Source organism: Chlorocebus sabaeus, chromosome 13, assembly GCF_047675955.1.
Source record: "Chlorocebus sabaeus isolate Y175 chromosome 13, mChlSab1.0.hap1, whole genome shotgun sequence".
Classification (NCBI taxonomy): domain Eukaryota; kingdom Metazoa; phylum Chordata; class Mammalia; order Primates; family Cercopithecidae; genus Chlorocebus; species Chlorocebus sabaeus.
In genome coordinates, this window is record NC_132916.1 from 39,077,486 (window position 1) to 39,149,574 (window position 72,089).

The window sequence follows — 72,089 nt, forward strand, 5'->3', positions numbered from 1 at the left end:
ACTGAGAGGTTCAACGAACATATTTTTCTTTAAATTTATATTTCTCCATTGTATGAGTATGTGAGACCCTGCTTATGCTCATTTTTTTTCATCTCCTTCTCTGTCTTAATTTATGCACTTCCTTCACATGATTGTCTTTTTTCTCCATATCTCCTTTTCAGTAATTAAATCACTCCACTGTTAGTCCTTGTGTGATCCATAGGTTCCTGTTCCTATTGTTTCTGAGTTCTTGTCCCCTTCATCTGTTTTCGAATAGGCATGTCCTGTTCTACTGAAAAGCCCCAGCATGCAGTTCTAAAGCAGCTCTGCTGGACTCATGAACTCCTGCAGTGAGCAAAATCAGTGCATCTGGACACTACTTGGTTCTTCTAGAGACCACAGACTTTAATACAGTTAGAACACAGCTTGCTGCCCAAAGAATCAGTTTACATTGCTGTTTGTTCCTACTGAATAAATGTCAGAAAAAGAAAAGTGTGTTAACACACAGATATACTCCATTTGAAATGTCCTACTTTTCTCTCTTCTACATCCCATTGTAGAACAAGTGAGTTATGGTCCTCAGCTTAGGATGTTTCTGTGAAATTTAGATTTCCTCATGAAGACCTGTGGGCCTTTTGATTTTTCCTCTAGCATAGGGGAGAGTGAAGTTCACAAAGAAGATGTAGCACTTAACATAAATCCATTACTTATGGTATCAACAAGGTACAAATAATTAATTAGGCAAATTTTCTGTGTAGAAAAATAAGTGACCAATGGCAATTAGTCATTTTACATCCACCAGAATGGGAAAATTAAGATGCCTAGTGAAAATGTGTGGTTTAGAGGGTGGGAAAGTATAAAACATCATTTAATTATAGTTGTAATTTGCATTTATATATATTTATGTTTATTAAATTTGTATTCAATACCCTATGAAGTGACTTTTAAGCTCTTTTGCTCTCATTTTACTTTTTTTTTTTTTGATAGGGAGTTATTCTTCTCACAAGTTGAATATTCATAGTAATACAATTTCTTCCTGATTATGATTTACCATGTTTATTCTTTATGAGATATATTTTGGTTCTTTAAAATACATACTTTAAATGTTTTTATATTAATTTTAGTGGGTATATAGTATGTGTATATATTTATGGGGTACATGAAATGTTTGGATACAGGAATGCAAAGCATAATAATCCATCATGTAAAATGGGGCATCCACCCCTCAAGCATTTATCCTTGGTGTTGCAAACAATCCAAAGATGCTCTTGTCCCTTATGTTTTATAAATTTTGTTCTTTGCTTAAGATGTCTTTCCATATCCTAAGATATTTCTGTGTATTCTCTTCTAAATGTTTTATAACTTAAAAAATTTGTGACCTCAATAAATATGTAATGAATTTCTGAATCTAGTATCAGGTAGGTTTCTATATTCATTTTTCCATGTAAAAATTATCTCAGCACCATTAAAAAGCCTATTGTTTTTCTACTAATCTTCAATACTAAAGAAATAATGAAAAATTTGTCTTAAAAGTAGTCTATTTCTAGGTTCCAATATCTTTACACTGATAATACCTTATATTATTCAATAGAATGTTATTTTTTATGTCTAGTAAAGCAAATCACAGTACTTTGTTCTTTTTCTAGATAGGGCTGACTATTGTTGGGCCATACTCTTTTATAAACCTGAGATTTGCATGTCTCACATTAATGTACGTAGCCGTAGTCCATTCATTTTCTTTGGTATGTAATGTTTTATTTAAACACTGTTATATTTTTCTAATTGGTGAGTATCACATTATTTGTGTGAATTGTCCTAATATTAACTATTAAGTAATTTTTCCTTCCCATTTCTATCTACCCAATTGGTTTTCAAAATGCTAAGAGTTGAGTCAAATGATGCCCATAACCAAACTTCAAAAGGCATGAAATGTTGTCTCAAATGATTATTTTCTAGCACAATAAAATACTTCTCTGATGTGACAAAGATGCTAAGGTGTTTAGCGAGTTTCGAGGTGAAGGTAAAGATCAGATTATTTGATTTTAGTTCTCATTTTATTAAGTAAAAAATGGAGAAATCTTTCTGGGTAACCCTAGAATTTCTTCTACTCTTGGAAGTATTTGGGGATTATATTCTCCTGACTATGTTTAAACAGGACATAAAATGTATTTTCTTAAGTATTGCCTTGACTCAGAGGTTTTAGAGGACTCTGGTATGTTGACTGTGATTTCTTTGAATAAAGCAGAAACATATGGTTGGAATTTCAACAATCAGATGCTCTATGTAGAGAAGTATTTGGGAGGAATCATATACTGGAAATCTAGGGAACAGAAGGTGGCCTTTTAATCCTGAATGCATAGTGCTGCTTTGAAACACACACAAGAGTAAAGAATGTGCACCCTTTGCCTCAGTGTAAAGAAGCCACAAAATCCTTATTATTCACTTGTCTCAGACAATACAGAAGGGGGACCTGGAGAGACTGCTAAATGAAAGACTGTTACCAGTGTAAAAAAGAATCATTCACCCCAAGTCTTATCCTGCCCCTTGAAACATGACTCAGAGAGTTGCTTACCACCTCCTCTTACCCGCGGTTAAGATCTTAGTACTACTCTCTCATCCATTCTATTTTCTGTACTTGCCCAGCCTCTGTATTAGAGTTTTCTCTCTGTCAGTGTAATCCACTTTCAGTCTAATCTTGGTATAGCTTTGTCAAAATGACTTATATTCTCTTTCCCATCTGTTTAGGATCCCAGTGTGAAGTTATCCTATTTTTTTTTCAGGCTGAATATGTATCACAGTCAGCAAAAGTAACAGTTAAAAGAGAAAGAGCTATAAAAGTTATATTTGTAACCATACAGTTAGTTTCATGTGTTGACAGCATTCCATTTATCTCCATGTCTATGTGAGGTTCAAAGTGACCTTCCAACTTCAGCTAATTTCATTTCTTCTCCATTCAACTTTATGATGGGACTTGAGTACTAATGTTTTTCTAGTTAGCAATTTTTCTTTCTTCTTCTTCCTCTTCTTCTTCTTCTTCTTCTTCTTCTTCTTCTTCTTCTTCTTCTTCTTCTTCTTCTTCCTATTATTATTATTATTATTATTATTATTATTTTTATTATTAGAGATAAGGTGTCACTGTGTCACCCAGGCTGGAGTTCAGTGGCACATCCATAGTTTGTTGCAGCTTCAACCTCCTGGACTTAAGTCGTCTCCCACCTCAGCCTCCGGAGTAGCTGGTACTACAGGGGTGAACCACCATACCTGCCTAATTTTTGTCTTTTTTAGTAGAGATGGGTTTTTTTCCATGTTACCTGGGCTGGTGTCAAACTCCTGGACTCAAGCCATCCACCCACCTTGCTTTCCTAAAGTGCTAGGATTATAGGTATTCACCACCATTCCTGTCCAACAATTTTTCTTTATACAAAAATGACATATGCATCACATAAAAATGACATATGCATCACATAATTGGGTCATTGATCTACCTTAAGTTTCACTGAATATATCATTTTGATTGTCACAGGGCATTTTCTTGTAACAGGAGGATCTAAATTCAAAACAAATTAAAGGACACCCTTTTTGAAGTTTCTTTCTCAGAATTTTGTTTATCTTTTTAAAATACACTTTTTTGAACCTTGTTTTCGGAACATCACTCTACTTCCTGCCTTGTTTATTACTGTAACATGTTCTGGTAACTTCTTATATTGAATTTTGATTGAGAATTGCTTATTACTAACTCTTCCACTGTATGTCTTCACTTTTTTTTAAATTTTTTAAATAATACTTTAAGTTCTAGGGTACATGTGCACAACGTGCAAGTTTGCTCGTCATTTACATTAGGTATATCTCCTATTGCTATCCCTCCCTGCTCACCCCACCCGACGACAGGCCCCAGTGTGTGATGTTCCCCACCCTGTGTCCAAATGTTCTCACTGTTCAATTCCCACCTATGGGTGAGAACATGCAGTGTTTGGTTTTCTGTCCTTGCAATAGTTTGCTGAGAATGATAGTTTCCAGCTTCATCCATGTCCCTACAAAGGACATGAACTCATCCTTTTTTATGGCTGCATAGTATTCCATGGTGTATATGTGCCACGTTTTCTTAATCCAGTCTGTCATTGATGGACATTTAAGTTGGTTCCAAGTCTTTGTTATTGTGAATAGTGCCACAATAAGCATATGTGTGCCTGTGTCTTTATAGCAGCATGATTTATAATCCTTTGGGTATATACCCAGTAATGGGATGGCTGGGTCAAATGGTATTTCTAGTTCTAGATCGCTGAGGAATCGCCACACTGTCTTCCACAATGGTTGAACTAGTTTACAGTCCCACCAACAGTGTAAAAGTGTTCTGATTTCTCCACATCCACTCCACCACCTGTTGTTTCCTGACATTTTAATGATTGCCATTCTAACTGGTGTGAAATGGTATCTCACCACTCCTATTCAACATAGTGCTGGAAGTTCTGGCCAGGGCAATCAGGCAGGAGAAAGAAATAAATAGTATTCAATTAGGAAAAGAGGAAGTCAAATTGTCCCTGTTTGCAGATGACATGATTGTACATTTAGAAAATGCCATTGTCTCAGCCCAAAATCTCCTTGAGCTGATAAGCAACTTCAGCAAAGTCTCAGGATACAAAATCAATGTGCAAAAATCACAAGCATCCCTATACACAATAACAGACAGAAAGCCAAATCATGAGTGAACTCTCATTCACAATTGCTTCAAAGAGAATAAACTACCTAGGAATCCAACTTACAAGGGATGTGAAGGACCTCTTCAAGGAGAACTGCAAACCACTGGCTCAATGAAATAAAAGAGGACACAAACACACAAAATAATATACCATGCTCATTGATAGGAAGAATCAATATCATGAAAATGGCCATACTGCCCAAGGTAATTTATAGATTCAATATCATCCCCATAAAGCTACCAATGACTTTCTCCACTGGAAGTCATATAGAACCAAAAAAGAGCCCACATTGGCAAGACAATCCTCAGCAAAAAGAACAAAGCTGGAGGCATCATGCTACCTGACTTCAAACTATTCTACAAAGCTACATTAACCAAAACAGCATGGTACTGGTACCAAAACTGAGATATAGACCAATGGAACAGAATAGAGACCTCAGAAATAATACCACACATCTACAACCATCTGATCTTTGACAAACTTGACAAAAATAAGCAATGGGGAAATAATTCCCTATTTAATACATGTTGCTGGGAAAATTGGCTAACCATATGTAGAAAGCTGGAACTGGATCCCTTCCTTATGCCTTGTACAAAAATTAATTCAGGATGGATTAGAGACTTAAATATTAGACTTAAAACCATAAAACTCCTAGAAGAAAACCTAGGCAATACCATTCAGGACATAGACATGGGCAAGAACTCCATGTGTAAAACACCAAAAGCAATGGCAACAAAAGCCAAAATTGACAAATGGGATCTAATTAAATTAAAGAACTTCTGCGCAGCTAAAGAAACTACCATCAGAGTGAACAGGCAACCTAGAGAATGGGAGAAAATTTTGGCACTCTGCCCATGTGACAAAGGGCTAATATCCAGAATCTACAAAGAACTCAAACAAATTTATAAGAAAAAAGCAAACAACCCCATCAAAAAGTGGGCAAAGGATATGAACAGACACTTCTCAAAAGAATACATTTCTGCAGCCAACAGACACATGAAAAAATGCTCATCACTGGCCATCAGAGAAATGCAAATGTCTTCACTTTAAAATAAACTCTACTTTTCCCCTTTTCTGACAATTCATTTCCTGTTTAAGAATGACAACAGAGAAAGTACTCAAATTCCCATCTGGTGAAGTCGAAAAGCATTTTCAATTGACCAGTAAAAGCAGAACTCTTATCTGCCCGAAATTGGATCTTGAAGCTTTTTCACAATCACTCTATCATTTGTCTTTGCATGTGAGATCAAGTCTTTTCAACTTACTCAAAATGACTGACTAGGCTAAACACAGTGAGTAGCCTCAGGTATCCCCAGGGAATTTGTCCCATCTAATGTATGATTCTTCTTCCAAAAGCAAGTAACCAAATTGAATCTAGAAATGATCTGCTGTCACATTTGACACACTTCTCTTTTAGATAACAACAAAATATACTTTGGGGGATCCCGTAGGATGTTATGTTAATAAAACAAGAATGCTTATAGAAAAAAAGGGCTTTATAGACATTGAGAAGTATTTCAAGTATAAAGTTTACTTCTCTAGTTTCTTAAATCAAATATAGTATATATCTTTGAATTTTCAAACTCAAAGATTTTGGAATCAATGTTTTCTGTTGTTAAATAAAATTGTAAGAGGCCACTGATTTGTGCCCAGTTCCTGCCATAGGCTCAGTGAGCCAAACCAATACAGTATAGAGTTTGATCACAGTAGCCAAGGATGGGTTAACAGCAGGAGGTTCTGTAACCAATTAACCAATTACATTGTAACCAAGTAAGTTATCTCTATACTTCACTTTCCTTTTATGTTGTTGGCTAGAGTCCTGTGAATTTGTTTTGGTTCTGGGGACTGCTGGATTCATTAATTGTTTTATGTGTTTTACTCAAATACACTCTGCTAAATTTAAAAGTTTTTTTCCTTTTAACACATGATTTAAAACTGATATTTACAGAAATGTGGAAAAGATGAACAGACAAGTCGAGCATGTGCTTCAAATTAATATTTTTGAAATTCAGAGTTACAGAAAAAAAAATGTATGAAAGCCAGTATTTTGCACCTGAAAATGACAAGGAGATTGGTAATGTATTCAGACTGCAGAGACTGGAATGAAAATGATTTTGCTGCTCTGTCCACTCCAATCAATTCTCTACCCTCCTTTACCTTTCTGTATCAAGCAGAAGGCTGATATCTATGAGTTGCTTCACCAAGGTTACCTTGCTTTCTGGTTTCTTTCTGGTGATAGTTGAGACTAAGCACTGGCAGGAGATCCCAGGGTAGAGAAGCTTATTGTTTCTCCTGCTCTTTTCCTACTTTTGGCTGCGTTTTCTGGTGATGGCTAGATCCCTCTACAATTGCTGGTGCTGAAAGAGCAATGGAACAAGATTAAATGCTGAATACAGAAAGGATGTGGTAGGACAGAGATGGAGGGAGGAAACGGACCTCTAAATGGTGGTATAGCCAAAGATGGACTTTGAGCTAAACTGTAATATCTAAATAAGTGTGCCTCTTAGCATATATGACACTCTTCCATGAATTACATAAAGTCACCCATTCAAGAGGATGATTTTCAGGAAGGCAGCTCTCCCAGAGAGTAGGGTACAAAGAAGCTCTTTTCCTTGTCTAGACTGATGTAGTCTCTTGCCAGGGCTCACGATTTGGTGAGTGGAACATGGTTTTTGTCTCATTTACCACCTCAGTAGGGAGCTTTTGTGCACTGCACTTCTGCCCAATTATACCCTGCTGCTCTGTGTTTAGTGAAGATTTTACTAAACTGACTGCTGTATGGCATGAAATCTGTACCCTCTCTTCCATTTCCTCTATGAAATATTTAATAAATACAATGCTGCTCAAAAACATAAATATATAAGTAACATTTTTTCTTTAGAAGGAGCTTGAAGAGGAGAATGAGATGACAGCTGACATCTGAATTTAATGATTAGGTAGTTATTTAAGAAATTACAGGAGTAGCTAGATAACCAGAATATGGAAAAATCTCCTATTAATCTAAATTGAAGCCTCAAAGCTGATGCTAACCCCTAACATTGTAACAGAGGAGCTAGATGCACTTCTGCAAGACTCTAGGGTAGTTTGAATCTGATGCCATCCCTGATATTAAAAACTGTGACCAAGGATATGGTGTAATCTGGAATAAACAAGGCTACCTAGACCCACCTTTCAACTAGGAGTTAAAGGTGAGGTTTGACTCTGGTTTTACAAGAGACTACAAGCAGTGAAACAATCACAATCATCTCTATTCCATGTTCAAAGTAAATTCCCTAATGATCTTAAAATTCTTCTCTTTCTTGCCTCCTTCCTGTCTTGATTCATGCTCTTATTTATTCTTTAAATTATGGTCTCAAAGCCTCACAATCTTAATACCTTAGAAATACCTCAGATCTCTTCTTCATCCAAATTTTGTTACTTGCAAATATATATGGAATCTTCTGTAGGGCACATTTGCCTTCTCTCTCCATTTCTTTCTGAAAATAGTCAAGTTCAAGTTTTGCTTTTTTTCTTATATTCAATACTGCAATATCCTTACTGGGCCCATTTTTCCTATATATTTATCCTCCAATCTAAGCCCAGACATCACTTTTCATATAAATACTGCAGGTCCTAAGGACTTTGCCAGATCTACCTAGACCTACCTACACTCAAGAGCAAGTGGGTTTCAAACAAGGTCTCTAGGTAACTCAGGTGTAACAGCACACATACCGGTGATTATACAATGTTAGTGAACTGTACTTCACATATCATTGTAAGATAAGTCATCCTAAATCTCTCACTCTATTCTAAACAGGATTTTAGTGCCTTTCTCCCTGTGAGCTAATGAAGTCCTCATTTTAAGATACTCCATAATCTGATTTCAGCTCATAGATAAGGAATAGCTCTGTGCTTCTCTCAAACAGAAAGACTTGCTGTCACCTAAATAATCTCCAGGAAGTTTCCACATATTTCCTTTTGTCCTTTATTTCTCATCAAATAAAAAATACTGTCTATTCAAAACATACTGTTAAGTGATACATTCTGCACAAGCTCTATCCAGCAAGCCTCAACCAAAAGTAAAGTACTTCTCTGAAATAGTTTAACACTAAATTTTTGAATGTGGCATAGGTGAAAAAAAAAAATAATATGGGACTAAAAAGTGGAAGATCTGAATTTAAATTCTGGCTTGTCATCCAATGCTGAACAAGTCATTTTATTTCTCACCATTTTTTCCCATGGTCCATGAAATGAATAAATATCATGTACTTGGTCTACTTCATGGAACAATTGGGAAAATCAGATTAGATCTCTTTTGTGCAAAGAATTCATCTGCCCAGTTGCTGATTTCATCTCTACCACCTCCAAGTTCTGACTTGGAGAAGCTACTTAATATTTCCAGGCCTCAGTTTCTTTATTAGTACCATGAGGATTATAATAAGTGCTATGTTATAGGATGATGTTGAAAATTAGAAGAGATAATACATAGAAATCATCTAGAATAGTGTCTGCCACATAGCTTGTGCTCAATAAATGGTACTATTTTAATGGAGATAGTGAGTAGGATAATACCTTTTATTTAAATATGTGAATGAATATGATCTTCCTTTGCATATTTTAACCTCCTTGAAGTTAATTTTTTTTATTTTTTTGGTATGTGGCATAGTAATGCTGACTGAATAAATATTTTGTTAAGAAAAAAATGTTGAACATGTAAATGAATGATTGGATAATTCATTCAATCATGATGTGTGGCTGGATAAGTAATGGACTTGGCCTGAACTGAAGGCAAAGGTGATTACTGAATGCAGTTGATAACTGGGATTGAGTAGAAGGATCAGATATGAAGACGTATGAAAGCAAAATAAACGGTTTGAATCTGTTGCAGTAGACAATTGCAAGTCACCATGACTAGTTGAAAGAGAAGTAAGACAAATTAAAAATGATTCAAAAAATATTTCTATGGTAAGAAATTGGAGGAATTGGAAACAGGAAGACATGCATGTAGGCTATAAGCTTTCTTAGTTAATATTCCCTCTTTGTATATATATCTCACAAAATGTCATGGATTTTACTACTAGAAAGACTATATATAATTACAATTAAGCTAATTCATTTCAATCTAATGCTGTCTTAAGTTGTATATAAAAATATTTTACTACAATGATATATAGCTTTATGAAAGAAACGGATTCTATGTTGAGAATTTATATATTGCATATGCATTGATACAGTCTTGTCATGGGGGAGTTCTCAGAAATTGTAGTGTAATACATGAAAAATCCCTTTTAGTACATCTCAATTATTTAAAAATATTTATCAGTAGATCATTACTTCAAGAACAATGAAATAACTTGCCTTATAACAGAATGATCAGAATATTATTAGGTGCTTCCATAAAAAATGTGAGGAACAAAAAGTATATAATTTAAATGCTTAAAAAACTGATAACTATAAATATTTCAGGATTAACTAACCTATAGTGAAATATACTTAACCAAAATTATTTATACTAAAACAATCTATAATTTTTTAAAAAATTATATGTTTTTGATTGAGTTATTTGAGCTCATTAATCATCCTTTATCCTAATAATACATATGTAATGAACTGAGTGGTACTATTATTTTCAGAAAAGTTAATGAACTTTACAACTTAGGAATCATATATTTACAAGAGAATTGTGTGCCTTCAACCTGAACAAACTGGTAAGCTGTTTTCCACAAATTAGTTCTATAGATTCTGACATAAAGAAAAAGAGGTCATTTTTCAGGCATTGGATATTGATAATGGTGAAACAGTTTAACCTGCAAATAATTATTTCATTGACATGTTTAAATCAAAATTATGTATCCAAAAAAAATTGATAATTTTGTCAAAAGCCATCATTAATTTTTCTAAATTTTAACGTTTGTAGAAAAAATTCTTAATGCCTAAGATTCTAAGTCTTTTCAATAAATGTATTTTATGTATATATTTAATGAGAATTATTATAATATGATATCACATGAATATTTAGATCTATATTTAGACTTTTATCTACTGGTTTGTCTTTTGTGTCTCCTCATGTCTGTCTTTCACTCACCCTCTGTATTAGTCTGTTTTCACACTGCTGATAAAGACACACCTGAGACTAGGCAATTTACAAAAGAAAGAGGTTTGTTGCACTTACACCTCCACATAGCTGGGGAGGCCACAATTACGGCAGAAGATGAGGAGGAGCAAGTTACATATTACATAGATGGTGACAGGCAAAGAGAGAGAGCTTGTTCAAGAAAATTCCCATTTTTAAAACTATCAGATTTCATGAGACTTATTCACTATCATGAGAACAGCACAGGAAAGACCCACCCCCATGATTCAATTACCTTCCCCCAGGTCTTTCCCACATGTAGGAATTCAAGATGAGATTTGGGTGGGGACACAGCCAAAGCATATCATTCCATGCCTGGTCTTTCTAAAATCTCATGTCCTCACATTTCAGAACCAATCATGCCCTCCCAACAGTCTCCCAAAGTCTTAACTCATTTCAGCCTTAACTCAAAAGTCCACAGTCCAAATTTTCATCTGAAACAAGGCAGTCCCTCATGCCTATGCACCTGTAAAATAAAATGCAAGTTAGTTACTTCCTAGCTACAATGTGGTTACAGGCATTGGGTAAATACAGCCATTCCAAATGGGATAAATTGGCTAAAACAAAGGCCCCATGAAAGTCCAAAATCCAGTGGGGCAATCAAATCTTAAAGCTACAAAATGATCTCATTTGACTCCATGTCTCACGTCTCGGTCATACTGATGGGTGGGTTCCCATGGCCTTGGGAAGCTCTGATGCTGTGGTTTTACAGGATATAGACTCCCTTCCAGCTACTTTCATAGGCCAACATTGAGTGTCTGCAGCTTTTCCAGGCACAAATTGCAAGCTGTCAGTGGATCTACCATTCTGGGATCTGGAGGACAGTGGCCCTCTCCTCACAGCTCCACTAGGTGGTGCCCCAGTGGGGACTTCTTGTGGGGGTTCCAACCCTACATTTTCCTTGCACACAGCCCTAGCAGAGGTTCTCCATGAGGGCCCCGCCCCTACAGCAAATTTATGCCTGGGCATCCAGGGGTTTCCATTACATCTTCTGAAATCTAGGTGGAGCTTCCCATACCTAAATTCTTGACTTCTGTGCACTCACAGGCTCACCATCACATGGTCGCTGCCAAGACTTGGGAATTGGAACCTCTGAAGCCATGGCCTGAGCTCTACGTTGGCCCCTTTCAGCCGTGGCTGAAGCAACTGGGATACAGGGCACTAAGACCCTAAGCTGCACACAGCATGAGGAATCTGGGCCTGGCCCACAAAACCATATTTTCCTCCTAGGCCTCTGAGCCTATGATGGAAGGGGCTGCCATGAACACCTCTGACATGCCGTGGAGACATTTTTCCCAATTGTCTTGGGGATTAGCATTTGGCTACTCATTACTTATGGAAATGTCTGCAGCTGGCTTGAATTTATCCTCAGAAAATGGAATCCTCTTTTCCATTGCATTGTCAGGCTGAAAATTTTCCAAACTTCTATGTTCTGCTTCTCTTGTAAAACTGAATGCCTTAAATGGCACCCAAGTCATCCCTTGAATGTTTTGCTGCTTAGAAATTCCTTACTCCAGATACCCTAAATCATCTCTCTCAAGTTCAAATTTCCATAATTCTCTAGGGCAGGGGCAAAATGCCACCAGTCTCTTTGCTAAAACATTACAAGAGTCACATTTTCTCCCAGTTCCAAACAAATTCCTCATCTTGGTCTGAGACCACCTCAGCCTGGATTTCACTGTCAATATCATTATAAGCATTTTGGTCAAAGCCATTCAACAAGCCTCTAGGGAGTTCCAAACTTTCTCACATTTTTCTGTCTTCTTCTGAAGCTCTCCAAACTGTTCAAAACTCTGCCTATTATCCATTTTCAAAGTTGCTTCCACATTTTCAGGTATCTTTTCAGCAGTGCCCCACTCCCAGTACCAATTTACTGTGTTAGTCTGTTTTCACAATGCTGATAAAGACACACCTGAGACTGGACAATTTACAAAAGAAAGAGATTTATTGGACTTACAGTTCCATGTGGCTGGGCAGACTTTGCAAGCATGGCAGAAGGTGACGAGGAGGAAATCACATCTTACATTGATAGCAGCAGGCAAAGAGAGAGAGCTTGTTCAGGGAAATTCCCATTTTTAAACTCATCAGATCTTATGAGACTCATTTACTATCACGAGAACAGCATGGGAAAGACCCACCCCCATGATTCAATTACCTCCCACTGGGTCCTACTCACATGTGGGAATTCAAGATGAGTTTTCAGTGGTGACACAACCAAACCATACCATCCTCTCTCTCCCGTGCACACAAACACACACATGCTACACAAACACAAATATAATACTTAGTTTAAATGGTCACACAGAAGCTTTTAAATATTATTTTTAATCACTTTTAAAATTATTTCAGTGGAATTTTCTTTATTGTTTAGAGAATGCACTACGGCTATACATCTAAAATAATGCTATTCAGAATGAAAATGAACAAAAATTAGTAAAAATTGCTAACCATGGCAAAGGGTTTGTCCTTGACTATATACTTAAATTCCCTCTGATTTCTCTAGTATTTTGCCAATCTCAGGTAATTCTAAGATCTGTGTATCCAGTCAAACTTCCCGCTCTGTGTATATGACTTATCCAGCTATCAAATAGAAAAGAGTTGGGATAACTGCAACAAAATGCTACTTATTAATAATGGCTTAACCACATTTTCCTTCTTACCCTTGGCCAATACCTTTGAACAGTACTTCTCAGAGTTTTCTAGAAATTGATATACTCTAATCCAGCAAGCCTTCTTATTTTGGAGCACCATGACCTCTGGAAAATATATGGATGAGGTTGAACCCTCTGAAATTGAATATAAAAATGTGATTTTGTTCTTATATTAATGTGTTATATAATAATTTATAATTTAGGAACAGTCTTTATTAATTCCAAGAAACTACATATGATACAAAATAAGGTGAGGAACCACATTTTGGCAGGAAGAAGTGAACTAACACACCTGGAAAAAATGAAGGATGCAGTCCTCTCTAGACACAATTTCCTAAAAAATTCCTGTTTTCTTTCCTCAGAATTATGTATGTTTTGCTTCTATTCCATAATGTTTCTGTGTTTAGCTTAACGTAATAAATGCTTTTAATTACAACATGAAAGTTCTTGGGTGAACCTCTGCTATTTATCTAAATTAAGCCAAACAATTTCTGTTTCCTTCTGAGTCCTATTAAAAATTGGCTTGCTATTGGTCCCTTTCTAGCCCTCTGGTCTCCTGCTGACCCAAGGGAGATTATCAAATTCTTCATTATGCTCCAAGGGTCATGGGTGCATAAGATGAGGTTTGCACCGTATCAATTCAGAGTTTCTGGCTCCGTTAATGCTTACTTTTTTGTGAATATATTACTTCCTATTATTTCTTTATTCTCACCTCTTATTGATGTGATTAAGATAATATACAGCTAATTCATTTATAGAAATGCATTTTTAAAACTTATGTAGAATCTGCAGTACTTTTTTTCTAATAAATACACCTCCTTGGGAGAATATTTAATGAATTGTATGCATCTTGGGGAAAATGTAAATTAGTATGTCATTCAGTTCACTTCTAAAACATTCGAAGTCAGCCTCTTACATCAGACAATGCCCACAACATGGAAACACAAAGTTAAATAAGACACAGTTCATAATTTGAAGGAATAGGCTGTTTCGAAAGAGAAACTTGTATCAGATTAAGTAATGATCATACTGTGTCACGGCTAATGGTACTTTTTTGTTTACCTTGATTCTTACTTTTGCCTCAGTGGTAGTTTTTATTTTGTCTATTCAGAGTGACTTTCTTTGGGAGGAATTTTTCTCTTCCCTTTATCTATAGTGGAAAGATCCCAGCAACCAAATTTGTAATATGGGATCTCATTTCTCTTGGACCAAGTTTGGACAACTGACTCAAATAGATCGTCAATTGAAAATCATTAGACCTGCAAGATTTAGAAACGGTTGCGAGGGGCTGCTTACAATAGGCCTATATGACCTAAACTTAGAAGCTTTCAGTAATACTCAAAAGAGAAGAGCTGAGAAAGAACATTCTGGTGGATTTTTCAGTTCCACAGTTTAATTACACTCTTCAAAACACAGTAAGTTTCTGGTACCAGACTGTAGGCCTTCTCATCCCGCCCTGTGAACATAGGCGAAAAAAACGTAGCTTTTTGTACCTCGAATTCCTCCTCTATAAAAAGGAGATAATAATAGTATATAATGCCATAATAATGGTATATATTATTATAAGAGTTATAGTACTTTAAACCTTCATAATAATACTGTAAGGTTGGTAAGAAGATTAAACAAGCTAATGTATTTATAGCAGACCCTGGCACATAATAAATACTTGATAAATGTTAGCTGATATTATTACTTTTGCCATTGGGTTTCATGAAATAACTTGCAATCATTAAAATAAACCTCTTTTACTTCCTTGAGTTATCATCAATTACAAAAGTTATAAATTGTCCTCTCTGTGGAGTTTTATCTTGGCATTGCTGTTTTTATTTTAAGAGATATCACTGGGAACAGCCTGGCTTGGTGGAAAAAAAATTAACCTTGGCAAAATATTTCTCTGCACTTTATTTTTCTCCTTGCTAAATATAAGTATTTATCATTACCATGCAAGGTTACTTTAGAATTAAATGATTTAATGTGTCTATCATCTGGCATATGTGAATAAGCATTTTTTATCTATACTGATAATATTATATTTATTATTTCTGCAGATTTATTCTCCTTATTTATATATTAATTATCTGGCCAGCTCACTTTATTATTGCTTGATTTTCCTAAAATTTGTGTTACTATTTAGCAACTGAGGCAAGGTTTTATGTTTGGGGTTCTTAGGTAATAATTTTAGATCTCCTAACTAAGAATTGCAATAAAAGAATTAAGTAATTTTATTCATTATGGATGTTAAACGTCTGATATTTTGGCCAATTTTCCAAAAATGACATTTAAAGTAGAACTTAATATTGATAACTATTTAATCATTTCCTTGCAGTTCCTACTTTTAATACATTTCTACTTCAATAGACATTAGACATTAGCTATTGTTCTTAAAAACCTAAAATTTTAAACTTCTAGAAGAAAATTAAGACATTATGGTAATCAGATTGACATTTAAGAAATAGTTTCCATTTGTCTACATTTATTAGATTATTTATTCCATTCCTAATTGTCATACTAGTTTCATCCTTCTGTTTGCATATTTACATTGAGGAGCACATTGTTTTATTAGATACTAAATTCTTACCTGAACTAACATATACTAAACTATAAATTTATTATTTATTTAAAAAATGATCATAGGGTTTTTATTAAATGCATCACAAATATTAAAAGTCCAATTTAGTAGAGGCCCTAGCACCCACAAGCAGAAATAAGCACAGGCAGGAACTCCTTTATAAAATTCAAAAATTAAATAATATTTACAAGTATGAAATGCTTTAAGCGTAAAATGACATCAAATAAAAGCTCTTTTGACATTAAGAAAGGTACTGGCAAAATACCCTGTATAACTGAGGCTTTTAAAAACAAAATGACAGATCATCATGAATGTAGTAAAATAAAGAATACTCCATAGAAAAATTGGGGGATGCAATTAAAACTGTACTCAAAGCAAATTATATAATTTAAATGTGTTTATATTTAAAAAGAAAGAAAAAGTAACTTCTCATACTAATAAGTTAGAAAATTAATTTAGAGTCACATTTATTATGAATAAATTAAATCCAAACCTAAAATGAATTAATTAAAAACAAAATACAGTAAAAAGTATTTAAAATGCAATACCCGTACTTTCAAAGGACTACTCTGTCTTCCTGTAATTTATTCCTAGAATTACTTCTTTCAGTCTTTCTATAATTTTTTAATCTAAAAAATAAAAGAGAGAGACAGTTTATTAAGAATTAACAAGTAAATGTATTCATTGTCATAGGAGAGATTAAAACTGATACAAAAGATTATCAGGTACAATGCTACATTGTTTTCAAAAAAATTAAGTCTATACTTATTGAATCGTTTCCAAAACAAAATTAATCATGCTAGAAAAAAATATAAAATAACTAAGCAGGCAAATTAAGAAGAACAAGATTATAAAAGTAAATATTGTTCTACATATTTAAAAAGGCACAGGTCTATTGGCAAATCCTAATAGATTTTTAGTTGAAGACTATATTTTGTACAAACATTGTTAACTTGTGCAACCACAAAAACAATAAAGTTATCACTAATTCATTTTAAGAAGCTGAATACTTTAACGTCCATAACTGATAAAGAAAGCAGAAAAAGAGATTCTTTTGTCCTATAGCCCAATATCACATTAATGTGGACCAAAATATATAAATAAACATTAGTAAATGGAATCCAGGAGAGCACTAACTGAATAATTCACCATAGCAAAGAAAGGTTTATGTCAAGAATTAAGACTGATTCACTAGTGCTCAATATATTAACACAATTTATTATGCTTAATTTTAACCTAGAAAGCATTGTGTGATGTGGTCTTTATCATCTTGCACACATCTCTAACCATGACTTCCTCATCCACTATAATCCAATCATATTGACTATTTTTAAGTTAATTAATGATGTATATAACTCTCTTTATTTTATGGCTGAATTGTACTATATATATTGTGCATATAACACATTTTCTTTATTTATTCATCAGTTTATGGACATTTAGGTTGATTCTATATCTCAGCTCTTATAGATAGAGTTGCAGTAAACATGAGGGCACAGTTATGTCTTTGATATACTGATTTCCTTTCCTTTGGATAAATACCCAGTAGCAGGATTACTGGATGATATGATAGTTGTATATTTACTTTTTCAAGAAACCTTAATACCGTTTTTCCTACTGGCTGTACTAAATTACATTCCCACTAATAGTGAATAAGAGTTTTCTTTTCTCTACGTCTTTGCCAGCATTTGTTGTTGTTGTTGTTTTTGTCTTTTTGACAATGGCCACTCTAATTGATGAGGTGATATCTCATTGTCATTTTGGTTTTTATTTCTCTGATTAGTGATATTGACATTTTTTTCATATGTTTTTTGGCCATGTGTATGTTTTCTTTTCGAGAAATGTCTATTTAGTTCCTTTATCCACTTTTTAATTATATTATTTGTTTTTTATGCTGTTGAATTCTTTGCATATTCTGGATATTGGTCCTTTGTCAGATAAATAGATTGCAAATATTTTCTCTTCCTACTTTCTTCTCTTAACTCTGTTGATCATTTCTTCCAAGATCAGTTGAGATCAGGCAGGTTCAAGGTGGTGGTATGGCTATAGACTGCTGGTTATTTCTTATGCTGTGCAGAAGCTTTTCAGTTTAATATACCCTCATTGTCTGTTTATGGTTTTTTTTTTTTTTTTTTTTTTTTGCCTGTGTTTTTAAAGTCTTAGCCATAAAATCTTTTCCTAAACCAATGTCTTGAACATTACTTCTATGTTTTCTTCTAGTAGTTTTAACGTTTCAAGAAGAAAATGTGGCACATATACACCATGGAATACTATGCAGCCATAAAAAAGGATGAGTTTGTGTCCTTTGTAGGGACATGGATGCAGCTGGAAACCATCATTCTCAGCAAACTATCACAAGAACAGAAAACCAAACACCGCATGTTCTCACTCATAGGCGGGAACTGAACAATGAGAACACTTGGACTCGGGAAGGGGAACATCACACACCGGGGCCTATCATGGGGAGGGGGGGAGGGGGAGGGATTGCATTGGGAGTTATACCTGATGTAAATGACGAGTTGATGGGTGCAGCACACCAACATGGCACAAGTATACATATGTAGCAAACCTGCACGTTGTGCACATGTACCCTACAACTTGAAGTCTAATAATAATAAATAAAAAAAAAAAAAAAAAAAAAAGAAAGCAAAAACTGAAGTGGAAAGTTATCAATAAAAAAAAAAAAATAAAAAAAAAAATAAAAATACTCCCTCACCCCATGACATGCAAAAAAAAAAAAAAAAAAAAAAAAGACTTATGTTTAAGTCCTTAATCTATTTTGAATTTATTTTTGTATATGGTGAGAGACAGGAGTTACATTTTATTTTTCTGCATATGAATATACAGTTTTCCTAGGTGACAGAGCAAGCGCACCATCATCTCGGACAAACACCACCACTTGAAGTTCCAATTCCCTTTCTAACCTCATGTATTTCAAGGAAATCACTTCTAACTACAAGCAGTCAGAAGGCACACACAGTAAAACACAGATAAGACAGCTCGGGCATAGAGGGAGGTGGGGGAAAAGTCTCTTGGGTAACTGCCAAATTTCACCCTCATACAATGGGCCCCAGTAATACAGTTGGCCTTAATAAGCACATTCCTTTCCCTTCAGGTGCACTAAGATAGGCAGGCTAAATGCAGACTTGGGGGGTATGCCTGCAGCTGCAGAAAGATGTATGAAAATAGACACACAACTGTCTCTCCCTGTTAAGCACAACAAAGAGGCACAGAAGCAGTCCAAGCCTCTGATAAACTCTCCCACCCTGAATCCTTAATATCTCTTATTCTGTATGAGAGTGTGCCTCTGACCTATCTCAGCCAGAAGCCCCTCTTAGGTTTGTTTTCTCTAAAATAAACCTGTCCTTGACTGCTAAGCCATTTTTCATGTTTCTTTCTTCTTTCTTTCACTCTTACACTAGCCTCATGTATTGAAGAGCATGCTCTCCATAGCTTTATCAAAAATAAGTTGGTTGTAATACATGAATTTGTTTCTGTTTTCTATTCTGTTCCATTGCTCTATGTGCCTGTTTTTATACCACTGCCATTCTGTTTGGGTTACCGTAGATTTTTGTATATCTGAAGTTAGATAGTGTGATTTGTCTAGCTTCATTCGTTTTGTTCAGTATTGCTTTAGCTATTCAAATTATTCTGTGGTTCCATACAAATTTTAGGATTTATTTTCTATTCATGTGAAGAATGTCATTGGTATTTTGATGGGAATTACCTTGAATCTGTAGATTCCTGTAGATTACTTAAATCTGTAGATCCGTAGGTAGTATGATCATTTTTACTATTTTAATTCTTCCAGGAGTCTATGAAAATGTGTCTGTGTTCTCTTTAATTTATTTCATTAGTGTTTGTAGTTTTTCTTATAGATTTCTTTCATTCTGGTTAAAATTATTCCTTGGTATTTTTCATAGCTATTGTAAAAGGTATTGCTTTTCTTTTATTCTTTTTTCTTCTGATTTCATTTTCAACTGGTTTATCATTGGTACATAAAAATGCTACTGATTTTTGTGAATTGATATTGCACCCTGCAATTTTACTGAATTTGTTTAGCAGTTCTAAGGGGTTTTTTTGGGTGGAGTTTGTAGGCTTATCTTTGTTTAAGTTCATGCTGTCTGCAAACAAGGACAATTTTACTTCCTCTTTTCCAAATTGGATGCCTTTTATTTCTTTCTCTTTCAAAATTTCTCTGGCTAGGATGTTCAATACTGTGCTGAAAATGAATGGTGGTATTGGGCATTCTTGTCTTACTCCAATTCTTAGATGAAAAGATTTTCTCCCATTCATTACAATGTTAGCTGTGAGTCTGCAATATGTAGCTTTTGCTATGTTGAGATATGTTCCTTCTATGCCTAATTTGTTGAATTTTCTTTAGAAAGGGCTATTTAACTTTATCAAATATTTTTCTGCATCTATTGAGATGATTATAAACTCTTTGTTCTTTATTCTGTTCATGTAATGTATAACACTTATTTATTTCTATATGCTGAATAATCGTTGCATCCCTGAGATAAATCCTACCGGTTCATGGTGTGTTGTCTTTTTGATTTGTTGTTGGATTTTGTTTGCTTATTGAGGATTTTTGCATTTATATTCTTCAGGGATATTGAACTGTAAGGGTTTTTTTTTTTTTTTCTTTGTGGTTATTGTTCTTGTGTCCTTGTCTGGTTCTAATATCAGGGTAGTATTGGCCTCTTAGAATGAGTTGAAAAAAAATTCCCTCCTCTTTAATTTTTTGGGAATAGTTTAAGAAGAATTGGTGTTTGTTTTTCTTTAAAAGGTTGGTAGAATTCAGCAGTGGAACCAATCCTGGACCATTCTTTGTTGGGAGACATTTTATTATTGATTCAATTGTTTTACTCATTTTCAGTCTTTTCAGGTTTTCTATTTCTTCATGACTCAATCTTAATGAATAATGTGTATCTAGAAATTTATTTATGTCTTCTAGGTTTCCCAATTTGTTAGAGTATAGTTGTTCATAACAATCTCTAATGAGCGTTTGTATTTCTGTGTTTTCACCAAATGTAAAACATATTTGTAATGTCTTCTTTTTCATTTCTAATTTTATTTATTTGAGTCTTCTCTTTTTTTTTTATTCTTGGTTAATTTAACTGGAATTTTATCAATATTCGTTATCTTTTCAAAAAACAAACTTTTCATTTCACTGATACTTTGTGGGTTTTTTTTTTTTTTTTTTTTTTTTTTGGTCTCTATTTTCATTAGTTCTGGTTTCATTTTTATTATTTCTTTTCTTCTACTTGTTTGGGTTTTGGTTTGTTCCTACTTTTCTAGTTTCTTAAGGTGCATGATGGGATTGTTTATTTGAGTCTCTCTCTCTCTCTCTCTCTCTCTCTTTTTTTTTAATGAAGTCGTGTATTGCTGTAACCTGACCTCTTAGAACTACTTTTGCTATATCTCATATGTTTTGGTATGTTGTGTTTTCATTTTCATTTGTTTCAAGAAATGTTTTTATTTCCTTCTTAATTTCTTTATTGAAACAAAACATGTTGTTTGATTTCCACATATTTATAAAGTTTTCAAAGTTCCTCTTGTGATTGACTTTCTTCCATTGTCATTTCTTCCACTGCCATTTTAGAAAATACTTGAAGTAATTTCAATTATTTTGAGTTTTCTGAGCATTGTTTTGTGTTCTGATATCTGGTCTATGCTACAGAATGTGTGCCAATGAGAAAGATGTGTATTGGCAGCTGTGGTATGAAATGTTCTGTAAATGTCTAAGTCCATTCAGCCTATAGTGCAGATAAAGTGTGATGTTCCTTTGTAGATTTTTTCCATCTAGATGGCATGTCTAATCCTGAAAGTGTGGCTCTCAAGTCCCCAGATATCATTGTATTGGAGTTTAATGTGATCTTTAACTCTAATAATGTTTGCTTTATATATCTGGATGTTCCCATGTTGGGTACATATATATTTACAATTATATTCTCTTGATTAATTTATCCTTTTATCATTATATAAGGACATTCTTTGTCTATTTTTATGATTTTTGCCATAAAATCCTTTTTGCTTAATATAAGCGCAGCCCTGCTGCATGTTTTTGGTTTCTACTTGTGTGGAATGTTTTTGTTCATCCTTTCACTTTCATTCTATGCATGTCTTTATAGGTGAAGTCAGGCTTTTATAGGTAACTTATATTTGGGTCTTGTGTTATTGTGTTATAGCTTTTTCTATGACCATCATTTTCTTTTTAATTTATCTGTGTCTTTATATTTAAAATAGGTTTTCGGAGGTACCATAATTTGGTCTTAAAATTTTTTAAATATTTTTGACAATCTCTGTATTTTAGTTATTTTATTTTTTTCCATTTACATTAAAAGTGGTTATTGATAGAGTTTGATTAATACCTACCATGCATGTAACAGTTTTTAATTTAATGCATTTTTTGTCTTTTTCTGCCTTTTCTGGTTTTAATTTAGAATTTTATATAATTTCATTTTATCTCCTCCATTAGCATATCAATTATGCTTTCTTAAAAAATGTATCCTAGAGTTTACAATATGTATCTACAATTAATCTAATTACACTTACAGAAAACATTATACTGCTTTCCAAATACTACAATATCTTATGATACAGTATTCCCATTTCTTCCACCTCATCCATTATAACGTTGATATCATGTATTTTAGTTATCCATATGTTATAATTACACAACATGTTGTTACTATTATGATTTTGAAGAGTTTTCTATTAAAAATAAAAAATAAAATATTTTAGTTTATTTTCATTTATTCCTTCTCAAACCCTCTTTCTTTTTTTATATAGTTCCAAGTTTCTGACATATATTGTTTCTCTCTAGAGATTCATTTTTTGGCATATCTCAAAGGAAAGATTTTCTGATGATGAATTTCCCCAGCTTTTGTCTAAAAATATTTTAATTTCTTTCTTCACTTTTGAGGGATAATTTTACTCGACATAGAATTCTACACTAGTGGGTGTTTTATTTTAATATTTAAATACTTTTATTACATTTTGGTTTCTGAAATTTGTTATAGTTTTTATCCTTGCTTCTCCCTCCACTCCTAACTTTTTCTTTTGGTTCAAGATTTTCTCTTTTCGGCCGGACGTGGTGGCTCACGCCTGTAATCCCAGCACTTTAGGAGGCCGAGGCGAGCAGATTACGAAGTCAGGAGATCGAGACCATCCTGGCTAACACAGTGAAACCCCGTCTCTACTAAAGAATACAAAAAATTAGCCGAGTGTAGTGGCGAGCGCCTATACTCCCAGGAGGCGGAGGTTGCAGTGAGCCGAGATTGTGCCACTGTAGTCCAGCCTGGGAGACAGAGCAAGACTCTGTCTCAAAAAAAAAAAAAAAAAAAAAAAAAAGATTTTCTCTTTCTTTTGGTTTTTGACAGTTTTAAATTAATTTTTCTAGGTATAGATTTTTATCATATATATCCTGGTTGGTGTTCTCAGAAATTCTTAAATCTGTGGTTTAATATCTTTCATCAATATTGGAATATTCTCAGCCATTATTTTTTTAAATACATCTACTACCCTCCCTTCCTTCCTTCCTTCCTTCCTTCCTTCCTTCCTTCCTTCCTTCCTTCCTTCCTTCCTTCCTTCCTTCCTTCCTTCTTCCTTCCTTTTCTTTCTTCCTTTATTGTTTATTTATTTATTTATTTTTGACAGGGTCTCACTCTGTCACTCAGGCTAGAATGCAGTGATGCATTCACTGCTCACTGCAACCTCTGCCTCCTGGGTTCAAGCAATTCTCTTGCCTCAGCCTCCTTAGTAGCTAGGACTACAGGTGCATGCCACTACACCCAGCTAATTTTTTTTTTTGTATTATTAGTAGAGATGGGATTTATCATGTTGGTCAGGCTGATAAATGAATGCATTTGATCTTTTATGTATTAAAATTAGCAAGAAATATGATATAAGTTTTAAAAAGTACACTATATGAAAGCCAAGTATAATGTTGTTAGAATAAAATCTCTCTCTCTCTCTCTCTCTCTCTCTCGCTCTCACTCATGTGTATTAACTATGACCTCATAGGACAATATTTTTAATGAACTAAAGAGCCCTTTGTTTTGGTAATGCAAACAAAGAATCTAACTCAAATTGATACCATTTTAACAGTTGAAATGAGTTCTACGTATTAGTAATTGAGCTGAAGAAATAAACAAGAACTATTTTGGGGAAGTCAAGCTGTATAACCACCATACATTAGGCCATGGGGATACAAGCATTTTTCTGTACTCAACTCTTTCTACTGTTGGTGCTACAGTTAGCCTCCCATTCAATTTCCAAAAAGAAAATATTATTTCTATTAAAATAAGCTTGTCACTTTTTATAATTTTCATATTAGCACAAGATATAATCCTTTAGTCATTTATTTGCCTTGGTGACTTTTACCATTAATTTCTTTGCTTTTTTAAGTTTGGTTTCATGCTTATTGATACTGTCACTATTTTAATCATAGATTGCAATAAAAATGTTCAGATCAATAAGCTCATGGGCAAAAATAAGGAAAAAAGGCTGCAGTATCAAGGCATACTTGTACACAATAGGTAACTTTCCAACTGTAATTCTCTTTGCATGGAAGAAATCAAGCATGCCTTCACCGATGCAGAAAAATGCTAATGATTCCACAAGCTACTTCACAAGTGAAATCACCACGCCTCCACCATTTGGAAAAAATATTCCAAATATTAGACCTTTAAAAACTTGTCCAATTTAGGCCAGGCACAGGGGCTCATGCCTGTAATCTCAGCACTTTGGGAGGCTGAGGAGGGCAGATTGCATGAGGTCAGGAGTTTGAGACTAGCCTGGCTCACATGATGAAACCTCATCTCTACTAAAAATACAAAAATTAGCCAGGCATGGTGGCGCATGTCTGTAGTCTCAGCTACTATTCAGGAGGTTGAGGCAGGAAAATAGTTTGAACCCAGAAGGCGGAGGTTGCAGTGAGCCAAGATTGCGCTTCAGCCTGGGTGGACAGAGCAAGACTCTGTCTCAAAACAAAACAAAGCAAACAAACAAACAAACAAACACATTTTTCAATTTAATCTATGGTCACATTATAGCTGGTGAGTAATTATCAGGTAAATGGTACTTTTTGAATAAACTATTATTTATACATATAATTTAAAGGAATACATTAGATTTATGTAGATGTATGTGTGTGTTTGATGTGATTAATTACTGTGAGAGACTCAATATAGGTGATATAGGTCAGTATTAAGGTAGATAGGTGATATTGTTTGGCTCTGTGTTCCCAACCAAATCTCATCTCAAATTTTATTTTATTTTATTTTTTATATTTTTGAGACAGAGTTCTGCTCTGTCTCCCAGGCTGGAGTGCAGTGGCACGATCTTGGCTTGCTGCAACCTCTGCCTCTGGATTCAAGCGATTATCCTCTCTCGGCCTCCTAAGTAGCTGGGATTACAGGCTCATGCCACCATGCCTGGCTAATTTTTGTACTTTTAATGGAGATGGGGTTTTGCCACGTTGGCCAGGCTGGTTTTGAATTCTTGACCTCAGGTAGTCCACTTGCCTCAGCCTCCCAAAGTGCTGGGATTACAGGCATGAGCTGCCACGCCTGGCCTTCATTTCAAATTTTAATCCCTGCATGCCAAGGAAGGGACTCGGTGGGAGGTGATTGCATTATGGGGGTGGCTTCCCCCATGCTGTTCTCATGATAGGAAGTGAGTTAGCATGAGATCTGGTTGTTTAATAAGTGTTTGGCACTTTTCCCTTCTCTCTCTCTCTTTGTCTCTCTCTCTCTCTCTCTCTCTGCCATGTAAAACGTGTCTTGCTTCCTCTTCACTTTCTGCCATTATTGTAAGTTTCTTGAGGCCTCTCTAGTCATGCAGAACTGTGAGTCAAATAAACCTCTCTTATTTGTAAATTATCCAGTCTCAGGTAGTATCTTTATAGGAATGTGAAAGCAGACTAATACAGTACATCTCAAACAGGATAATTTTCACTGGGTTGAATATGGATTTTTACGAATTGGTAAGAGTAAACTATTGGAGAGGAGCTAGGTACGGCATTAGCAGATGTTTTTATGTGAGGAAGAAAAAGTTAGTTAAAGATGATAGCTATTAATTATTGTTTTCTTTATATGGCTCTGGGAACTTGCTAAGCAGTTCAGAAACACGATCTGATTTCATTCCCACAACAATCCTGCAAGTTAAAAATTATCCCAATTTTATATAAAAATTAAATGATTAATTTGAGCTCATATACTTAGTATTCTGGTAGCAGCATCAAGATTAAAATTCAGGATGATGGAATTCAGAACTCAGTGTGTCTGATAGTGCATGAGCAAATGAGACTGTGCAGTAGAGCAATGTAATTACAGAATTTACCCATTTTGTTTTCTTTACTGATTACCAGGTGATTTCTCCTCTATTTCATTTATATTAAAAAAATTCAATTGTCTAGCAAAGACATGGAATCATTGTAAATGCCCATCAGTGATAGCCTGATTAAAGAAAATGTGGTACATGTACACCATGGAATACTTTGCAGCCATAGGAAAGAACGACATCATGTCCTTTGCAGAGACATCAATGGAGCTGTAGACCATTATCCTTAGCAAACTAACACAGAAACAGAAAACCAATTCCATATGTCTTCATTTATAAATGGGAGCTAAATGATGAGAACACATGGACATATAGAGGGGAACAACACACACTGGGGCCTTTCAAAGAATGTAGAGTAGGAGAAGGGAAAGAATTAGGAAAAATACTAATGGGTACTAGGCTTAATACCTGGATGATGAAATAATCTGTACAACAAAGCCCTATGACACAAGTTTACCTGTGTAACAAACCTGCACATGTACCCCTGAACTTAAAAGTTTAAAAAAAAAGAAAACAAATTATGGCCAGATATAATTACCAAGTAATGTACGGTATCTGAATAATAGCTTTTTTATTGAAATTTCTTTGACATTAAAATCATACACATATGATTACAAAATTTTCAACACAAATACATGAGCTTTTTTGATAAATTACTTTCTAATAGGATCTATTACTTGAATTGATAATGTTATCAATTACTACTATATCATATACTACTATCATATACTACAATCATATACTACTACATCAAATCTCTCGAAGTGCTTGCAAAGTAAGTCATTCAATGCCCTGGGTTTAAAGTAAAAAAGAAACAGAGTGTAAAGGTCTTTTTTGTGATAAGTTTTTATGTAAACCAAATAAAGCAGTAAAAATCAAATTTAAAACACTCTAAAGAAAATAAGTAAGTTTCTGTTTGAAAAGTTTAAAAGAAATGTTATGACTTTTTCCTAAAACATTTTTCCTGTTTTCAAAATTTTTCTTCAAGTATACTTTTCAAAACTTCACTTTCAAATATAATGCCAGGCATACTTTTGGAGTCAGGGTAGCATATAATTTTTCTAATATTTTCTAATACTTACTATGTCAAGTCACATAAATGGGTCTGCATTAAGTTTATTCTGCATGTTTATGGGGTAGTAGATCAATTAACTTGAGAGAAATATAATCACACTCCACTTTAAAAGTAATTTCTAACCATAACACAATGTTTGGAGGTACTTTAAAACTTCGAAGGGAATGTTCAGGGAAATCAATAAACCAAGTTATACACTGAAGAATGCCTGAATAACATGGGTGTTAATCAGCAGTACAATGGTTTCTCCACGGGATGTGGGGAGAGAATAGAGCTAAATGACAAGAAGTAAGAACATAATTTAAAACACCTAGTAACACATTCTGAGAAAAAATTAGAACAACCCAAAATGAAGCTCCATGATATTAAATATCTTCATTATCAGCACTCTCCCTTTATCTCTTTCATGTGAGAAACTACCAACTGATAAAATGACATCAGAAAAAAGTGTGAAATGTTTTTAGAACATATTCAGGATCCGTGGTAAGCTCATCACTGGCTGAAGCCTTGAGCCTGTGAAAGCAAAATAAACATGCTGAGCAAGATTAAATCTCAGCACAGATTAAATGCTTTGGTCTTATCATGTAGACATACACAGAAAACTGAAAAAATAAGGAATTAGAATATTCAAACGAGGTATATGTTGTCATTTTGCAAATCCAGAATCTTTTTTTTTCTGAACCATTTTCTGATCTTACTCTTTCTATTTGAAGATGACACAATGAGAGAAATTCAATTATCCGAGAAGTGGTATAGAAAATATCTCAAAAATTTTAAACTTTATGTGCATGTAAATGCAATAATGTAATAGAAACAAAGACAGTCATAATGATTGATAGAAAGTCATATGGCAGGAGACACAAACTATAATAATACAGAGTTATAAAATGCTAGAAATATTTTTTTCTGAGCTCCATGGCTTATTCAAAAGCATTGGGCAAACATATAGGTGGTTAGAAATAAAAAGAAATACAGCAACAGTATCAATATAGTAAGGCGGAAGTGTAACTATTGAAAAGATAAGGTAAAAATGAGTTCCTTTGTTTTATTTTAGAATTTTGGTGCTGTTTTCATAAATCTTTAGAATATACATTTTTGTCTTAGTTATTAAATAGATGAATTTGAAAGCAACGAGGGTTAATTGGTTCTTATACTTTTCTCTTAGAAAATTATGATAAATGTTACCAAAAATAATGGGAGAAGGGAAAAGTATGAATGAGCAGATTACATTAGTCCAGGGTTTCATACACACACGCATGCCTACACGTGGGCATATAAATGTGTGTGTGTGTGTGTGTATGTATGAATGTTTGAGAAAGATAAAAAAGAGAGATGTATTAATAATTTCACTATTGCTAATTTTTTGCCCTTATGTCCTTCATCAATTATAGTTCTGGAAAGGCATTGTAATTAGATTTCTGCCTTATCATATTTTACAGCTACTGAACAAAAGGGTATTCCACCATATTCCCTTTATATATTTTTATGTGCCCACCTTGCATCTTTGTTCTCAGGGTCTCCTTCCTATACCAACTAATCCCTCACCTTGAGGGTGAAACACTAATACCTATGTTTATGACTTCATGTCTATGATTTGTGAGGAAAATTAATTGCTTAATTGTTTCCATGTGATTATCCTATTAGCTACTTTCTCAGTTTGTTATTTTATTTTATTATTTTATTTTTTATCATTATTTATTATTATTATTATTATACTTTAAGTTCTAGGGTACATGTGCATAACGTGCAGGTTTGTTACATATGTATACTTGTGCCATGTTGGTGTGCTGCACCCATCAACTCGTCAGCACCCATCAACTCGTCATTTACATCACGTATAACTCCCAATGCAATCCCTCCCCCCTCCCCCCTCCCCAGAATAGGCCCCGGTGTGTGATGTTCCCCTTCCCGAGTCCAAGTGATCTCATTGTTCAATTCCCACCTATGAGTGAGAACATGTGGTGTTTGGTTTTCTGTTCTTGCGAGAGTTTGCTGAGAATGATGGTTTCTAGCTGCATCCATGTCCCTACAAAGGACATAAATTCATCCATTTTTATGGCTGCATAGTATTCCATGGTGTATATGTGCCACATTTTCTTAATCCAGTCTGTCACTGATGGACATTTGGGTTGATTCCAAGTCTTTGCTATTTTAAATAATAAATTGCTTCATTGCTTTTAGCCTTTCACACATTTCCAATGTTTACATATTCAAGTTTGGAATAAAAATATTCATTCTAGATACATTTGTTTTTATTTCCTTCTTGTCTTCTCATCTGTCTCCAAATACATTTCCCTGACTTCTCTATTTACAATGTTTCTTTTAATGGAGGTAAAGACCCTGTAGTTCACATCTTTGGCTGTGATATAGTAGAGTTCAATTTAAAAGGTATGTACTTGAGAATTCAAGCATGCACAATAAAGGGTAGAGAAGGAATTCACTTTTTAAATTTACATTTTAATTTTAGATCCAGGGGTTACATGTGCAGAATTTTTACAAGGATTTATTGCTTAATGCTAAGGTCTGGGCTTTGTTGGCCCAGTCATTAAGATAATGAACATAGTATTCAATAGGAAGTTTCTCAGCTCTTGTGCCCCTCCCTCCCTTCCTCCTTTTGGAGTTCTCAGTGCCCACTCTTCCCTTCTTTATGTCCATATGTAGCAAAAGTTTAGCTCCCACTTATAAGTGAGAACATGCAATATTTGTTTTTTTTTTTTCTTTCTGCATTAATTTGCTTAGGATAATGGCCTGTAGTTGCATCCATGTTGCTGCAAAGGACATGATTTTGTTCTTTTTAACGAATGTACGTTCCATGGTATATCTGTAGCACATTTCTTTATCCAATCCATTTTCGATGGGCACCTAGGTGACTTTCATGTCTTTGCTTATCTAAGTAGTGCTATGACCATGTGGGTGCATTTGTCTTTTGGTTAGAACAATTTTTTTTGTTTGTTTTGTTTTGTTTTGTTTTGTTTTGTTTTGGTAAATACTCAGAAATGGGATTGCTGGGTCAATGGTAGTTTTATCTTTCAGAATATAGGTTTTAAAGTCAGAAAAGTAAAGCTCAGAAAACATTATTGATCACAAGCTACATTATTTTGAGCAAGTAACTCAAACTTGGTATATTTTGGTTTCTCAATATGAGATATAGCATATACCTCACAGGATTGTAGGGAGAATTAAATGAAGTAACAGATAATAAATGGGAGCTAGTATTATTATGTAATAAATATTAACTTCAGTTTCTACCAGTACTTATTAAATTTCGTAGCATTTTCATTTGTAATATGGTTAAATTTTTTAAAATAATGCATTGAGGTGAAATTCACGTACTATAAAATGAACTATTTTAAAATGAACTCAGTGGCACTTACTAATCACAATATGTAGTTGTGCAACCACCAGCACTATCTAGTTCCAAAATATTTCTGTCACTTTAAAGTAAAACTGCTTATCCATTAAGGATTTTCTCCCATGCACTCCTTCCCTACCCCCGGAAGCCCCAATCTGTGTTCTATCTGTATGGATTTATCTATTCCGCATATCTCATATAAATGTAATCATGCAATATGTGAACTTTGTGTCTGGCTTCTTTTACTTAGAATAATCTTTTGAAGGTTTATACACATTGTAGCATGTATTAGTCAACCTTCATTATGAATAAAAAATATTCCATTGTGTGTATACAGTACACTTCGTTTACCCATTCATCCACTGATGAATATTTGTGCTGTTAGTACATTTTAAAAACATAGATTTACAATGTTGATCCACAAACAACTAGAATCAAACTGGAGAGAACAAGATCTGTGTCTGTTTCTTTATCTTTCTCTCCTGTGTCCACTGATGGAAAAACGTGTCAGTAAATGGGCCAGATTTCTACCTTAGAGCCAAATATAGAAAACTAGTGATTTTTCAGTGGTGGGAGAAGGGTTATGCCATCTTGATAATTTATTTTTTCTTTTATTTATTTATTTATTTTTGATATAGATTTTCCCTCTGTCGCCCAGGCTAGAGTGCAGTGGCGCAGTCTCGGCTCACTGCAACCTCCACCTCCCAGGTTCACACGATTCTCCTGCCTCAGCTTCCTGAGCTGAGATTAGAGGTGCCAACCACTATGCCCAGTTAATTTTTGTATTTTTAGTAGAGATGGGTTTCACCATGTTGGCCAGGCAGGTCTGAAACTCCTCACCTCAGGTGAGCCACCCGCCTTGGCCTCCCAAAGTGCTGGGATTACAGGAATAAGCCACCACACCCAGCCAGTTTATTCTTATGTGGAGTATTTTTTTTAACTTGCTTATTTTGTTTCTGATGATTATATATTCCCTTTCCATTCTTGTTCATCAACAGACTACCTTCTTCTTTCAGTTCATCTTCCCCACTTCAAGAAATACGGCTATAGATAGAAAACATTATTGATCAGACTGAGTCCCCCAATTGTGTCAGGCTTAGAAAGAAGTTTAAGAATCACCATGAAACCTGTAATTTTACAATTTATCATTGAAAATATGAAAATCTTTTACTTTTGCAGAAACGTTTGTATTTATTTATCTACTCCAAATTTTGTCGGGTTTTGTAAAGCATTTCACTTTGAATGGGATTGGGACATAGTTTTAATGCTTTGTGGTCAGTATGTAATCTGAAAACTGTTATGAAAACTGATGTTATCAATCTTTGATAATTAATTGCTTCATGGGAAGTTGAATGGCAACAAAATGAAACAGAGTGAAATAAATGTTGTGAAAGTGCTAACCCATATTTTGGGGAAAGAGTGGGAGTTTTTATTAAAATATGAGTATAACAGAGAAGCTGTCTAATCTACTTATTTATTGTTTGTCATATTTTTAGCTTATGCTGATAACACCAACATGAACAATGTTCAATAAAATTCAACCAATTTTGAATTTTATTCTAACTTGAAATTTTTCAATGATTTGAATTATTTGTAATAGAAAAAGTGTAATTTTCTTTAAAATTGTTTATGTCAAAGATTTTAAAACCATTTTCCTTTCAAATATGAAAATTTCTTCAAAATATTTTGAAGAAATAGCATCCAAGTAAATGATCTAGAAACATTCTGATGCAATATATGGTCCCTACAATTTACAAACTACAGTATCTTTCTAAAAGCCAAATTTTAGCAATTAAGTTAAAGCATTTTTAAAGAAGAATTCTATTGTACCAAACACATTTGAAGGTAGCTGAAATAGTATGCTAGTCAAATGAAAGGAAAACATTTACCAAAAGGCAAAGTTTTTTATTCTAAATGTCAAATTGTTTTCAATCTCAGATTTTATAAGAAACTTAAAGTCCTTAGTCTTTTTCTATTTTTTTCTGTAACCCTTAGTAACAGTCATATACAAGTGAATGAATTTAGTATAAATGATACTGAAAAGAGACATTTTTTTCTATTGATTTTCTATTAAATTAGGATTTATCAAGGGATATATCCTTAGCAAGAAATGTTATTAACAATCACTTCAATTTATTCTGTAACATGCACTAGATTCTGTATTGCTTTTTGCAATGATTTTGTAAAAAATGTTCCACTCCCTCAAACTTCTGACAAAGCAGCCTCTGTTTCACAGAGAATTCAGAAGCCATCAGAAGGCCAGATACCTCTACTGAAAAAGGAAACCCATTCTATTAATCTTACCACCATCTTTTCCTTCCCTGATAATAACATAAGGGTGCCTCTTTCCCACATGTGTTTGGCAACCTAATCCCTCATATCTTCTCTCTCCACTATTGATTATCCCTTATCTCATCGTATTGAAGCCACTTTTTCTTTCCGATAATCCTTAAACATAATGAAATATTTCTCATTCAAGAATTTTTAAAGATATAAACAAAAACATTAATAAAAACAGTGAATACAATAGGCCTTATAAACAAAAACATTAATAAAAACAGTGAATACAATAGTCCTTCCAACTGCTTCTTGATCTCATTTTTATTCATAGTCAAATTTTTATAAGAGAGACTTTGTCACCTATCACTGAGTCAGCAACCCTTCCAGTTTGATTACATCTCTCACTCTATTATAATCTGACCTGTGAATACAATGTCACTAAGTCTAGTGGAAATCTTTTACTATTTATCTTAAATGAACTTTTGGAAGCATTTGACATTGTTGCCCATTGCCTCCATCTCTAAATAGTTTATTACCTTTGCTGATTTGATGGAACATAACATTTATTGTATATTTCTTTCTATGCATTTTCTCTCTCTCTTCTGCAGGCTCATTTTCCTCTACCAAGCCATTAAATATTAAAGTTCTTTAATATTTTTCTTTTATCTTCTCACTTTTTATTTTATCTGTTATACCTAGATAAGTGTACTTCTGTGTATGGCTGAAATTTTCACCTTTATTCAGGGGTTTCACAACTTTTTATCTTCAGCCTATACTTCTCTGAGCATCAGACCTATTTATCCAACTACCTACTTTGGAGTTCTACTGTATATCTTAAGAGAAATGCAAATCAAACTTTTCAAAACTGGATCTTATGTTTCTCCTACATCTTGGTTCTGAGTACCATTCTATTGCAGACAATAGTAGCAACATCTATTTTGTTATACAAACCAGAAATCATAGGGCTATCTTAAATACCGCTCTCTTTCTACCTTTCTACCCATATACATTATGTAAAGTCTCACTGATTTTACCTCGTAAGAAGCTCTAGAGTGAACCTGCTCCTCTATCTCTCCACTAGCATAACTATAGCCTAAATTATAAAAATTTATTGTATAAAGCACAGAAATAGTCTCCTGATTTAACTTTCTAGATCATCTCAGGCCACCCTTGAATCTCCCGGTGCTGATCAGAATCTAGAATGTCAAAATCCCAAAGGAGCACTAATGTTTAAAATTCCTAATGTAAAATATTCCAAAAATCACAATCCCAAAAGGTTAAAATCCTATATGTTGAAATTCTGGAAGTTGAATTCTGAGAAAGAGATTAGTATGTTTTTGGTTGTAAGCAGGATGGTTACATCATGTTTGTTGTGACATGATCGCTGAGACTATTACCTTGTTATTGCCTTTATTTGCATTTGGCAAAAAATCTAGATGCCTGGATTTGCCACACAATACAGCAATGACAAAAACTTCCGTTTAAAAATATAGCATTTGTCTGATTTAGCGTTCTTCCCATTTGGTGAAATTCCAATAGCTTTTAATGAATTAAAGTCACACTTGCCTTTAAAAAGTCAGCAAATTACTGACCAACTTGCAAATAATTATGTGCACAATAGGATAAGAAGACACCCATGCACCAGTGTTACTACTTGATCACCAGTATTGTTTACACCAAATATGTGCTTGGTGTTTGAGTGCATGAAGAACAGATTTCCCAAAACAACATACAAGCATGGCACAGAAGATGGGAAAGTTTATTAGGAAATGTTCATGTCAATGTATATAGAAATACAGAATAATTTTTAAAAGAGCAACACTGCACAGAAAATGTATGTGAATGTATTCTCCAAGAAAAGCCCTGGCCTAAAAGAAAAAAAAAAAAAAGCAGATATCATTGCTATGAAAGACTTCAAAATACAGTTACTGATTGTGAAAATTGGCCAGCCCATATGGACTAATTCTGGTGATTCCCTTCTATACACTGTTTTTGTGTGTATCAAATTTTCTTTTCTGCTTTTGGGGAATTTTTTTTCTTGTTTCTTTTTTATCGTTTCCACCCACTATTTTAATCTGTCAGCATTATTTTATACAATTCACTTGCTACATATTTTATCTTTCCATCACTTCCAGTACTTTTAGAGTTGTAATTATTTTCATGTGTTTTTTGTGACTCTATGAAAATGGATTATCCCAACTTGACTTTGTGTGTAAGCATTGTGCATGTTGTAAAACTGTTGACACTGCCTTAGGAAATGGAAAGATGCCATTTTTGTACAATTGCATTTGTGAAAGACAAAATTTCTTAGAGTTTTGTCTCTTTGGGTAACTGCATATGTGATGGTGAGCTGTTGTGGTTTTTGATCAATTTTGTCAAAAGGCTTAAGTTGTGTATCCCAGTATTTCAGATGACCATAGTTATAAAGCTGTGCACACAATGATCAACCATAGCAATGTGTGTTATATACTTTTCTTTTGGATGTATTTCTTTTTGAATAGAATTTGTCTGCTCATAACTGTTATATTGATGCGGTTTTTGTTAGATAACTAGGTGTTTATCCTTGCAAACACATGTCTGCTATTCTTACCTATTCTATGGTGTAAAGTGGACTATGAAGTGTTCTGGTATGTATTTTATGTTTCTCGAATAAGTCTTCTTTTAAAAATATAAATGTGTCTTTTACATAAATTTTAAATTATTATTTTTGTAATTATATTTTCAGGATTTTGATCTTTTAGAATTATGATTTTTGGGATTTTAGACTTCAGAAATTTTGTTCTTTTGGGATTTCCACGTTTAGGATTGTGGATCTCCACAGGGTTGACAGTGTTTTTTCAAAAAGTAAAGCAAGGCATATTATCCACATGCCTAAAAGATCTCTAAAAACATAATATAAAAAGCCACATTTCTGATATGACTTTTTGTAAGTATTTTCCTACCACTCTAATTTTAATTCACAGCTTGTTTCTCTCCTCTGCGTATTTTGGTAAATCTGACTGATGTCTAGTTTCCAGAATGAGCCATGCTCCTTTCTGACACGGACTGTTACCTCTTACAGCTTTCCCAACCTCTGCTTTTATGTTGCTTCCATCAGTTCCTCGGGTCATAGCTTAGCTAATCATCTTCGGAGAGGGCCTTCCTTTTCTCACTAACTAGATCCATTTTCTTTATTGTAAGTTTGGAAAGTACTTAGCAACTCTCCTTCAAAGTGCCACATCTAAAGTTTCTAATTTAAATATTTGATTTTTCCACTAATATGTTTTTCCTACTAAACTATAAACTTTATGAGACCTGGTTTTGTGTTTCCTTGTGCTCATCATGAAAGCTGCAGTACTTACTACAGTGTCTAGCACTTAACTGGCACTCAAGAAATATTGACTGCATAATGACATAAATAAATGAATTGTGTGTATCATAGCATGGCGAATAAAAACCCTGAAATTGAGATGCTATCTTCATTATAATTATTAACATAAAATTAATTCAAGTTAAAATTAACAACAATTACCAACTCTAAAGGTGATGGAGTATCACTACTTCATATAGCTCAGGCTATATCTGAAACAAGTATCATTTAAGTGTAATGTATTAAGAAAGTAGTATGTGATGAAGACAGAGTGGAGAAAGTTTCAAGAAAGATGGTGAAAATGATTAATGAGTTACAGAGATTGATTCATGTGGGAAGAATGATAATGATGAGCTAGCTCATCATTGTATCTTAAATAGAATTCCATATAGACCCTGATATAGGTTTGGTTTGTACATCATACACCTTCATCTCTACATTATAATCTGTGGTATATTTGTCAAATCAAATTATTCTTTTCAAAATAAAATTATATTTTAAGAGATGGTTCAGAGGTGGTTTAAAGGAAAGGCAATAATCATCTATGATTATTGAAGGCATGCAAACACTAGTTGAGGATAGAAAGTGTTTCATAGAAAGATTAGTTCCAGAGTGAAATTAGGCTTGAAAGATTTTCAATCAAGCATAAAATTCCAATTCCAAACTATTCATTTTCCAAGATAAGCGCATTCTCATAATATCTATTATGCATCAATTTAAATAAATAGACTGAAGTGCTGTTGAGGGCGGGACCTAAAACTCAGAAAATAAATAAATAAATAAAATAAATAATGGAAATATTGTGTTGTTCATAAACTTTTACTTTCAAGCACCATTTCCTACAATGTTTAAACTTGTGGTCACTAGGAAGTATTAACTCTATTTTGAATTATTAAGTTTGACTCCATCTTATAAAACTTCCTTACATTTGAAACTTGGAGGCATCTAATGACAAAAAATAAAAGTTACTTATTTTCTTAGAGCACAGGAAAATACAACAAAACTGTATTCAATAGGAAAATTCGTGACTCAGGATGCTGACACAAATGTACCAATATTTCTTTAACTTTTTATATGTGAATTTTATGTTTATCAATATTTAAATATTCTTGACTCCTGTGCTTATATATTCTTTATCCTTTCACCATATTCAACTCCAAGTGTCATTCTTTCCCTTGTATAATGGCAAGAATGGACTCACACTACAACCCAGAGATGAACAAACATTCAATTGGGAGAAATTAATTTTCTTTCATTCTTCTTGGACACTAGACTATAACTCTCAAACTGGTAGCCAATTGTGGCCATGTGACTAAGTTCACATCAGTAGAATGTGAGAGAAAAAGATATTTGCAACTTTCACTACACTATTCTTTTCCTTCCTCCTTCCCTCCCTCCCTCCCCCCTCCGTCCCTCCCTCCTCCTTCCTTCCTTCCTTCCTTCCTTCCTTCCTTCCTTCCTTCCTTCCTTCCTTCCTTCCTTCCTTCTTTCCTTCCTTCCTCTCTTTATCTCTTTCTTCTTTTTTGTTTTGTCTTGTTCTGTCACCCAGGTAGGAGTGCAGTAGAGCAATCATGGCTCATTGCAGCCTCAACCTGCTGGATGCAATCCTCCCCCCACATTTTTTTTTTTTTTTTTTTAAGAAATTAGTTCTCAATATGTTGCCCAGACTGTTCTCAAACTCCTGGGCTCAAGCAATCCTCCCACCTTGGCCTCCCATAGTGCTGGGATTACAGACATGAGCCACCTTGCCTGTTCTACATTTTAAGAGGGAATCTAGGGCTCTTTCCTTTTTTCCACAGGCAAGAATGACAGCAAACCAAAAGGTCTTGGAAGTCCTCTGTGAATATGTCAGACCTGCCCTCCTGGACCCTAAATATCCCATGGAGCAGAGCTTCCAATGACTTTGAATACTTACTTCTGAATGTTCCCTAATTGAGAAATGAATTGGTTATTTTTGTAGGGCAATTTAGCATTTACTCTAATGAAAACAAACATAAGTAGAAGAAACCAAAAATGTTTGAGATTCTATTTATTGTGTATCAACAGTTATTATCTGACAAAACTAAAATACATCAAAAGGATAGTTACATTTTGAGCTTGACTTTAGTACCAGGAGTTTAGGAAAAGATCATGAGTTTACTGGGTGGTCTTTGGTTTTGATGATATTTCCAAACTCTACACCAGAAAGGTGTGCTCTGTGGTTTTAGAATTAAATATTTGATGATGAAGTAAAGATGTCACTTGAGACTTGAAGTTTCCATTTAGAGCTGAGCTCTTGGGGCAGGTATCCACAGACTGTCTAAGGATGACATCAGTTGAATTTTGTGGTAAGAACTCCCTAATCTCAAGTCAATATAAATTAATTCCCCAAAAATAGTACTGGGTTTAAGATCAAGAACATACAAAACAGTAAGCTACAAGCCCATGTCTCACTTGGAGCTATTACATTTGCCCACCTTAGTAACTTTATCAGAGTTTTACTATTTCCATTTAACTCTAATTTTACCTTGAAAGAGAGAGATGTTAAGTATTTTTTTTTTTTTTTTTTTTTTTTTTTTTTTTTTTTTTTTTTTTGTCTGTGTTGAATGCTTCCTTGGTGCCATTTTGTGGTATTTGCAGGCCTCCCTGACATTATCAAATAGATTGGCATTTTAAATATTTGCAGTGCTCAGTAGGTACTAATTCAGCAAAGGTGAACCACAAGCTTCTTTCACGGTAGCATAGCAAGTGATGTGTGTCTGTTTAATCACCGCAGTTGAAATGAGATCAAAAGGCATTGTGTTGTTAAGCTCCTAAAACTGCTGTCACAGCAGACACACTTGGAGGGGTCCTTGAAGGAAAAAGCTAAGTAGTGAAGAACCTACTTAGGCCATGGGCTTATCTGAACCTATTAACCCAGCTCTGCAGGAAAGTCTTTCCCAGTATATAATGTTCCCATTTTTCTAGTAAATTCTTTATAGATAAAGCTTAATCATTTGTGGGCCTTCCAGCAATTTTTGATTTTCTTTATACTCTAAATTGAAGTTTTACTTTTTTCGTTTTGTCAGAGTTGAGAATACAAATATCTTAAAAAGATAATGAATATAAATCATTTTATACATTTACTGTCACACATTTTTAGGAATTGGCTCCAAAGGAATTTTACTGAGTAGGAAATGGTACTACTAACTTTTTGGCTGTTGGCACTTAATAGTTTATGTGTAATTCACAGTCTACAATGACAAATATTAAAATACCAGGGAATGGAAAGACTAAAATTTTATCCTAGACAATTTTTTCCTACAATGAATGAATTTTCTATGTACTCCGCAGCATTTTAAATAGTTCATCAAATAACCATTTGTATATTAGATTGACATGAATGCCTTTAGCCCTTGACTTCCCACAAGTAAAAAAGGGTTTGTGTTAAGGTTTTTGCACAAATTCTCCTGTTTACATCAGACACGTGTATAACTACAGAAACACAGCATTGTTTCCTCAAGACTTCCTCAAGAGTTTTACACTATCAGAATCAAATATATGCAACTGGGTCAAATATATCAGTATTAAAAATATTAAAGGCCAGTTTCTTGCTCTTCAGCTTGCTGTGTGTTTAGAATATTTTTAAGCGATCAGGGAGACATGAAGCCTAAAATTTTGGTTGCAAATAAGCTGAAGAAGTAAATATAAATTTCAGTTTAAGTGCTTAAAGTTAATTAGTATGACAGTGGAGCATCATAGAATATACTGGGAGACAATTCAGTGACTTTATTACACAGTTTGTTCTATCTCCTTGGCATCCTAATATAACATTCTTAGATGGCAAGTACTTTGTTGAGATCTCTTTGTATAACTTATTTCTAGCTGAAAAGAAGAATTACCAGTATATCAAAAACAACTATGGAGACTATGATAAAGAAACAAGTAATTATTGCTATGGCGTTTTCACAAGTTCTTTTCTCCAAGCTCCTTGAAAACTGACTTCCCATCCAGTCCTCATCACCGTTTCCACACTAAGTTTCTATCAGACAACACTGAGGCTTTTGTAAGCAGATTCAAAGAGTATATAGTAGAGAATAGGTCCTAAGGGGTAGGAGGAGTAATACTACTACTCTTATTCTTCCCATAAGTTTTTGCATATAGGTTCTATCAAACCTTCACAGGACAGATGACATGAATGCATGTACATTGTCCTGAAAAATAAAAAAGAAGGGCTAAATCTTCTCAATGTACTTTAAGAAACTAATATTACTTTAATTTTAAAACTGGGTAAAGGCTATATTGGTAAAATTATAGGCAATCTCACAGATAACAAATAGGTCTATACGTGTAAAGATAATAATAGTAAACTTAATTCAATGCACAAATATATTTCTGTACATGACTCATATGTTAGTATATATTATATATTATTGTATATGATGTTGTATATATTATATATAATAACCAAGTAAAATTTATCACAGAAATTATAAAATAATATTTACATTGTAAAATGTATTCATAAAACACTATTTCAACAGATTGATAGAGAAAAAATGTATCCTCATTTCTGTAGTTGCAGAGGAATGTTGATGTAATTTAGCCATCATTCAAGTTTTTAATTCAACAAAAGTCTTACTTAACACAAAGAGGTATTGTTCAGAAAATCAGAGTAATATTAGACTTCAGAATAAAATAGTAAAGCATTCCCTTTATAATCAGAACAAAGATAAAAATAACTACTATCACTACGTTTATTTCAATTACACATTTTACTATGTAAAAGAAAAGAAAAGAAAAAAGAAAGACACCAGAAAAGAAAAGCAGCTAAAATTTTGTAAAGATTAGAGGGGGAGAAATAACATACATATGATTTGTAGGCAATATGATTATCTATAAAAATCAAGGAGCAAACCAAACTCATAATTTGCAAAAAGCAAGTTCATGTTCAAAATTAAGAATTTTCTTACACACAAGAAAGTAGAATCAGTACATTAAAATGTAATTAAGAAAAAATTACCTTATTTACAACAAAAACAAAAACCACAAAGTGTATATGTAAATTGATAAGCCAACCATCTTAAACTGTTCATTATATATAAAGACTTTTACAGGTAAAACAAGAAAATGTAGAAAAAGACCTAATTAAAAGGTATATATAGAGGAGGTCAATATCTTAATGATGGCTATTTGTTCCCAATTCAACTTATTAATTCAATGCAATTCCATTCAAAATTTTAATGGCTTTTTTACAGAACTTCACAAGCTGATCTTAAAATATGAATAAAATATTAATAAATGGTTAAAAACTAAGTCATTTTTATAAAAGAGAATACGTTTGTCATTTATCAAGATTTTATATAAATCTGTATTAACAAAAACAGTGTGATACCAGCACAGAGACAATCAATGAACCAATGTAATAATGTAACAGGAAAAAAGGATGAAATTGTATTTGCCTATCACACTTTATATGTTAGTAACTTCCAGATGAATTAAAGATTTAAACATAAAGATTACAATCGTGTAATTTTAAAAATAAAATAGAGAAGAGTATATTTATGTAGTGACAGTAGGAAAGATTTTGTAGATGAGACATAAAATAAACAATGAAGAACACAAAACTGGACAAAATTGACTTCATTTAACCATATGTTTAATAAACATACCACATTCAAAGTTAATAGACAAACTTACACATGAGAAGATATTTGAAAATTATATAACCAGTTAAGGACTAGTTTCTGGAACATATGAATATGTCTACAAATCACGAATTAAAGAGAAAAATAAAATGAGAAATGAGCAAAGAGAATGAACAGTCAGTGCATCTGTTCTGACTGTTAAAGAATCTGACTGATAAAGAATCTGAATGTTCAGTCAACATATACAACTGTTCAACTTTAAAAGTACCAAAGGGATTACAAATTAAAACAAAAACCAAATGCCATATCATACTCATTAGTTTGAAATGCTATGTTTTATGTCACCAAATATTGAAAACAACATGGAGGAAATGGAAAAACATTACTAATATAATGTAATTACAATAATAATGTAAACTATTCAGAGACCCATGTAAGAATACTTTAATAGAACAAAAGAATGCATATTCTATGACCAACTTTCTAGGTATCAACACTAGAAAAATTTGTCACAAATATTCACCAGGACACTTATAAAGCATATTTTTTACAGGGCTTTGGTAATAGTGAAAATTTACACACAAACCAAGTTATTTTGGAGCGCACTGGTAGACAAACAAAAAATGTTATATTTATCTAAATGTGTACTAAAATTACTTTTATAATGAACCAGAACAGAATTATTAAAATGAAAATAAAAAACAGTATTCTATTTCTTAAGATGATTAATGAGTATGCATTTGTCCATTTCATATTTTTAAATGTATACATATGTAGATAAGGCAAGTTTGAAAAGGACTTGAGTCTGGTAATAATCAAAACAGTAGTTACTGTTGGGGTTGGGAGTATTAACTTACTTGGAGTGGGTACAAGAGAGGCTTCTGAGATGTTGGACATTGTTTTAAAACTTTTAATCTGGAGGCTAACCCACAGGGGTGTGGGGGGTGTGTTTATGTGTGCGAACTTCCAGGTAATTTTATGCATCTGATGAGAGCGGGAGTACTGAAAATCTTCAGCATTCTGGAGAGTGGAACACAAGAGAAAAGTCAGTCCAGCCACATCTCACCATTTAGCTCTGCTCATTCCTACTCTGTTTCTGTTGATGGTCATTGCCTTCCTGAGGGCCTCTACATGTACGGATTTCTTAGAAAATCTTTCTATATCAGCTGCTGCAATTATTTTTTTTATAAAAATATGATCTCTTTCCTAAATGTCTGCCATGTTGCAGATTTCTACTGCAGGCTGCTAAGCATGTCTCTATGCATCCTCTGCGGGGTCTTTGTAGCTCAGAGGATCTAACTAATGAACATTTTTAGAATGGATACATGGATTTTCTTACCTGAAAACATGTTCTTTCCAGAAGTGTATAAAAAGTACTTATAGGTTTGCCACCCATATAGTTGAATGTCTTTTCTACATTCCTGTCTAGTGGGTTAGATGTGTCATTTTGTGTACTTTAGAGAGGAATAACTTTGCATCTCTTAAACGAAAGCTTCTTTAGATCTAGGGGTTAGAATATTCTTTATCTTAAGAGTCAAAACTGTAATCTCAGATTCCTCAGAGACACATGATACCAGGTATATTTTCAGAATACCTAACATATATTAAGTTCAACAAATTCAGCTGAGCATTTACTACATGACTATTGCTTAAAAGAAGCATTTTGTTGAATTCTGGATCCACATTTTGTTTCTACATAAGGAAATGCCTAAATAAAATAGACTAAAATAATCTGAATCAAATAGACAAAAATGTAAATGGTAATAAAAGAACAAAAGCAACTTCGAGTTAAATTATAATTTTACTGTGAGGCATTCAACACCAGCCTGGGCAACATGGCAAGACGCAGTTGCTACAAAATAAAATAAATATATATAAAAATAAAGAACATTATAAGTTTGATGAAATGAAGTATTCTCTGTTTGAACAAAGGTAGGACTGCAACATGCAAAGCAGTTCTGTTGTCTTTCAGGCTGGCCACAGCAATTGATATACATTTTTTCTTGATATATTACCTTTCAAAAACTTTTTTTACACAAGTTATCATTTGCAGGACAGAAATACTGTCTTATGCATGATACAAAGGAGAAAAAATAAGTGAAAACATGTCAGAGTAAAATGGAAACCCAAGTTTATCAGACTTAAGAAATTTATTGACAGTGAAAATCAATAAAATGAAAGACTCATTTGAAGAGAGGAAGATTTTGAGAGAAAAATATATTCTTCTTGCTTGATTTAAAATACTTTCTTAAGAAGACCATCATACAATATGTAGATTATATTACCTTTCTCTTCTTGCTATGCTATTTTCAAATTATGGAATATGACTCTTCAGTGGAAAAATAAAGGGAATTTAGATACAAATGGATAGGCATTGTGAATATGAAAGCCCAGTAATCATACATTCAAAAATGTAATACGAAAAATGATATAATACTTATATTATTATACATACAAAAAATAACATAATAGACAATATTATTTTCCTTAAACTTCCATGTCCTCCACTTTCTGTCAGTTTCAGAAAATGATATGGTATCAAGGTTGAGAAGTCTTCACAAATGAAATTTCCCACTGGACCACTGGAAAATGGAACTTCATCTTTTCAATCTTTGTATTTCTATGGAACTTGATGTGAACTTGAATTTAATTATAATACCAAAAATGTGCTGGTTGCTTCTATTTTGTAGAATAGTATTTAAAAAAAGAATAAAATTGTAAGATTTGATAACTTGTATTCATTTTTCTGTACCTTTTTTATCTAATGAAAGTCTCTGTGATACTAAGATCAGATAGTATCTCAGTCTCTAACTATTGTACAGAGATACTATATGATACTGAGATCATAGTTAGAGATGCCATATGATATTAATCTCAATATCATATAATATCTCAGACTGTAACTACTATACAGATAAGAGATGATAGCGATAAAACATTAGAGCAATATTTTACATTAAAAATAATTTACCTATATTGAAATTGTGCTGTTGGAGCCTGCAATAACTTTGGCATCTTTCTGAGCTGTTTCACTGATTTCAGAGAGGGGTAACTCTGCATTTCCCAAACCAGGACATCTTCAGATCTAACTATATTCTTCATGTTAGTGCCTGAAACTGTAATCGATCAAGTTTCATTCTATTCTCTACACCCTATCAGCAAATTATTTCCTTATCCTTCAGTTTCACATCTGATATACACAATAAACTATACTTAACATATCACCCTGTGGTTGTCAGCATATTCCCTCTGTTGCTATTGTAAATGTAATATGGCTCTTCTAGCTACAGACAAAAACATGTGTACAACAGAGTTTGCTTTTATTTCCTGAGATAACATTTACAGTTTCCTTTGAGCTGCAACTAGTGAAAAGCCATTATTTTGAAGATTTCTAATGTTTCAGTGTCTTTGTTCATAAAAATAATTTTTCATTACCTCTTCATATTTTTCAGTTAATAATCAATTATATTATAATTATAATATTTCTTGCCTTCTGCTAACTTTTGAATGTGTTTGCTCTTGCTTCTTTAGCTCTTTTAATTGTGATGTTAGGGGGTCAATTTTAGATCTTTCCTGCTTTCTCTTGTGGGCATTTAGGGCTATAAATTTCCCTCTGTACACTGCTTTAATTGTGTCCCAGAGATTCTGGTATGTTGTATCTTTGTTCTTGTTGGTTTCAAAGAACATCTTTATTTCTGCCTTCATTTTGTTATGTACCTATAGTCATTCAGGAGCAGGTTGTTCAGTTCCCATGTAGTTCAGTGGTTTTGAGTGAGTTTCTTAATCCTGAGTTCTAGTTTGATTGCACTGTGGTCTGAGAGATAGTTTGTTATAATTTCTGTTCTTTTACATTTGCTGAGGAGTGCTTTACTTCCAACTATGTGGTCAATTTTGGAATGAGTGCACTGTGGTGCTGAGAAGAATGTATATTCTGTTGATTTGGGGTGGAGAGTTCTATAGATGTCTATTAGGTCTGCTTGCTGCAGAGATGAGTTCAATTCCTGGATATCCTTGTTAACTTTCTGTCTCGTTGATCTGTCTAATGTTGACAGTGGAGTGTTGAAGTCTCCCATTATTATTGTATGGGAGTCTAAGTCTCTTTGTAAGTCTCTATGGACTTGCTTTATGAATCTTGGTGCTCCTGTATTGGATGCATACATATTTAGGATAGTTAGCTCTTCTTATTGAATTGATCCCTTTAACATTATGTAATGGCCTTCTTTGTCTCTTTTGATCTTTGTTGGTTTAAAGTCTGTTTTATCAGAGACTAGGATTGCAACCCCTGCCTTTTTCTGTTTTCCATTTGCTTGGTAGATCTTCTTCCATGCCTTTATTTTGAGCCTATGTGTGTCTCTGCATGTGAGATGGGTCTACTGAATACAGCAAACTGATGGGTCTTGACTCTTAATCTAATTTGCTAGTCTGTGTCTTCTAATTGGACCATTTAGTCCATTTACATTTAAGGTTCACATTGTTATGTGTGAACTTTATCCTGTCATTATGATGTTAGCTGGTTATTTTGCTCATTAGTTGATGCAGTTTCTTCCTAGCATCGATGGTCTTTTCATTTTGGCATGCTTTTGCAGTGGCTGGTACCAATTGTTCCTTTCCATGTTTAGTACTTCCTTCAGGAGCTCTTGTAGGGCAGGCCTGGTGGTGACAAAATCTCTCAGCATTTGCTTGTCTGTAAAGGATTTTATTTCTCCGTCATTATGAAACTTAGTTTGGCTGGATATGAAATTCTGGGTTGAAAATTCTTTTCTTTAAGAATGTTGAATAATGGCCCCCACTCTCTTCTGGCTTGTAGAGTTTCTGCTGAGATATCTGCTGTTAGTCTGATGGACTTCCCTTTGTGGGTAACCCGACCTTTCTCTCTGACTGCCCTTAACATTTTTTCCTTCACTTCAACTTTGGTGAATCCGACAATTACGTGTCTTGGAGTTGCTCTTCTCAAGGAGTATCTTTGTGACCTTGCCTGTATTTCCTGAATTTGAATGTTGGCCTACCATGCCAGGTTGGGGAAGTTCTCCTGGAAAATATCCTGCAGAGTGTTTTCCAACTTGGTTCCATTCTCCCCATCACTTTCAGGTATACCATTCAGATGTAGATTTGGTCTTTACACGTAGTCCCATATTTCTTGGAGGCTTTGTTCATTATTGCTCTTTTTTTTTCTACACTTCTCTTTTTACTTCATTTCATTCATTTGATCTTCAATCACTGATTCCCTTTCTTCCAGTTGATTGAGTTGTTTACTAAAGCTTGTACATTTGTCACGTAGTTCCTGTGTCATGGTATTCATCTCTATCAGGTCATTTAAGGACTTCTCTGCATTGGTTGTTCTAGTTAGCTATTTGTCAAATCTTTTTTCAAGGTTTTTAGTTTATTTGCACCAGGGTCTGAAGGAGATAGAGACACAAAATCCCTTCAAAAAAATCAATGAATCCAGGAGTTGGTTTTTTGAAAAGATCAACAAAATTGATAGACTGCTAGCAAGACCAATAAAGAAGAAAAGAGAAAAGAATCAAATGGACGCAATAAAAATGATAAAGAGGATATCACCACCGACTACACAGAAATACAAACTACCATCAGAGAATGCTATAAACACCTCTACGCAAATAAACAAGAAAACCAAGAAGAAATGGATAAATTCCTGGACACACACACTCTCCCAAGACTAAACCAGGAAGAAGTTGAATCCCTGAATAGATCAATAACAAACTCTGATATTGAGGCAATAATTAATAGCCTACCAACCAATAAAAGTCCAGGACCAGACGGAATCACACCTGAATTCTACGAGAGATATGAGGAGCTGGTGCCATTCCTTCTGAAATAATTCCAATAAATAGAAAAAGAGGGAGTCCTCCCTAACTCATTTTATGAGGCCAACGTCATCCTGACACCAAAGCCTGGCAGAGACACAACAGAAAAAAAAAGAGGATTTTAGACCAATATCCCTGATTAACATCGATAAAAAAAATCCTCAATAAAGTACTGGCAAACCAAATACAGCAACATATCAAAAAGCTTATCCACCATGATCTAGTGGGCTTCATCTCGGGGAGGCAAGGCTGGTTCAACGTACACAAATCAATAAATGTAATCCAGCATATAAACAGAACCAAAGTCAAAACCACATGATTATCTCAACAGATGCATAAAAGGCCTTTGACAAAATTCAACAGCGCTTCGTGCTAAAACCTCTCAATAAATTCGGTATTGAAGGAACATATCTCAAAATAATAAGAGCTATTTATGACAAAACCACAGCCAATATCATAGTGAATGGGCAAAAACTGGAAGCATTCCCCTTGAAAACTGGCATGAGACAGGGATGCCCTCTCTCACCACTCCTATTCAACATAGTGTTGGAATTTCTGGCCAGGGCAATCAGGCAAGAGAAAGAAATAAAGCATATTCAATTAGGAAAAGAAGAAGTCAAATTGTCCCTGTTTGCAGATGACATGATTGTATATTTAGAAAACCCCATCATCTCAGCCCAAAATATCCCTAAGCTGATAAGCAACTTCAGCAAAGTCTCAGGATACAAAATAAATGTGCAAAAGTCACGAGCATTTTTATACACCAATAACAGACAAACAGAGAGTCAAATCATGAGTGAATTCCCACTCACAATTGCTTCAAAGGGAATAAAATACCTAGGAATCCAACTTAAAAGGGATGTAAAGGACCTCTTGAAGGAGAACTACAAACCTCTGCTCAATGAAATAAAAGAGGACACAAACAAATGGAAGAACATTTCATGCTCATGGATAGGAAGGATAAATATTGTGAAAATGGCCATACTGCCCAAGCTAATTTATAGATTCAATGCCATCCCCACTAAGCTACCAATGACTTTCTTCACAGAATTGGAAAAAAACTACTTTAAAGTTCATATGGAACCAAAAAAGAGCCCACATTGCCAAGACAGTCCTAAGCCAAAAGAACAAAGCTGGAGGCATCATGCTACCTGACTTCAAACTATACTATAAGACTACAGTAACCAAAACAGCATGGTACTGGTACCAAAACAGAGATATAGACCAATGGAACAGAACAGAGCCCTCAGAAATAATACCACACATCTACAGCCATCTGATCTTTGACAAATCTGACAAAAACAAGAAATGGGGAAAGGATTCCCTATTTAATAAATGGTGCTGGGAAAACTGGCTAGCCATAAGTAGAAAGCTGAAACTGGATCCCTTCTTTACACCTTATACAAAAATTAATTCAAGATGGATTAGAGACTTAAATGTTAGACCTAAAACCATAAAAACCCTAGAAGAAAACTTAGGTAATATCATTCAGGACATAAGCATGGGCAAAGACTTCATGACTAAAACACCAAAAGCAATGGCAACAAAAGCCAAAATTGACAAATGGGATCTAATTAAACTAAGTAGCTTCTGGAGAGCAAGAGAAACTACCATCAGAGTGAACAGGCAACCTACAGAATGGGAGAAAAATTTTGCAATCTACTCATCTGACAAAGGGCTAATATCCAGAACCTACAAATACTCAAACAAATTTACAAGAAAACAAACAACTCCATCAAAAAGTGGGCAAAGGATATGAACAGTCACTTCTCAAAAGAAGACATTTATGCAGACAACAGACACATGAAAAAGTGCTCATCATCACTAGTCATCAGAGAAATGCAAATCAAAACCACAATGAGATACCATCTCACACCAGTTAGAATGGCAATCGTTAAAAAGGAAACAACAGTTGCTGGAGAGGATGTGGAGAAATAGGAACACTTTTACACTGTTTGTGGGACTATAAACTAGTTCAACAATTGTGGAAGACAGTGTGGTGATTCCTCAAGGATCTAGAACTAGAAATACCATTTGATCCAGCCATCCTATTACTGGGTATGTACCCAAAGGATTATAAATCATGCTACTATGAAGACACATGCACACGTATGTTTATTGCGGCACTATTCACAATAGCAAAGACTTGGAATCAACCCAAATGTCCATCAATGACAGACTGGATTAAGAAAATGTGGCACATATACACCATGGAATACTATGCAGCCACAAAAAAGGATGAGTTCATGTCCTTTGTAGGGACATGGAAGCAGCTGGAAACCATCATTCTCAGCAAACTATCGCAAGAACAGAAAATCAAACACCACATGTTCTCACTCGTAGTGGGAATTGAAAAATGAGAACAACTGGACACAGGAAGGGGAATATCACACACCGGGGCCAGTTGTGGGGTGGGGAGAGGGGGAGGGATAGCATTAGGAGATATACCTAATGTAAATGATGAGTTAATGGGTGCAGCACACCAATATGGCACATGTATACATATGTAACAAACCTGCACGTTGTGCACATGTACCCTAGAACTTAAAGTATAACAAAATAATAATATTATTAATAATAATAAAGCATGTGAGAACTTAAAAGAAAAGAAATATATTTGCAAGGAAATATATTTGTGTATATGTAAGGAAATATGTATATATTTACAAATATATATGTTTGTAAGGAAATATGTATATATTTACAAATATATATATTTGTAAGAAATATGTATATATTTACAAATATATATTTTTTAAATATATATATATACACACACACACACACATTTGTGTATTAGTCTGTTTTCACACTGCTATAAATATACTACTGAGCCTAGGTAATTTACAAAAAAAAGAGGTTTAATTGACTCACAGTTCCTCATGACTGGGGTGCCTTAGGAAACTTAGAGTCATGGCAGAAGGGGAAACATATATCTTCTTTATATCGCAGCAGGAAACAGAGCATGTGAAGGAAGCAGACAGAAAAGAGGCCCTTACAAAACCATCAGATCTCGTGAGAACTTACTATCACTGGAACAGCATGGATGAATCCACCTCCGGGATCAGTCACCTCTCCCATGTCTCTCCCCCTGTAATCCCTTAGGGATTACAATTCAAGATGAGATTTGGGTGGGAAAACAAAGCCTAACTGTATCATTCCATCCCTGACCCCTCCCAAATCTCATGTCCTTTTCACATTTCAAAACCAATCATGCCTTTCCAACAGTCCCCCAAAGTCTTAACTTGTGATGGTTAATACAGAGTGTCAACTTGTTTGTATTGAAGGATGCAAAGTATTGTTCCTGGGTGTATCTGTGATGGTGTTGCCAAAGGAGATTAACATTTTAATCAGTGAACTAGGAGAGGCCGACCCAGCCTCAATCCAGGTAGGCACCATCTAATCAGCTGCCAGCATGGCTAAGACAAAAAGTAGGCAGAGGAAGGTGGAAGGACTAGACTGTTTGAGTCTTCTGGACATCATCATTCTCCCATGCTGGATGCTTCCTGCCTTCAAACATCAGACTCCAAGTTCTTCAGCTTTTGGACTGTTAGACCTACCCTAGTGATTTGCTAGGGCTCTCAGGTTTTTGGCCACAGAATGCAGGCTGCATTCTCAGCTTCTCTACTTTTGAGGTTTTTGGGATTCAGACTGGCTTCCTTGCTCATCAGCTTGCAGATAGCCTATTGTAGGATTTCACCTTGTGATTGTGTAAGTCAATACTCCTTGATAAACTCCCTTTCATATACACATTCATCCTATTTGTCCTGTCCTCCTAGAGAACCCTGACTAATACATAACTAATTCCAGCATTAACCCAAAAGTCCAAGTTCAAAGTCTCATCTAAGACAAAGTAAGTACCTTCTGTCTAGGAACCTGTAAAATCAAAATCAAGTTAGTTGCTTCTAAGATACAATGGGGATACAGGCATCGGTAAATGTTCTCATTGCAAATGGGAGAAATTGGCCAAAACAAAGGGGCTACAGGCCCCATGCAAGTGTGAAATCCAGTGAGGTAGTCATTAAACCTTAAAGTTCCAGAATGATCTCTTTTGACTCCATAACTCACATCTAGGGCATACTGATGGAAAGGATGGGCTCTCAAGGCCTTGAGCAGTTCTGACCCTGTGGCTTTGCAGGGTTCAGCCCCTGTAGCTCCTCTCATAGAATGGCATTGAGTGCCTGTGGCTTTTCTAAGTACATAGTACGAGCTGTTGGTGGATCTACTATTCTGCGTCCTGAAGGACGGTGACCCTCTTCTCACAGGGCAACAAGGGCAGTGCCCCAGTGGGAACTTTGTGGGGGCTCCAACTCCATATTTCCCCTTTGCACTGCCCTAGCAGAGGTTCTCCATGAGATCAGAGCCCTGCAGCAGGCTTCCGCCAGGACATCCAGGTGTTTCCATACATCCTCTGAAATCTAGGAGGAGGTTCCCAAATCTCAGTTGTTGACTTCTGTGCACTTGCAGGCCCAACACCATGTGGAAGTTGCCAAGACTTGCAGCTTCCACCTTCTGAAGCAATGGCCGGAGCTATATCTTGGGCTATTTTAGCCATGGCTGAAGCTGGAGTGACTGGGACACGAGGCACCAAGTCCTGAGGCTGCACACAACAGGAGGTTAAATAGGCCAGGTCCAGTGGCTCACACTTATAATCCCAAAGCTTTGGGAGGTCAAAATGGGAGGGTAGCTTGAGGCCAGGAGTCAGAGACCAGCCTGGGTAACATAGCAAAACCCAGTCTCTACAAAAAATAAATATTAAAAAATTAGCCAGGCATGGTTACATGCACCTGAGTCCTAACTACTTGGGAGGTTGATGCAAAAGATTGCTCAACTCCAAGGGTTGAAGGTTACAGTGAGCTATGGTCATACCACTGCACTCTAGCCTGGGTAATAGAGCAAGACCCTGTATCTAAAGAAATAACCAAATGAAAAATAAAATAAAATTAAGTTAAATATATTTATCTCATGAAGTTAAGAAATTCTAATTCTTTATTTCTTTCAGGAAAAATGCATATACATGTATGTTCAGAACAATCAATGTATTATTACTATTATATAAAATAATTATTTTTGGACAGAATACATCTAAAATATTATGCATTTAGCATGGTTCCAGAAGTCATCATTTAAGTCTGTCAGCATTCTTAACTGAAATAATGTTTCACACAAATATTTGCAAAGAAAACCACTTGTCATTAAAAAAAATGCAAGAAACATAAGATAAACTATTGGTAATAAAAGAGAGACTCTATAGAATATAGTACCATTCAAACTTGCTTCTCAGAGTGTGAATTGAAAAGGAAATGAGTTAAAATCATGAGGACAAAAAGATGGGCATGAAAAAACAAACAATACATCTCATTTTAGCTTTACCTATTCAAATTGCTCATGGGAGATTTGAATAAGTTGTTAGGTAAAATGAAGCATAATTTTCACTAACTCTTGTATCCAGTATTATTGTCAGCCATATGGGTCTTTAAAAAGTTTCTTCCAATAATATCTGGACATCCCAGGAATTGTCTCTCCTGTGGTTATACACAAAACCTATCATTTCCTCCGTCATCCATCAAGTGTACTATTTTTTTCTCTATGTCTTTTATTTTACCCATTTAGTTTTACAACTTTCTTTATAGTAAGTGCAGGAGAAAAGCCACTGTTTAGTTCTACCATATCACAACTGTTATTAAAATGTAAGTATCATTTTTTTTCCCTGAGACATTATTTCCCTGTGTCACCCAGGCTGGAGTGCAGTGGCCTGATCCTGGCTCACTGCATCGTCAGCCTCACCCTCCCAGGCTCTAGTCATCGTCACACCTTAGCTTCACAAGTAGCTGGGACTACAGGCATGTGTCACCATGCTGGACTGATATTTGTATATTTTGGAGAGACAGGGTTTGCCATGTTGCTCAGGCTGGTCTCCAACTCCTAAACTCATCAAGCAATCTGCCCTCCTCAGCCTCCCAAAGTGCTGGGATTATAGATGTGAGCCACTATGCTGGGTCTCTTTTTGTTTATTTTATTTCTGAGATTTCATGGACCTCTGTAGACTTAGATAGGAGTGTGTGGTGAGTTGAGCCTGGAGATCATTTTGATGTCCTTTTCTATCCATAATAACTGCCCTTCCTCTGGCTTCCTTTAGAAAGGACAGTTTCCAAGGGGGTCCCTGTCAGTCATGCATGTGCCTGCAGGAGGAAGCACTCCACTAGTTCACAGCAGTGCGAACTGCAACAAAGGACTCTAACTGAGTGGAGGCTCAATAATATCAACTCAACTACTATTAAGTAGGGTATAAATATGTCCTAGATGCTTTTGATTTTCAGTTAATCTCCTCATCATCCAAGTAACTCCTTACCTTCAAGTCAACTAAGGCTTAGAAAAGTCTTGCTCAAAGTCTCATAAAAATAAATTGTGGGAAAGTGATTAGGGCCCAGATTTGTTTCCAAAGCTCATGTTCCTCCAGCTATAACAAATTGCTTCCAGATGTGCAATTTTTTTTTTTAAATTGTAGGCCTCTACTGGAAAAAATTATTTTCATATCAGGTAAATTCTACAAATTAGGCTCCTTTAAGCAAAGCAGAAACATACTAATTTGGTTTCTTTTCTTTATTATTTTTCCTTTTTTTGTTAACATAAATAGGGCAAGTAGATCTCTGAGCTAAAACTTGCTTCACAGATTGGTTTGGTACTGCTCAGGAGGCAGGTGACTGACTATTGTTTTTATGGCATGTAGTAACTTCTTTCTTTTGTGATAAAATGAGTATGTTAAATTCATTAATTGACTGAAATCAATAGATTAGAACATGAACAGTCAAAAACAGAAAAATTCCTTTTTCTATTTGTTTCCCACATTTAACTTGAAATTCTCTCGGGTTTATTGCACTGAATCAATGCCACAGGGTACAATAAGGAAATAGTTTTATTTTTCTCAACAACTGCCTTTACCAGTAGTTTGGGAAATTTCCCTTTCCTAGTCCTTTTTTTTTTTTTTTTTTTTTTTTTTTTTTTTCTGAGACAGAGTCTCCTTCTGTCTCCCAGGCTGGAGTGCAATGGCACGATCTCGGCTCATTACATGCATCGTCCGTCTCCCAGCTTCAAGCTATTCTCCTGCTTCAGCCTCTCCAGTAACTGGGATTACAGGTGTGCACAAGCACGCCGAGCTAATTTTCTTGTATTTTAGTAGAGATGGGGTTTCACCATGTTGGCCAGGCTGGTCTCCAACTCCCAACTTCAAATGATCTGTCTACCTTGGCTTCCCAAAAGGTTGGGATTACAAGTGTCAGCCACTGCAACTGGCCCCCTTTCCTACTCTTAATGACAACTCATGGAGAGCCATAATTTTCTGTTTATTTTCACATTAAAAAAAAAAAAAAAAAAAAAAAAACCTAAAAATTATCCCGTCCTGTCCAGTTACATTTTCTCATCCCATCTCTTTCTCTCCCGCAACTTCTCTTTCTCCTCACATCATGCTTTACCCTTGCTCTGAGGGCCTGCGCTTGCTTTGCTATGGCTCCAGGGGCCTGCGTGTGCCTTGTCCAGGTTCCAGGGCCCAGCACTGGGGAAACACACATGCCTGATTCTACTCTTCACTGTGTTGTGATGGAGAGAAGGAACTGGGGAGACAGCAGTGGTTGTGTCATCCCAGCTACCTTTTGTAGATGGAGAGACACTACTAATTCCACTCTAGCAGGGTTTGTTTTCTCTTGTTCCTAGTAGCTTCCGTTGGTGTGATGGTTTCCATGCAGATGGCATGGCTGGGTTTCTTGTGGACAGTGTTTGACTTTATTGCAGGCTTCAGCATCATAAAGGACCTCCTTAGGCAGAGTCACACTGCCATCCTCAGTCCCTGCGAGTAGACCTTGCTCTTGGCTCCAATTCTGGGTGAGGAAAATCTCTCTCTTTGGCAGCCACCTAGGCAACTTTTTATTATGCCTGTTCTTTGACCTTTACTCTCCCTCAGATGGAACCACAGAAACCATCACTCTGCTTTCCAGATTTCCAATGACCATTTAAAACTGGGGAAGCTATGGGATTCTCATTCTTCTAGATCCTACTTGTCCTGCTAATGTGAGCTTCTTTAGAAAGCTTCCCACTGCCAGAATTTTGCAGCAAACTGGCAGACACTAATGGCCACATCTATGTACCAGAACCAAATTGCAAGGAAGTAATCATGTTTTCTTGAGAATGTCCTTACCACACTCTGATGTCAATACCATAGTGAAGTCACTTGATTCTTTAGCAGCAAGCCCCAAGCAGGAAGTGAGGTACATGTCACCCTTCGTGCTATGCCCCCTCTCTTCAAACCTCTTGACAATATATACAGGTGGGTTGTGTGAGTAAAATATTCCATTCCCCATGGAAAGAAGAAAGGGCCACCGCATGTTTACTGACACTAAGAATAATTGGAATTATTTTTTCTTTCCTAAATTGTCTGCCTATAGAGATAAAAGAAATTTCCTGGGTTGAGGGTAATAGCTGGGTTAGCAAACCATTTCTGTCAGTATCTTCAAAAGACCTAAGAGTTATCTTTTCCCTTTCTTCAAAATGACAAAATCATCAAGCTTTTCTTGTTTTGAGTCCACTCAGCATCACATAACACGGCATCAGTTGAATACCTAAAAATTTTGTGAGCAAGTTGACGGTATGTCTGTAAGACTGACTGGATGACCATACCTGATCATCAAATATGTCTTCTGGTCCTCCTGACAGGTGTATTTCTATAGAGAGATGGATACAACATGCTATCACAGCTCATGACAGGTGCTCTGCAGCCATTCAATTCACCGCTTTCGACCTGTCAGCAAGCTCGATAAACTCTTTTTTTCCCCAAATATGACCTTCCTTGTAGATTTTTCTGGCCACCAATAATAAAAATTCCATTGAATTATACTTCTCAAAGTAATTTTTCTGATGTTTTTCATTTTTTCTAATCATTATTCAGATTGCCTATACAACCTCCATGTTAATTTATTTTCCACTTATTTCCCAAGAATAGCCTCTCCACTAGGATTGTTGTTATTCAGTTACACAAAGCAAAATTGACTTCTCAAAGGAAGTAGACAGAAAATTGTTAATAAATAGTCATTAGTACCATGAACACACACAGAAAGGTTTTCAAAGAAGTCTTGCTTACATTAATAGAGCTCTCTATACATGATGAACAAGTGACGCATGTTTCCTATATAATTGCTTTATATAGACAATATTTTATGAACACTCCCTAAATTTACCTTCCAATATGTATTTTTTAAAAACTAAAATACTCAAGACAATATATAAACATTAGGAAAATTTGAAGCCTATTCCTCTGCTCTTATTTGCAGGTCCTTGCTATATCAAAGTCTAAAGTAAATTTCCACTGGTACTTTGGCTTTTAATAATATAAAATTAATTATTGTAATGCTGTCTTACCAAGAAAATGAAGTTTCAATTATATCTTTTATAGATACATACTTTGTAAATGTGCCTAGACACAGAAGAAAGTGGTGTACTATCCAGTTTAAATGGAGTTAAGTACAGTCATGAACTGCATAACATTTTGGTCAATGACAGACTGCACATATGATCATGCCCCCATAACATTATAATTAAGCTGAAATATTCCCATTTCCTAGCAACATTGCAGCATTATGCATATTTATATGTTTGTGGTGATGCTGGAATAAACAAACATACTTCACTGCCAGTCACACAAAAGTATAGCACATAATTGCATACAACACATTATACTATACTTGATAATGATAATAAGTGACTATGTGTTCCTAGTCATGTATTTCTGATGTATCTTTTATTGCTATTTTAGAGTGTGCTCCTCTTACTTATAAAAATAGTAATGAACTGTAAAACAGCCTCAGGCATGTCCTTTAGAAGGGTTCCAGAATAAGGCATTGTTTTCATAGGAGATGACAGTTCCATGCATGTTATTGCCCCTGAAGACCTTCCAGTGGGACAAGATGTGGAGGTGAAGACAGTGATACTAATGATCCTGACCCTGTGTAGGCCTTGGGTAATGTGTGTGTTTGTGTCTCAGTGTTGAACAAAAAATATTTAAAAAATAAAAATATTAGAAATTAAAATTAAAAATTTTAAAAAGTAAAACAAAATTAAAAGTGTCTAGAATAAGGACATAAAGAAAATAATTTTGTACTGCTGCACAGTGCATTTGTATTTTAAGCTATGTATTACAAAAGTATCAGAGAGTTAAATTTAAAAGTTTATAAAGTAACAAGTTACAGTAAGCTAAGGTTCATTTCTTAGTAATTAAAGAAAAATAATTTTTATAATTTTAGTGTAACCTACATGTGCAATGATTTTAAAGTCTACAGTTGTGTACAGTAGTGTCCTAGGCCTTTACACTCACTACTCACTCACTGACTCACCAAGAACCTGCAGTCATGCAGGCTTCGTTCATGGTAGGTGTTCTGTACAGGTATACTATTTAAATAATCTTCATATCATATTTTCACTGAACCTTTTATGTGTTTAGCTATGTTTGCATACACAAATACTTATGTTTGTGTTAAAATTGCCCGTGGTGTTCAGTGCCGTAACATACTGTACAGGTTTATAGTCTAAGAGTAATAGGTTATACCATGTAGTCTAGGTATGTAGTAGTCTATATCACCTAGGTTTGTGTAAATACACTCTGTGATGTTCACATAACAATGAAATCCTCTAATGATGCATTTCTCAGAAGATATCCCCATCATTAAGCAATGCATAGCTGTATAAGTCTCTGGCCAATCTCTTTATCTACACAGAAAGACACAGTGATTTCATTACTGCAATTTTAGTGATCACCTTCTGTTTAAAATCTCAAAAGCTTTAGCAGGAAAGAACAGGTCCACAACACGCAAAAAAACAATAATTGCAGTAGCACCAACCAAATAGCTAGTTAGAGGCAATAAGGACAAATTGGTTATACTCTAGTTCACTAGACCTTAATAAAGGCAATAAAAGACATGAATGCATTGCCTTAATTTCTCCCTCCCTTTATGTAACACTACCCCTGCTACCTGGTTCTACCTTCCTCAGCAGATTCTAATGTAGTTATAGAGTTACAATACTAGACAATATTGACTGCATTTAACTAACAATTAATCTCTATTACTCAGAGGTTAGAAGTTAAAAAACAATCATCTGTATCAGTGATTTTGGCAGAAGATAGGTGCTGAATCATGTAAGGCTTTTTAAAGGAGGAGAATAAATTCTTAGCTATATTACAAACCAAACACTACTGTGCAACCATATGACAATCCTTTCTTTCTAAAAGAAACAGTGGATCACAGAGGATTTATGTTTGCAAAAGTATTTTATATATATTTTAAAACATGTCACTTAATAACATGTTTTCATTTAGATTAAAGTTTTAAAGGTAGTTATCTGCCATCAGTGTTGTTTCTCAATTGATAGAAATAAAATCATTCTTACAATTATTTTTTGACAGTGATTTTTTATGAAATGTGTCTCTATGTTTAAAAAATAGTCATTTTCAAATTTCTAAGTTTGAAAATAGGTAAATTTTAAAAATGTATACATAAAGCTATTTGGGGGGAATTAAAAGGTATTTAAAATTCAAGATGATAGACACATGTTTTAAAAAATCTCCCTTGAAATTTTTTGTGCTGTGAAAAAATCTGTTTTATTATGCAAATGATGTTTCATTTATCTGCTTATACCTTTTGGTAATGTCTATAATTTAGCATTAGCAAATAGTTTTTTTTTAAACGCATCAGTTCATGCCTTTCTTCACCCTCTCTTTAACTTCTTTCCCACCAAAAAAAAAAAAAAAAAAATGCAGACTATACCATAATACAATACAACCTGTTTTCCCCCACCTTAGTGAATCATTGCTTTTACTACACGTGTAAGTGCTATTTGCAAAGCTGGGAATACTCTATTTTGGCAGCCATATGTACCTATGATAATCACCTGCAGGTCTTATGGCTTCAGCACAGTCTTACATTATGGTAATGAAACATTTCAATCAGACAAAGATGAATTTGAAGAAAATAAAAGAATATTTTCCTGGCAACATTGACATTTACCTAGGTGCAAAAGTGGTAGACAGTCATCCTGGCACCTTGGCAATGCAGATACCACATTCTGCAGTTTTGCCTTGATGAATGCTTCTTTCTCAAGTCCATGCACATTAAAAACAAAAAAGAGAAAGAGAAAGAAAAAGTAGAAAGAAAATAGTTCATTCAAGTCGTAAATTACTCTCCTGGGGAAAAAAACTTGAATTTGACCAGTATACAAATGAGATGTGGAATCAAAGACATAGAATTTTTTTTTTTTTTTTTAAATGAATTTCTTCATGTTCACTTGACAGAGACTGATCCCTGCAGTTGTAGGGTATATTCATTTTCCACTTCTTATGCCTCAGGAATTCTCTCTCTTCACTTAGAATTAGCTTAGTAGAAATTTCCAAGGGAAGTTTTGGATGTTCCATTAAAAAGTTTCCATGTTGACTTTAGAAAACGAAAAAGGCTTAACACAACCATTTTAATGTTTTTCTGCTGAGAGTGCCGAAGTCTCTCTACAGGGTTTTTATGGGAAGGAAAGCCATAAAGTATAACTAATAGATGCAGCCTGAGCCAGCTGTCAATACTAAATCTATCACGACATTTAAATTCAAAGTTAAAAGATTAAATATTAGTATTTAAACCTTTAAAATATCATTTTAAAGTTTAAATTTATAATTTTAAAATTTTGTGAAAAAACTCAAGAATATATCAGAGGCGTTTGAACCAGAGCAACTCCATCTTGAATAGGGGCTGGGTAAAATAAGGCTGAGACCTACAGTGAGTCACAGGATGAGATGGGAGGTCAGCATAAGATATAGATCACAAAGACCTTGTTGATAAAACCAGTTGTGGTAAAGAAGCCAGCCAAAACCCACCAAAACCAAGATGGTAAAAAAAGTGACCTCTGGTCATCTTGACTGCTCATTATCTGCTAATTATAATGAATTAGCATGCTACAAGACACTTCCATCAGCACCATGACAGCTTACAAATCCCATGGCAATGTCAGGAAGTTATCCTATATGGTCTAAAAGTGGAATGAACCCTCAGTTCTGCGAATTGCCCACCTCACCTCTTTCCCAGAAAACTCATGAGTAATCGACCACTTGTTTAGCATGTAACCTAGAAATTACCATAAAAATAGCCAACCAACAGCCCTAATGGCTGCTCTCCCTATGGAGTAGCCATTCTTTTATCCCTTACTTTCTTAATAAACTTGCTTTCACTTTACTTTATGGACTCACTGCAAATTATTTCTTGTATGAGATCCAAGAACTCACTCACGGAGAATAGTTCGGTACCCCTTTCTGGTAACAAATATAAGAAAATAAATTTTAAATTATCTCTTTCTAGTGATGACCACAGTATCCTTTTGCTGTTTTGATGCATAATATATGCGTACACACAAATACATGTATGATTGATACTGTTTTCCTATTAAAACTAGATCCACATCAAGTGCATTAAAAATATACTATAGATGTAATGAATTTTTTCTATATTAAATCTATGAAATCACTTTAGTATGCACATAATATTCTTAAATGTATTGTGTTTTTCTCCTATTTAACGTTGTTGTCTAATGTAATTATACTTTCATATAAATCTCTGGCCCTATGTCTTTAGAAAACATTTCAAATAAAGCATAACATCTGGTAGTATCAAAGAAAAATTGCACCAGACAAGTTAAAGAGGGAAGGAACACTTTATTCAAGTTGATTGCAGTAGGACTCAAGAGAAATAAAGAGAGACTCAACCCAAATATATTGAAACACAAAGCCAGAGAGTTTTTAAGGCTAGGATGAGCTACTGAAAAATTATTGGTAACAAATCTGCATTTGTTCCTTCTAAATAATTTTTTTTTTTAAATTGGAAGATTTTAGGGAAAAAATTTGCCATTGTGATTAGGTTATCTATGCTTGCTAATTGGTACTAATGGAAAGTAGGCTCCTCCCCTCCCACAGAGAGGAGAGGATAGAGCACTGTCTTTCCTGATGATCACATTTCAAAGGGATGATTCCAAGGTCCACATGAGAAAGAATCCTGGGATGTAAAGCCATCCAGAAGCTAAAGGAAGATTTACATCTCAGTGTTGCAGAGAAATAATTTGGTTTCAAGCTTTCTAAAGTAAATGCTCTAAGGAAAGGAAGATCAAGGACCAGAGAAGAAACTGGTGTATAGTGTAGTCAAGCCAAGGGGAACTTTTAAGGCCATCTTGCTCAGTAACAATCTATATTGTGAAACTGAACATTACATTTAAGTATTTTCCTTATAATTCATGTGCTAAATCTTGAGTATCAGAGTGTTTGAATATAAATATATAATACCAGTAAAAAGTTATGCAGTTTGTTGATGAAAAGTGTCAAGCTCTGTAAAATATTTGAAGAGAATCATTGTGAGCCGGATATGAGTGACCAATGGACTGCAACACAGCCTTGAGAGATCCTGAGAACGTGTGCCCAAGGTGGTTGGGCTACAACTTGGTTTTATACATTTTTTTTTTTCTTTTTTGTGCTTCCAGATTTTGGCAAATATTTATTTTTATTTATTTTTATTTTTTATTTTTTATTTATTTTTTTATTATTATACTTTGAGTTCTAGGGTACATGTGCATAACATGCAGGTTTGTTACATATGTATACTTGTGCCATGCTGCTGTGCTGCACCCATCAACTCGTCAGCACCCATCAACACGTCATTTACATCAGGTATAACTCCCAATGCAATCCCTCCCCCCCTTCCCCCTCCCCATGATAGGCCCCGGTGTCTGATGTTCCCCTTCCCGAGTCCAAGTGATCTCATTGTTCAGTTATCACCTATGAGTGAGAACATGCGGTGTTTGCTTTTCTGTTCTTGTGATAGTTTGCTAAGAATGATGGTTTCCAGATGCATCCATGTCCCTACAAAGGACACAAACTCATCCTTTTTTGTGGCTGCATAGTATTCCATGGTGTATATGTGCCACATTTTCTTAATCCAGTCTGTCACTGATGGACATTTGGGTTGATTCCAAGTCTTTGCTATTGTGAATAGTGCCGCAATAAACATATGTGTGCATGTGTCTTTATAGCAGCATGATTTATAATCCTTTTGGTATATACCCAGTAATGGGATGGCTGGGTCATATGGTACTTCTAGTTCTAGATCCTTGAGGAATCGCCATACTGTTTTCCATAATGGTTGAACTAGTTTACAATCCCACCAACAGTGTAAAAGTGTTCCTATTTCTCCACATCCTCTCCAGCACCTGTTGTTTCCTGACTTTTTAATGATCGCCATTCTAACTGGTGTGAGATGGTATCTCATTGTGGTTTTGATTTGCATTTCTCTGATGGCCAGTGATGATGAGCATTTTTTCATGTGTCTGTTGGCTGTATGAATGTCTTCTTTTGAGAAATGTCTGTTCATATCCTTTGCCCACTTTTTGATGGGGTTGTTTGTTTTTTTCTTGTAAATTTGTTTGAGTTCTTTGTAGGTTCTGGATATTAGCCCTTTGTCAGATGAGTAGATTGCAAAAATTTTCTTCCATTCTGTAGATTGCCTGTTCACTCTGATGGTAGTTTCTTTTGCTGTGCAGAAGCTCTTTAGTTTAATGAGATCCCATTTGTCAATTTTGGCTTTTGCTGCCGTTGCTTTTGGTGTTTTAGACATGAAGTCTTTGCCCATGCCTATGTCCTGAATGGTACTACCTAGGTTTTCCTCTAGGATTTTTATGGTATTAGGTCTAACATTTAAGTCTCTAATCCATCTTGAATTAATTTTCATATAAGGAGTAAGGAAAGGATCCAGTTTCAGCTTTCTACTTATGGCTAGCCAATTTTCCCAGCACCATTTATTAAATAGGGAATCCTTTCCCCATTTCTTGTTTTTGTCAGGTTTGTCAAAGATCAGATGGCTGTAGATGTGTGGTATTATTTCTGAGGACTCTGTTCTGCTCCATTGGTCTATATCTCTGTTTTGGTACCAGTACCATGCTGTTTTGGTTACTGTAGCCTTGTAGTATAGTTTGAAGTCAGGTAGCGTGATGCCTCCAGCTTTGTTGTTTTGACTTAGGATTGTCTTAGAGATGTGGGGTCTTTTTTGGTTCCATATGAACTTTAAAGCAGTTTTTTTCCAATTCTGTGAAGAAACTCATTGGTAGCTTGATGGGGATGGCATTGAATCTATAAATTAGCTTGGGCAGTATGGCCATTTTCACGATATTGATTCTTCCTATCCATGAGCATGGTATGTTCTTCCCTTTGTTTGTGTCCTCTTTTATTTCACTGAGCGGTGGTTTGTAGCTCTCCTTGAAGAGGTCCTTTACATCCCTTGTAAGTTGGATTCCTAGGTATTTTATTCTCTTTGAAGCAATTGTGAATGGAAGTTCATTCATGATTTGGCTCTCTGTTTGTCTGTTACTGGTGTATGAGAATGCTTGTGATTTTTGCACATTAATTTTGCATCCTGAGACTTTGCTGAAGTTGCTTATCAGCTTAAGGAGATTTTGGGCTGAGACAATGGGGTTTTCTAAATATACAATCATGTCATCTGCAAACAGGGACAATTTGACTTCTTCTTTTCCTAACTGAATACCCTTGATTTCTTTCTCTTGCCTGATTGTCCTAGCCAGAACTTCCAACACTATGTTGAATAGGAGTGGTGAGAGAGGGCATCCCTGTCTTGTGCCAGTTTTCAAAGGGAATTTTTCCAGTTTTTGCCCATTCAGTATGATATTGGCTGTGGGTTTTTCATAAATACCTCTTATTATTTTGAGGTACGTTCCATCAATACCAAATTTATTGAGCGTTTTTAGCATGAAGGGCTGTTGAATTTTGTCAAAAGCCTTTTCTGCATCTATTGAGATAATCATGTAGTTCTTGTCTTTGGTTCTGTTTAAATGCTGGATTATGTTTATTGATTTGCAAATGTTGAACCAGCCTTGAATCCCAGGGATGAAGCCCACTTGATCATGGTGGATAAGCTTTTTGATGTGTTGCTGAATCCGGTTTGCCAGTATTTTATTGAGGATTTTTGCATCAATGTTCATCAGGGATATTGGTCTAAAATTCTCTTTTTTTGTTGTGTTTCTGCCAGGCTTTGGTATCAGGATGATGTTGGCCTCCTAAAATGAGTTAGGGAGGATTCACTCTTTTTCTATTGTTTGGAATAGTTTCAGAAGGAATGGTACCAGCTCCTCCTTGTACCTGTGGTAGAATTCGGCTGTGAATCCATCTGGTCCTGGACTTTTTTTGGTTGGTAGGCTATTGATTATTGCCTCAGTTTCAGAGCCTGCTATTGGTCTATTCAGGGATTCAACTTCTTCCTGGTTTAGTCTTGGAAGAGTGTAAGTGTCCAGGAAATTATCCATTTCTTCTAGATTTTCCAGTTTATTTGCATAGAGGTGTTTATAGTATTCTCTGATGGTAGTTTGTATTTCTGTGGGGTCGGTGGTGATATCCCCTTTATTATTTTTTAATTGTATCAATTTGATTCTCCTCTCTTTTCTTCTTTATTAGTCTTGCTAGCGGTCTGTCAATTTTGTTGATCTTTTCAAAAAACCAACTCCTGGATTCATTGATTTTTTGGAGGGTTTTTTGTGTTTCTATCTCCTTCAGTTCTGCTCTGATCTTAGTTATTTCTTGCCTTCTGCTAGCTTTCGAATGTGTTTGCTCTTGCTTCTCTAGTTCTTTTAACTGCGATGTTAGAGTGTCAATTTTAGATCTTTCCTGCTTTCTCTTGTGGGCATTTAGTGCTCTAAATTTCCCTCTACACACTGCTTTAAATGAGTCCCAGAGATTCTGGTATGTTGTATCTTTGTTCTCATTGGTTTCAAAGAACATCTTGATTTCTGCCTTCATTTCATTATGTACCCAGTAGTCATTCAGGAGCAGGTTGTTCAGTTTCCATGTAGTTGAACGGTTTTGATTGAGTTTCTTAGTCCTGAGTTCTAGTTTGATTGCACTGTGGTCTGAGAGACAGTTTGTTATAATTTCTGTTCTTGTACATTTGCTGAGGAGTGCTTTACTTCCAATTATGTGGTCAATTTTGGAATAAGTGCGATGTGGTGCTGAGAAGAATGTATATTCTGTTGATTTGGGGTGGAGAGTTCTATAGATGTCTATTAGGTCTGCTTGCTGCAGAGATGAGTTCAATTCCTGGATATCCTTGTTAACTTTCTGTCTCATTGATCTGTCTAATGTTGACAGTGGAGTGTTGAAGTCTCCCATTATTATTGTAAGAGAGTCCAAGTCTCTTTGTAAGTCTCTAAGTACTTGGTTTATGAATCTGGGTGCTCCTGTATTGGGTGCATATATATTTAGGATAGTTAGCTCTTCCTGTTGAATTGATCCCTTTACCATTATGTGATGGCCTTCTTTGTCTCTTTTGATCTTTGATGGTTTAAAGTCTGTTTTATCAGAGACTAGTATTGCAACCCCTGCTTTTTTTTGTTCTCCATTTGCTTGGTAAATCTTCCTCCATCCCTTTATTTTGAGCCTATGCATGTCTCTGCATGTGAGATGGGTCTCCTGAATACAGCAGACTGATGGGTCTTGACTCTTTATCCAGTTTGCCAGTCTGTGTCTTTTAATTGGAGCATTTAGTCCATTTACATCTAAGGTTAATATTGTTATGTGTGAACTTGATCCTGCCATTATGACATTAACTGGTTATTTTGCTCGTTAGTTGATGCGGTTTCTTCCTAGCCTTGTTGGTCTTTACATTTTGGCATGTTTTTGCAATGGCTGGTACCAGTTGTTCCTTTCCATTGTTAGTGCTTCCTTCAGGGTCTCTTGTAAGGCAGGCCTAGTGGTGACAAAATCTCTAAGCATTTGCTTATCTGTAAAGGATTTTATTTCTCCTTCACTTATGAAACTTAGTTTGGCTGGATATGAAATTCTGGGTTGAAAATTCTTTTCTTGAAGAATGTTGAATATTGGCCCCCACTCTCTTCTGGCTTGAAGAGTTTCTGCCGAGAGATCTGCTGTTAGTCTGATGGACTTCCCTTTGTGGGTAACCTGACCTTTCTCTCTGGCTGCTCTTAAGATTTTTTCCTTCATTTCAACTTTGGTGAATCTGGCAATTATGTGTCTTGGAGTTGCTCTTCTCAAGGAGTATCTTTGTGGCGTTCTCTGTATTTCCTGGATTTGAATGTTGGCCTGCCCTACTAGGTTGGGGAAGTTCTCCTGGATGATATCCTGAAGAGTGTTTTCCAACTTGGTTCCATTTTCCCCCTCACTTTCAGGCACCCCAATCAGACGTAGATTTGGTCTTTTTACATAATCCCATACTTCTTGCAGGCTTTGTTCATTTCTTTTTCTTCTTTTTTCTTTTGGTTTCTCTTCTCGCTTCATTTCATTCATTTGCTCCTCAATCGCTGATACTCTTTCTTCCAGTTGATCGAGTCGGTTACTGAAGCTTGTGCATTTGTCACGTATTTCTCATGTCATGGTTTTCATCTCTTTCATTTCGTTTATGACCTTCTCTGCATTAATTACTCTAGCCATCAATTCTTCCACTTGTTTTTCAAGATTTTTAGTTTCTTTGCGCTGGGTACGTAATTCCTCCTTTAGCTCTGAGAAGTCTAATGGACTGAAGCCTGCTTCTCTCATCTCGTCAAAGTCATTCTCCGTCCAGCTTTGATCCGTTGCTGGCGATGAGCTGCGCTCCTTTGCCGGGGGAGATGCGCTCTTATTTTTTGAATTTCCGGCTTTTCTGCCCTGCTTTTTCCCCATCTATGTGGTTTTATCTGCCTCTGGTCTTTGATGATGGTGATGTACTGATGGGGTTTTGGTGTAGGTGTCCTTCCTGTCTGATAGTTTTCCTTCTAACAGTCAGGACCCTTAGCTGTAAGTCTGTTGGAGATTGCTTGAGGTCCACTCCAGACACTGTTTTTCCTGGGTATCAGCAGCAGAGGCTGCAGAAGATAGAATATTGCTGAACAGCGAGTGCACCTGTCTGATTCTTGCTTTGGAAGCTTCCTCTCAGGGGTGTACTCCACCCTGTGAGGTGTGGGGTGTCAGACTGCCCCTAGTGGGAAATGTCTCCCAGTTAGGCTACTCAGGGGTCAGGGACCCACTTGAGCAGGCAGTCTGTCCCTTCTCAGATCTCAACCTCCGTGTTGGGAGATCCACTGCTCTCTTCAAAGCTGTCAGACAGAGTCGTTTGCATCTGCAGAGGTTTCTGCTGCATTTGTTATTGTTTACTGTGCCCTGTCCCCAGAGGTGGAGTCTACAGAGACAGGCAGGTTTCCTTGAGCTGCTGTGAGCTCCACCCAGTTCGAGCTTCCCAGCGGCTTTGTTTACCTACTTAAGCCTCAGCAATGGCGGATGCCCCTCCCCCAGCCTCACTGCTGCCTTGCCAGTAGATCACAGACTGCTGTGCTAGCAATGAGGGATGCTCCGTGGGCGTGGGACCCTCCCGGCCAGGTGTGGGATATAATCTCCTGGTGTGCCCGTTTCCTTAAAGCGCAGTATTGGGGTGGGAGTTACCCGATTTTCCAGGTGTTGTGTGTCTCAGTTCCCCTGGCTAGGAAAAGGGATTCCCTTCCCCCTTGCGCTTCCCAGGTGAGGCGATGCTTCACCCTGCTTCAGCTCTCGCTGGTCGGGCTGCAGCAGCTGACCAGCACCAATTGTCCGGCACTCCCTAGTGAGATGAACCCAGTACCTCAGTTGAAAATGCAGAAATCACCGGTCTTCTGTGTCGCTCGCGCTGGGAGTTGGAGACTGGAGCTGTTCCTATTCGGCCATCTTGCTCTGCCCGGTTTTATACATTTTTATACATTTAGGGAGACATAGGGCATCAGTCAATGCATATAAGATATACATTGGTTGAATCTGGAAAGGTGAGACAACTTGAAGTGTGGGGAGGACTTCCAGGTCATAGGTCTATTCAAAGGTTTTCTGACTGTCTGTTGGTTGAAAGAGTTTTATCTAAAGACCTGAAATCAATAGAAGGGAGTGTCTGGCTTAAGATAAGAGGGTGTAGTCACCAAGGTTCTTATTATGCAGATGAAGCCTCCAGGTAGCAGGCATCAGAGAGAACAGATTGCAATAGTTTCTTATCTGACTTAAAAAGGTGCAAGACTCTTAATTAATACTCTCCTGGATCAAGAAAAAGACCTGGAGGGAAGGAGATTTTCTACAGAATGTAGATTTTTCCCCAGAAGAGACAGATTTGCAGGGCCATTTAAAACTATGTCAAATAAATATATTTTGGGGTAAAACACTCGGATTTCTATCAGGGCCTGCTGTCTATCATGTTGGTATCACATTTTTACAAAGATGCTCTTTGTCAGTCTGAAGGTCTCTTTTTTAATGTTAATACTGGTCAACTGTGCCCGAATTCTAAAGGGAGGAAGGTATAATGAGGCATGTCCCACCACACATTTCCATCATGGCCTGAACTACTGTTTCAGGTTTGCTCTTGGCCAAGAGGAGTCCATTCAGTTGATTGGTGGGCTTAGAATTTTTTTGTTTGTTTGTTTGTTTATAAGGCAAAACTAACATGGCTCAAATGAAATAAATGATCAGAAAGTGCTTAACCTTCTACATGAAGTAAATATATACTACATGCCATATGACAAGTTATAGATGAGCTTCCAAGCACAATTTCAGAAGCACAATATAAGAATGCCACAAAAATGTTTGCTGGATTAAGAAGCTTCTTAAACATTATTTAAAGGAAGGAATTCATAAACACATTCATCTTTATGGAAATATCCCACTAAGCAATGAAATCTTAATAGGAAAAAAATGATTTGTGTAAATAAAGCCATTAAAAAATCCATACAAGGATTTTTATAATTAATTCTAGAAGATAACATTTCAAATAAAGAAAATTTCAATGACATTTTACACATGGTAAATTAGTTAAAAAAAAAAAAAAAAAAAAGTTCAGTTGCCTTCCAATCAGTTTCTCTTTTTGTGAGAAACTCAGCAGTATAACACCAATCTCCTGAATTTTCACTCCTTATTAGTCCTGAGTTGGTTTAATCAAGATAAATAAAGTAAAAAATAAAATGAATCCTGAATAGCATTTCCTTTTTGTCTACTCCTTTCTACCCAAATGCTCTTGATTTATTAATTGAGTGTCATAGCCTCTTGTTTCCCTAGGCTTGCTACATAGATTATAAAATGTGGAAAATTTGGGTGTTTTCAGTTTAGGTGACTTTCATTTAACCATTTAATCATTTTTTATACTCTTCCTCCACCCCAGGCTCTGCCAATATCCTGAATGCACATATACATGTATACACACACATATATGTATCTGTATATGCGTATATTTCACATATAAACATATTTTCATAAGACACACATATGTAGAAATAGAGACAGTGAAAATATAGATACAGAAACTGTTATATACACATAAACTATACACATATACATTTTTATACACTTATATATGTTGTCTAAACTTTATCTTTATCTATGTTAGCATGTATAGCTTAATTTTGTCCATATTAAGGGACTAAGGGACTAAGTTGGCTGGACTTTCTGGGTCAACAGGAACTTTCCTAAGGGGACTTTCTCCTAAGCAAAAATGAGTCATACCTGCAAGCTAAGGGATTGAAACCTCAACCAATCATAGGGGACTTTCCTCTAAGCCAAAATGAGTCACAGCTACAAATTAAGGGATTGAAACTTCAACCAATCATATAGGGAGTTTAAGCTTTAGCTGCAGCCTGATGTTTTTAGCCAATCAGGCCTGTCAACCCACAAGTGGATAGAAAATAAGCTAATCCTATAGGGCAGAAAAAGGAAAAGGGGAGGAGTCAAAAGGGGATATAAGCATAAGACACCTAAGCCAGAAACAGCAACCCTTCTGGGTCCCCTTCCACTGCATGGAAGCTTTATTTTCACTTTTTTTAACTTTCGCTTTCGCTTTAATAAATCTTGCCACCACACATTCTTTGGGACTGCATGCTTCTCTAATTGAACTGTAACACTCGCTGCTGCAGTCCAAGGCTTCATTCTTTGCAGTCCATGGGACCACGAACTCTTCAACTGAGAAAAACTTTCAATCCGAAGAAGATTTCCCATCTCATATCTGGGGACCTGTCTGGGATTTCTCCAAAGCGCTGAGTAACATCGGACCCCTTTCGCTTGCTATTCTGTTCTATCTTCTCGCTAGAAATTGAAGGAAAACACTGGGCACCTGTCGGCCATTTGAAAGTGATAAGCGTGGCCACCGAACTTAAGACATGGGTGTGAGGCTTTCTGGGAAAGGGCTGTCTTACAACCCCCGGTCCTCCAGGCTGGGCACGTTGGTTTGCCTGGACCAGTTCCATCTTTCTCTACATTTCCTGGGAAAAGTCGAGGGCTGGATAAAGGTGGAAAACTGTCCTCTCAAACTCCCAGTACTGACCCGGTCCAGGATCATGGCACAGTGAGAAGTCGCTACTCCCCAGCCAACCATGAGTGTGTTCCCTGCCTTTTCTGACCCATGTCTTCTGGGTCCTAATGTCCTCAGAGAAAAATTTACTGAGGCCCTGTTCTCTAGGATCTTTCCTACCCTTGAGTCTAAGAATCTTTTGGCTAGGAGCCTAAGTCGAGTGGGGTGGCAATCCAAAGACCCTTGCCTATGGTGCCCCCAGGCTTATTCTTATGCAAATGGGTATCAATATACTTATATGGGACCTGTCCCTCATCACTTGTACCCTAGGCACTCTCTGGGACATCAAAAGGCATGCCAGTGGCTGATAGAAGGCCTAGGACATTTTTCCTTTTGTTGCCCTAAACTTACTCCAGATTGTAGAGGCTACTTTAGTTACCACATTTCCTGTCTGGGATCAGTGATTAGAACTGTGGAACTTCTCCACTCAAAGCAGTTGGACGTATGGGACGAAAAGAATATAATAGACAATAGGTCCCCCAATTCAAGTCCAAAGGTAAATAAATATTCTTAGGAGGGCAAATAGGAGACAGAAAATTCGGGTACAAAAAGCACTGCTCCAACCTTGGTCCTCCAATTTGCCGCTGTCTACCCTAAAACTGTTGTGCTTTGGTGACACTTTCAAGGAATTTATCTTGCTGGGACAGCTCCAAACCCAGAAATATGCTAATTGGCACCTGGTCTCTGAACTCAAAATACATCCCAAACGTAAGACGTACTCACAGGTGCAAAGGCAATTGTAGGCATGCTGGTAAGGAGCCACTAAAATCCAGTAGCCCCAGCCCCCTTTTTTTGTGGCTAAAAAAGGGCGAGAAACAAGTGCGGACAAAACTGCTACATCA